This window comes from Cyprinus carpio, chromosome B7 (genome assembly GCF_018340385.1).
Source record: "Cyprinus carpio isolate SPL01 chromosome B7, ASM1834038v1, whole genome shotgun sequence".
NCBI lineage: Eukaryota > Metazoa > Chordata > Actinopteri > Cypriniformes > Cyprinidae > Cyprinus > Cyprinus carpio.
Window position 1 is genome coordinate 3,246,068 of NC_056603.1, and position 72,089 is coordinate 3,318,156.

Genomic DNA, 72,089 nt, shown 5'->3' on the forward strand with positions numbered 1-72,089 from the left:
TCACTATCTCAACAAATTAGAATATGGTGACATGCCAATCAGCTAATCAACTCAAAACACCTGCTAATGTTTCCTGAGCCTTCAAAATGGTCTCTCAGTTTGGTTCACTAGACTACACAATCATGGGGAAGACTGCTGATCTGACAGTTGTCAAGAAGACAATCATTGACACCCTTCACAAGGAGGGTAAGCCAAAAACATTCATTGCCAAAGAAGCTGGCTGTTCACAGAGTGCTGTATCCAAGCATGTTAACTGAAAGTTGAGTGGAAAGAAAAAGTGTGGAAGAAAAAGATGCACAACCAACTGAGAGAACCAGCCTTATGAGGATTGTCAAGCAAAATCGATTCAAGAATTTGAGTGGACTTTACAAGGAATGGACTGAGGCTGGGGTCAAGGCATCAAGAGCCACCACACACAGACGTGTCAAGGAATTTGGCTACATTTGTTGTATTCCTCGTTAAGCCACTCCTGAGGCGTCTTACCTGGGCTAAGGAGAAGAAGAACTGGATTGTTGCCCAGTGGTCCAAAGTCCTCTTTTCAGATGAGAGCAAGTTTTGTATTTCATTTGGAAACCAAGGTCCTAGAGTCTGGAGGAAGGGTGGAGAAGCTCATAGCCCAAGTTGCTTGAAGTCCGGTGTTAAGTTTCCATAGTCTGTGATGATTTGGGGTGCAATGTCATCTGCTGGTGTTGGTCCATTGTGTTTTTTGAAAACCAAAGTCACTGCACCCGTTTACCAAGAAATTTTGGAGCACATCATGCTTCCTTCGGCTGACCAGCTTTTTGAAGATGCTGATTTCATTTTCCAGCAGGATTTGGTACCTGCACACACTGCTAAAAGCGCCAAAAGATGCTTAAATGACCATGGTGTTGGTGTGCTTGACTGGCCAGCAAACTCACCAGACATGAACCCCATAGAGAATCAATGGGGTATTGTTGAGAGGAAAATGAGAAACAAGAGACCAAAAAAATGCAGATGAGCTGAAGGACACTGTCAAAGAAACCTGGGCTTCCATACCACCTCAGCAGTGCCACAAACTGATCACCTCCATGCCACGCCGAATTGAGGCAGTAATTAAACCAAGTATTGAGTACATGTACAGTAAATGAACATACTTTCTAGAAGGCCAACAATTCACTAAAAATGTTTTTTTTTTTATTTTTTATTATTATTATTTTTTTTTTTATTGGTCTTATGAAGTATTCTAATTTGTTGAGATAGTGAATTGGTGGGTTTTGTTAAATGTGAGTCAAACTTCTTCAGTCTGTGTGCATTGAATTTATTTAATACACAAGTTTCAAAATTTGAGTTGAATTAGTGAAATAAATGACCTTTTCCACGACATTCTAATTAATTGAGATGCACCTGTAGATTCCGTTGCTGAATTAGTAGTGTTGTGAACTGTAAGCACAACCCTGTCAATGCAATGCAATACAATAATGATTGAGAGAATAAATATTCCTCAAAAGCCTGATTGGAAAATGATGCTTGCAAAATCAATGAATCCAACATGAATCCGGGTGGTGAAGCAAGTCACCGAACCCCCAATAGCTCCCAGAGTGCAGCAGCAAATGGCTGCCCACTGATCCGGGTGTGTGTCCACAGTGTGTGTTTGTGTTCAATACTCACTGCTGTGTGTGTGCACTTAGATGGGCAAAATCCAGACTAAACTAACTAACTGCCAAACTATTCCCTCTTTGGGTTTTATCTTGCTGTTGCCTCTCCTGTGCACCTGTTGTCACTTTTATTTGCACCAAAGCAGGATAATATGTACGCATTGTCATGCTTTTTATTATTATTATTATTATGAACAAATGTATAAGAAATATGTAAGAAACTCATTGTTTCATCATACCATCTATATAATCACCAACCAACTATATATGTTAAGTTAAAAGGCGATTTTATTATTTTTATAAAAAAATGTAAGATATTCACATTTTCATTCACTAGTTCATCATACTGTATAATGCATTATGTGAGCAATTTTGAACAGCATTCGTACCTTTCTTGGTCATCGTTGAAAAAGAAAAAAAGAAAAAAACAAACAAACTTGTCATATTTGTTGGTTATGTATTTTTTGTTGGATGGTAGATGGTTTGATGTTTATTTAAGCTGGTCACGAGCTGGTCCTGAGCTGGTGTAAGTTGGTTATGTGCTGGTAACCAGCTCAGCACCAACTAAGAGCCATATTAAACCAGCTCAAACCAGCTGCCATGCTTCGAAACATACCTAACCAGCATATTCTGTGTTTTTTTTTTTTCTCCAACAGCTCCGTCTCTGGCTTTTAGAGCCTCGTCATATGCTGCCAGCAATCATCAATAACCACTGAACACAACTCTGTTCTACTTCTATATGAACCAGACTGAAGCTTCTCCAAGACACGTGCTGGATGATTTCCCATGTAAATCACTCCCTTCTTCCTCTGATTTTGTCTGCATTTGTGTAAAAACACATTTGATGTGCATCATTAGCCGAGCAAACCTTTGCACTATGAATTTCTATCGTCTGCTGTTAATGAATAATAATGATGCTGATTTAAATATACAAAAGAAAATGGGTGTGCATTCACTCCTCAGTCATGCTAAATTTCAAATCAAATTTAGACACACCAATTTATTAGCAAAGGATGAGAGGAGCTCACTAACCTAATCTAACCTCAACAGTGATGGAAGTCCCACTGATTCGCATCGTTTTGTTTTCAGGTAAATGTGTTTTATTTGTATGAATGTTTTAAAGAATATGGGAAACTTTAAAAAATATGTCTTGTGTCTTTTGGCTGTCCATACCAGTGGTTCCTAACCCTGGTCCTGGAGGCACCCCAACACTGCACATTTTGCATGTCTCTTTAACGAAACACACATGATTCAGGTCACCAGGTCATTAGTACAGACTCCAAGACCTGAAATTGGTGTGTCAGAGAAAGGAGACAGTGTTGGGGTGCCTCCAGGACTAGGGTTGGGAACCGCTTGTCTTTACCAAATAACAACAATAAAATAAAGTGCATCTCTGTAGGACCTACATTTTTCACATGTAAGTTGGTCTCCATTAAGTCACATCTGAATGCTTTATAATTTTCTTTGCCTTTATCAAATGAGTGGATCATTTGAAACCTGATTTTTTTTCTTACTAACCTGACTAAGTTTTTTTCTAAAACAGGCTTTCTCTCAGTCATTCTGTGCAACTCACATGATTATGTTCTGGCCGAGAGCGTAAAATTTGGGAAGAGGCTTGAGATTTCTGTCGAAAGCACTACATTGACTTGGCCACTGGCCAGACTGATGAAGAGTGGAGTGAATAACAATAACAAGTTAAGAGCTAAATATCGACCTAAGACTTGGATCGGACTCAATGACGATGTGAACAGCTGGCACTGGTCTTTTCAAAATAAATGCCCCCATACGCAAGATGGGATAAGAATCAGCCAGATGATTATGGAGGAGACCAAGATTGTGCAATGCTTCATTCAAATGGATACTGGCATGATGAAAACTACGATCTTAAATGTGTCATTATTTGTCAAAGTGGTAAGACTCATATACTTTGCTTAAAGCAATTCAGTATATAAAAAAGTTATCCCTGCTGGGGCTAGTTGCACCAGCGAGGTGTAAAAAAAGTTGGGTGTAAGCCCTATGCTGGGCTTAGCTATGTGAAGCCTTCCATAAATACTTACACCTGTTACAACATGCCAAATGCTACACACAACTTAAAATGCATTTTACATCCAGGCTAGCCTAAAACCGAGTGAACGTCCAGCTGGTGCAACCAGTCCCCCTGTTGTTTTGGGCTCAAAAAGCTGGTTAAACTATTATTTATTTATTCTTGAAATCTGGTGAACATTTTGCTTTCAGAGTCATGGATGTGCATGCAAAGTTTCAACACACCGATGTGTTTTGGAAATATTTTGAAGAGTCAGAAAACTTCTGTTCTAGCTTGTCAAACACTATCATATGAAATACATGAATTTTAATACTCAACATTGAGACTTGTCTGCTCATTTAAAAGGCAGAGGAAAAACAAACAGCAAAATATATTGCTTACACCAAGTACAATAATTTGAAATGTTGTTTGTATTTATTTCTAGTTATTTTCAACTCAGTGTACAAATACTCAAATTGAATTTAACGGAAAACACTGTGGTTCCCTATCTGTCGGTCACTACGAGTTTTGTCGAACGACATACTGTATGGGGTCTCACTTGGGAGGCCAATCATCTCTGAGTTTAAGAGAAAACGCCAATGAAAATTGGCTAGTGGATTTTGCATGCTGAGCCACTCCCCGTGCCTACGGGTATACTGTAGGCGACAGCGCGCGTCCATTCATTCAGATTTTTGCTTAGGAGCAGAGTAGTCGATGATAGAAGCATTCGCTACAAAGCCATTTTCATCTCGTGGTGGAAGACTGTTCCTGGTTGGTTTGACGGTGCAGTTGTGAGCGTATGAGCATAGCATCGCTGCGATCGCATCTGTCATTCCTCAAGGGGAGTGCAGCAGACCCCTCTGTTGCCACCTGTCCCGGTTTCTCTGGCTCGAGCAGGGGACCGCCGGCTGGCACTCTGGGAGATCTGAGGATGACTGTAAGAGCTTCTCTGCCGGACCACGCCCCATGGACCTCTCACTCCTCCTGCAGCGTATGTCCCGTGCAGCTGCCGATTGATTCTTCTGGGCCGTCTCGAGGATCAGATGTCGATTGGAGCATCGGGGGATGAGCTATCAGCCTCTGAGGGTGAGGATTCAGCGGGGCTGCCTCCCTCGGGTGTTGTCGCTGCTGCCGAATCGGACCCAGAGCTGTCGGCCATGCTTGCCTGGGCAGCCGTGAGCATCAGGCTGGAGGTGAATACAACCGCCCAGCCCTGAGCGCTCGCGGCTGGATCATTGGCTTCTAGGCACAGAGTGCGGCTCACAACCGTGTCCTGCTCTGATTCCTTTCTTCCCGGAGGTGCATGAAGAGGTGACAAAGTCGTGGATGGCCCCTTTTGCGGCCAGAAGCCGCTCGTCTCCCTCTTCCATCCTCTCCACCCTCAATGGTGGGGCAGCCAGCGGGTACGTGGACATTCCCCAGGTGGGGAGAGCTGCTGGGTGCCCACAAAACGCCGCCGTTTGGAGGAATCGTCCGCGTCTCCCGTCCAAGGCCTGTAAGCTGTCAGCGGCTCTCTCTGCCAAAGCTTACAGTGCTGCGGACCAAGCTGCCTCTGCCCTGCATGCCATGGCTATCCTGCAGGTACATCAAGCCAAGGCATTAAAAGCAATGCATGAGGGTGGTACCGACCCAAGGTTGATGCAGGAGCTGCGCACGGCGACTGACTTCGCCTTATGGGCGATGAAGGTCACTGCGGTCCCTCAGGAAGGCGATATCCACGTTAGTGGTCCAGGAGTGCCATCTCTGGCTAAACTTGGCTGGGATGAGAGACATCGACAAAGCTCGCTTTCTCGATGCTCCCATCTCCCAGGCGGTCCTGTTCAGCGTCACTGTTGAGGACTTTGCCCAGCAGTTCTCTACGGTGCAAAAGCAGACTGAGGCCATTCAACACATCTTGCCTTGACGTGATCCTCCAGCTACCACCATTCCGCTGTGGGTGCCCCCCTGAGTCCTCCACACTGGCTCTGCCCAGTGCTGAGATTTCTTCGAGATTTTAAGACGACGACAAAGGGGCCCTGATATGGGCAACTCGGAGATGTGGGAGACTGCTCTTCAGGAGCTGGCGGAGACGGCACCACTCCTTCCCCCGGAGGAGGGCCGGGTGGAAAATCCTCAGTTTTCTTTTTTTTGCTGTGATGACTCAGAACGCAATGCTTTCGGGGCCATCCAACACAACTCCCCATCGCTGCACCGCTCCGGGAACGCCGACTGTCCCTTTGGTGCCACTTGTACAGGGCTTGGGGGTGTTGCTTGCGCTGCCCAACCCGTTGTGTTGGCTCATTCGGATGGTTCGACTTGGTTACGCGATTTAGTTCACCCGGCGACCTCCCAAGTTCAATGGCGTTGTCGAGATTTCGGTGGCAGTCCGGGACGCCTCTGTCTTGCGCGAGGAGATTACTGTACTGTTGGCTTGTGTTTGGGCTGGCCTACTCTCACACTGTCCTGAGACCCCGGCCTGAATACGTGCCCAAGGTTCCCACCACTCCCTTCTGAGAGCAGGTGGTGAACCTGCAAGCACTGCCCCAGGAGGAGGCAGATCCAGCCTTGGCGTTGCTGTGTCCTGTAAGAGCTCTTTTCATATATACGTGGACCGCGCCCGGAGCTTCAGAAGCTCCAAGCAGCTCCTGGTCTGCTTTTGGGGTGGTCAGACTTGGCAGAGCAGTCTGTCACGAGGCCCAGTACTGGTGTTAGCATGCCCGGAGTCGCGGTCAGCCCCTGCACTGGGCTTTCTTCCATGGTAAGGTTTCCCTCTTGGTAAACTCGTGTCTTCCCTTGACAGACCCGCTCTGTCAGTCTCTTCTGGCAGCTGTTCCATCCCTACTCTTAGGTAGGACCCTGACAGATAGGGAACGTCTTGGTTACATACGTAACCCTTGTTCCCTGATGGAGGGAACGGAGACATTATGTCCCCATGCCAAAGCCTTGAACTATTCGCTGTTGCTGGGACACATTATCGGCTCCTCAGCGTAAAACCTGAATGAATGGATGCACGCTGTCACCTTATATACCCGTAGGCAAAATCTGGTGGAGAATTTTTTTTTCGTTTTTTTGTTGAATTGATAGATGATTGGCCTCCCAAGTGAGACCCCATATGTCGTTCAACATAACGTCTCTGTTCCCTCCAACAGGGAACGAGGGTTACGTACGTAACCGAGATGATATATTTAACAAACACAGAAGTACACAGTACCCAGAGCACAAAGGAGGGTTAAAAAGTACATGCTATTTATATTACAAATAATGTTATGAACTATTATTACATTTATTATAACATAAACTGCATATACAAATTACATATACTGTTTGTACTAAAGATACATTTCGGTGCAAAAGGGGGAAAAGTCTTTGCCAAAAAAAGTTAATCAGTTATTCTGATGTTTCTCAGATCAAGGGCCAGTACTAGTTACTGATCCAATGATGTCCTGGAAACAAGCTCAGAGTTTCTGTAGTGAAAACTTCACAGACTTATACACAGTCAAGAACGAGAGTGAGAATCAACTGCTAAAGATGATGATCCAAAATGACAGTTGTGCCTGGATTGGTCTGTTCAGAGACTCGTGGAAGTGGTCCGATCAGACCAACACAAGTTCTTCCCTGCGATGGGCTGAAAAACAACCAGATAATTTGTCTGTCAGTGAAATCTGATCAGATAACTGATGAGCTCTGCTCAGAGAAGTTTTTCTTTGTTTGCAAAAGATATGTAAGTATTTTTATTTTAGAGCATGTTGTAGTTATTTCTGGGTTCTAATTTTAAACCAGCCAAAACTTCATCAGCCTGAAAAAAAGATGGACCTCTACAGAATGTAATTAGTCTATAGGTCTGTTTGTTATTGGAATCTGTAGAAAGTTTCCACCTACTTTTAAAAAAAAACTTAAGTTGCTGCCTTTAATTTTTAAGTATAATCTGACTGGAAGTACAATCGTTTCAACTTAAATTATATTAAACTGATTTTAAAAATTGAGTTGGATCTCATACAGTATAGCTTAAAAAATAAAGTTGAAATTTGATATTTTTTTTTCATTTAAAGTAGTGGAAAACATATGTTGCCATGACTTACTGTACACATATACATATATATATACACACACACAAAACATCTGAAGTGGATCAAAAAAGTTAATCAAAGTTGTCCTAAGACAAAAACGCATTTTAGTTTTAGGGGTGGGTTTTGATCCACTTTAAATGTTGACTAGTGTGTGTGTATATATATATACATAACATAAATATGTTTGACATGACATGCTGACACTGTCACTTTGTGATCAAAGCATATAATGCAATGCAATCCAGTGCTGACTGAGAGATGAAGAAATAAAGGCTCCTCAGAAGATGTGAGATGTTCTGGAGGCTTGTGAAGATCATTCCTCCGCTGAGGAACAGTGAAAGTAAAGCTTCTGGAAACAAACACTCCTCAAAAGATCCTGATGATCAGATTTGAGACACTAAAACATGATTGATGGAGAATCAAGTAAAGCTGAGCTGCTTCAGTCCAGTAAGAGTTCATCTGGAGATATTACTGCAGTTATTCTGACCTTTACTTGATCAAAATCACTTAAGATTTGACAGTAGAAAGACATGTGAAGCATTTGTGCAATTACACTAAAAGAGGTTTGACTGGATAAAAAATTCTAAACTATCAATCAGACGACAGAAGACATGGAGTGGTCTGAGTGTGAAACAGGTTTACCATACTTAAAATAAAAATTAAATACGTGCATTTTTAAGGTGTTAAGATTGTTACTGACAGTCTTTTTTTTTTTTTTTTTTTCATTATGAACAAGTATAATGTATAAACCTAACTTAAGTTCATTGTTTAATTTGTCATCTATGAAATCTTTGACCAAACATTTTGTTAAAAAGTAATGTTTATTATCACTTTCTAAAATGATACAATGTTTTTGAAAAGTTGATCAGAGCCCATGACTTAAAATCTGTCTACATTCATTAGTTCTTCATATAATGCATTATGTGAGCAATTTTAAACAGCCCTCCATCTCTGGCTTCAGGGCCTCATCATACGCTGCCAGCAGTCATCAATAAACACAATTCTATTCTACTTCTATATTTGGACTGGACTGAAGCTTCTCCCAAATATGTGCTGGATGATTTCCCATGTAAATCACTCCCTTTTTCCTCTGATTTTGTCTGCATTTGTGTAAAAACCCATTTGATGCGCATCATTAGCTGAGCAAATCTTCGCACTATGATTTTCTGTTGTCTGCTGTTAATGACTAATGAAGGTGCTGATTTAAAAATGCAAAAGAAAATGGGTGTCCATTTACTCCTCAGTCATGCTACAGTATGTTTCAAAACATCTTTAGACACTTCAGTTTATTAGCAGAGGACGAGAGGAGCTCACTAACCTAATCTAACCTCAGCAGTGATGGAACAAATACTGATGCACCTCGTTTTGTTTTCAGGTAAGTGGGTTTTGTTTGTATGAATGTTTTAAGGAATATCAGAAAAAAAAAAAAAAAAGAAAAGGGGAAAAAAAGTATTTGTGTTTTAGGGCTGTCTGTAACAACATGTGAGTTGGAGTGAATTTTCTGTCTCCATTACATCTGAATGCTAAATAACTGTTTTTGCTTTCAGCAAATTATTGGCTCTTACTAACCTGAGTCTGTTTCTTTCAGGCTTTCTCTCAGTCATTCTGTGCGACTCACGTAGACTCACTGAGTATGTTCTTATCCAAGAGTATAAAACATGGAATGAGGCTCGAAATTTCTGTCAAAAGAACTACATTGACTTGGCCACTGTCCAGACTGATGAACAGTGGAGTGAAATAAACAAGTTAAGAGCTAAATATCTGTCTGACACTTGGATTGGACTCTATGATGATGTTAACAGCTGGCGCTGGTCTTTTCATGATGAACACCTCACATACGCGAGATGGGATAAGTATCAGCCAGATAATTATGGAGGAGACCAAGATTGTGTAATTCTTCATTCAAATGGATACTGGCGCGACAAAGGCTGCGATCTTAAATGTGTTGTTGTTTGTCAAAGTGGTAAGATTCATATACTTGTACACACTGTATATTTTCACTAATTCCTATAAAGACATATTTTATTGATGAGCAGATGTCAAAAACAGATAAAGCAATTCAATATATAGAAAAGATACCTGTCCATTTTTGGTGAATATGTGTATTTATATTTAGGGTCATTAATGTGCATGCAAAGTTTCAACACATAGATGTGTTTTGGAAAGCCTGTACAAAAACTTTTGTGCTGCGATTGTCTAGTTGAGTTTCAGTCAGCAAATGTGCCAGATGTTCTTTTTGGTTGTTAGCTTTATCATCTCAATTACTAGACTGTTGCATCACTTTGAAAAAAAAAAAGAAAAATAAATTTAGTTTGAGGGGAAAAAAATAAAAAAAATAAAATAAAATACATTCGATAGTATTTTTGTTTACTGGTAGTTGTTTTTTTTTTTTTTTTTTTTTTTTTTTTGCACTGCTTGTAGTTATTTGCATCTCACTACAATTAGTCACAACAAATATTTTTGCTGGTAATTTTAAACAAAATTTCTTCAAACGCATCAGAAAAAAAATGGATTGGAATTATTACATTTCACACATATTTTATACTTTTATTCTCTGAGAAGCTACAATAGTGCTTTTCTGGTTTTACCTGAATCTTCATAGTGACTATTTTTTTGTCAAATAGTACAAATAGTGTTTGCACCAAGTGTAAAAAACACCCTAAGTGCACATAGTAAATTGAAGTACATATTTGTACTATAGGTTAATCTCCGAGCAATGGTGTTAAAAAAGGGGGGAAAGCCTTTACCAACAAAGTTAATCAGTTATTCTGATGTTTCTCAGATCAAGGGCCAGTACTAGTTACTCATCCATTGATGTCCTGGAAACAAGCTCAGCATTTTTGTAGAGAAAACTTCATAGACTTATACACGGTCAAGAATGAGAGTGAGAATCAACGGCTAAGGATGATGAACCATAATGATGAGAGTTGTATCTGGATCGGTCTGTTCAGAGACTCGTGGAAATGGTCCGATCAGACCAACACAAGCTCTTCTCTGCGATGGGCTGAAAAACAACCAGATAATTCCTTCGGCAGTGAAATCTGCGCTGCTGTTGATGAGGATGGTTGGATTGCTGATGAGCTCTGCTCAGAGATGTTTTTCTTCTTTTGCAAAAGTCCATGTAGGTATTTTTATTTTAGAGCATTTTGTGTTCGTTTCTGGGTTCTAATTTTAAACCAGCTAAAACATCTTCTGCCTGAAAATGGATGGACAGAATATAATTAATTTATCGGTCTGATTGCCATTGCTCATCCTTATGGGTCAGGATTAGAATAACACTAAGCATTACAGTTTAGCATGTGCATCATCCAAACGTGAATAATTCCTCAAACTGTCTTGATGAGTTTTGCACAGGCAAACAACACTTGTTTTCTACAAAAAAGTGCAAGCATTTCTTTAAAGGGATAATTCACCCAAAATTAGTCTCCTCTGCATCACCCTAGCATTCTTTTGGAGAGTATCACATATATAAACAATGTATGCTGTGTCAGCAGCACTGTACGTGGATACATTGTTTGCGCTTTGATCTGAATGTAAACAGTGTATCCGCATACATACTGTACATATCATACGTTGTGTACGTTTGTGATACACTCCAAAATGGCACTATAGGGTGATGCAGAGGAGACAAATTGTCGAATAAAGTTATTTTTGTTTTCTTTGGGCATGAAAAGTATTCTTGTAGCTTCATAAAATTACAGCTGAACCACTGATGTCACAAGGATTATTTTAACGATGTCCTTGCTACGTTTCTGAGCCTTGATCGTGTGATCCTTGCTGTCTATCGGGGGTCAGAGAGCTCTCAGATCTCATCAAAAATATCTTAATTTGTGTTCCAAAGATGAATGAAGGTCTTACAGGTTTGGAACGAAATGAGGGTGAGTATTTAATAACAGAACTTTCATTTTTGGGTGAACCATCCCTTTAGTTCAAGACAGTAAAGGTCAATAGTGTAAAAATATGAAATCACAGATATCACCTTTACCAATCACAATACATTAACATAATGTTTTATATTAAGTCTTTCTGAAATATTGTTTAAATATTCAGTTTGAGGCATTATCTAATTAAATATGCCCTAGTTTGCATACATTTCAAGAACTTAAGTCTGAACACCATCAAATCAGTATCATATTTTCACCATGTTTTGGGAATAAAATGCTATAAAAACTCGTGAATAATATATCAACAAACCCCTCAGTAAAGACCTTCAGAATATAGAGAGGAATAAAACTGCAAAGTTTGGTGTCTGTAAGTGCTGCTGAAGTGGAGTTACAAACTCATTTTGAGAAAATGGCCTTTTAAGATATGTATTGTAACTGAAATCTACAGATGCAAATATAGAAAGTACGATAAAATCAACACTTAAATGTGTATATAAATATTGTTTGGTAACATTTTATTTTAAGGTATCCTAATTACACATGTTACATGTGCTTACTGTTATAATAACAATACATTCTGCATAATTACATGCAAGTAACCCTAAGCCAAACCCTAATCCTATCACTAAACGTATAGTAAGTACATGTAGTTAGTTAATATCACTTACTACTTAAATGTATAATTACACTGTAACAAGGGCACCTTAAAATGAAGTGTAACCATATTTTCTATCCACTAGTCTGAAAGAAAACATGGAAGCAAAATTGACCAGTAAATAAAAAAAAGAACTATGGTTATTCCTGTAGCGTCTTGCCTTAAAACATTATTACTGCAATTTTAAAATATCAAAATAATCACAGTGTGACTACTGTCTAATTGTTTGCATTTTTATGTATTTTTATGCATTTTTAATGTATATTACACAGTACGAGTAAGGCGACAGATATTGAGACTGGAGGTGAAAGCAGGTGATAATGTCACTGATCAAGTGACTGCAGACGCTGTGTTGAAGGAGGTAAGCCATAATTATCACCACACCTTTAATCAATAGTACTGTTGTGTTTTCTTGCTACAGTGCTTCCAAGGTTATTTGATGTCTATATTTGTGAAATCATTTCTAAATTACCCTATGTATTCTGTTCCCTTCTTTCAATGTTTTTCTGTGACCCAGTAGACAGATTAAAGCTTTATAACATTGTACTCAAACATCAGTTCTGTCTGACACTGGTCTGTCTTCAGGTCCAGAAGAAACTCAGAGAGCAGGGAATGGCAGCGGATGTGAACTTCTCATGGCAGGAGCAGCCGAACGGAACAGTGTTCCAAAAATTAAACAAGCAACATTATAGGTGGACTAAAGGGGAAGATGATATTCATTAACTCACTAAAACAGTAACATTTTTAATTACACTGTTTCTGGAAAAAAAAAAAAAAACATGTTTTAATCACTTACTAGAATCATTTAATTGCATTTATTATAGTTCATTATACTGTAGTTATTATAGTAATGAAAGTTATTATAGTTCATTGTAGATAAATTACACTAAATTATTATTATTATTATTATTTTTTTTTTTTTATTATGATCATGAATTGCCTTTGTCTTTATTTTGTACTGTTCTCTGAGGTCCACTTATAATGTTATCAAGATTTTTACATCAAAAAACGTAATTTAGAAGTTATAGGATATCTTCTGTCCTGTTTAAACCCCCTCATCAGAATGCTCTGTTTGAATAGGTGTGGAGGATTGTAAACTCAGAAGTAAACGCCCACTGCTAGGATTGGATAATAGTTGTGTATGTTTGACAGTCTACGTCCTTCACAGATGGACACTGCTGTGATTTAGGTCAAAAATGCAGAAATACTATCATATCAAACGATGTGTAATAACAGACAAAGCAATAGTGATCACGTAATAAAACAGTTACTCACACTTATGTGTTGCAACATTACTGTCGGATCCAATATCTAAACAGGCCAAGATGTAGAATTGGTGGGTGGGGCTAAACAGGCAGTGATGTAGAACCAGTGGGTGGGGCTAAATGGGCAGTAATGTAGAATCAGTGGGCGGGGCTAAACAGGCAGTGATGTAGAATCAGTGGGTGGGGCTAAACGGGCAGTTATGTAGAATCGGTGGGTGGGGCTAAACGGGCAGTTATGTAGAAGCAGTCGTTGATCTGTGGAGGCAGTGCTGTTGTTTTGGCAGACTGCTATCAGTATAAGCTGTTTTTAGACTAATGACAAAGTTTCAAGTTCTGAAACTTACAGGATGTTTTGTTTACAGGATAGTACAACGACCTCTTTCATTTTAAAAGATCAAGGGAATTTTGTTTTCTAAGTTCTTGACAATGAAAAAAATAAAATGTTGTTCCCAAATTGAGTTTTAATGATTTAGCAAATCTTTTAATTTTGTCAATTGTCCTTCTGGTGTGGTGTTTAAGTTATTTACTTTTTTTTTTTTTTTTTTTGTTCTGCTTGATTTGTTTTGTTGTTGTTTTTTTTCTTGTGTTATTATTTGTTTTTTTCACCTGTCTATGGTAATTGTCTTGTCCTCAATTTCATTGAAACCGTGTGTTTCTCACCAGTGTTTATCCCATCTCATCAGTGTATGGTTGTGTTTCTTTGTTTGCTATTCTGTGGATTTATTAAAGTCTCTTGGAACTGTCATCTTCTTCGTCGTGCGTGTGGTTAACAACCAAGTTTGTGACAACAGGTTCATTGACATTAATTCATTGAGTTTGGATCAAAGTGTCTTCTAAATGAATAAATGTTCATAAGTAAGCTAAAAATAAATGACTGGTCATGAATTTACATATTTCTTTGAAAATATAAGAATAACAGAATTAGACACCCACAATATTTTAGTTTACCTGACAGATAATATAATAATAATAATTTTATCATTATATTACCATTAGTCATTAGCAGAAAATTGTGTAGTGCATACCATGAAAATTCAATATAAATGTGAGTTATGTTGATTTTTTCTGCAGTGTTTTGTGGAGAATCTCCCGTGCATCATACAGTGTTTAGCAGCCAGAGCAGTGAACGGATTAGGCCTATCCCTCATGTGGAGAATATAATGATGTGCTTGCATATTCATGGATGTAACAATCACAATTCAGATTTGACATGTCACAGTCTTTGTTGTTGTTTCATTTTTTCAAAACAATTACGTCATGATATTTCGGATTTAGTTTTAAAACTGTTGCTCTTGAGTCTGTTCATGAGAAAACTGAAATCTCTTAAACTGATTCATACAGAGGTTGAACACTCAAAAGCTTTTCCTAAATAAATGCATTCCCGAGCAAATGTTTCCATTCGTCCCCTGCTGTAAATCTTAGGTATTTGTGTAAATGCATTTGCTGTGCATCATTAGTTCAGCAAATGATGAGTAGCTATGAACCCATAAACCCTTAATGATGCTGCTTTCACATGCAAAATGCAAAACAGCAGAAGGTTGACTAAAGTTGAAAAGTGTATTGAGTGTGTGTTTGTCTACACCTGCTCTTGACTAGTTTTCCACACAATGTACATTTTTGATCTGGTCAGTGATGGAGCTGAGGTTTTATTCCCAGTGTTATAAGAACGTAGAAAGTTTTGTGAGTAACTGTTGCTTGAAATAGTTTCTCTACTAAATACTTAACAGTTTTGAAGCAGCTTGATCATTTGTGCAGATATTTTCTTTAGAGGATAAGTGTCACCAAAGAAGGTAAAGAACATAAAGGCCTTGATTTTGATGAGACACTTTCAGTGTTTTATCACCGTCATGAATAACTGTTTGTGTATAGTTTGGAAATGAATGGGTGGTGCTGTAAACTCAATCCTACTTTCTCAGAGTGCAGTTTATTTCCCGTACTAAAGTTTCACCTCCATTGACTACCATTCGAATAGAACAGCCTTCCTGAATAGCTGTCATTTAAAGCTCTTCTTGGCAACAGATGCAGGTAATAACGTGGTTTTACTGTCACACATACTAGAACAACCTTCTTACTTCAATAATGCACAGAAACGGCTTATTCAAATTCATTAAATGGCTTTCTTATTCTACAAGGTCTTTAAATCTGTAACTTCATCTTAAACCAGTTCATACATGCAGCTTTTCACCTACAAAAGCCAAATATGTCATGGTTTCCCATGCAACAACTTCCTTTTCTCTGGATTGATTCTCTCTATATTTGTGTAAACACATTTGATGTGCATCATTAGCTGAGCTAATCTTCTCACCATGAAGCCCTAATGCTGCTGTTGTCAAAGATTAAAAACAATACTGATTTCATTACGCAAATCAACATGGGTGTGTGTTTACCCCAGCTCAAAACTATATTTTAATACAGGGTCTGTTCATTTTTAGCTAGTCTATGGATAAGACCTCACTAACCCAAGCTAATCTCAGCAGCAATGGAGCAAAGATTGATTCATCTCTTTTTGCTCTCAGGTGAGTGTATTTTTGTGGACGAATGTGATTGTTTGTCAGGGTTTTTGTTTTTTTGTTTTTTTACCTTAACCTCAGTCAAAAAAGGGAGAGGAGAGGGGGGAGGGGGGAAGAAGGGGAAGAGGGAAGGGAAAGAAAAGAGGCGGAAAAGGAAAAGGGGTTAGTCAGTCATTTTTATGGAGTATCTGAATGCTAAATTACTGGATTTTTGTACTGATTTTGTATGAACACCACTCTATTTTTCAAAACAGGGTTTCTGTCCATCATCTTGTGCGGCTCACGTGAGTATATTCTGATCGAAGATTATAAAACATGGGATGAGGCTCAAGATTACTGTCGACAGAACTACATTGACCTGGCCACTGTCCAGAGCGATGAAGAGTGGAGCGAACTAACCAAGTTGATAGAGAAACTACAATTTTACATCTGGATCGGACTGTATGACGATGTGAACACATGGCACTGGTCTTATCAAGATGAAAGCGTGACTTTCTTACAATGGGATTCTGAACAGCCGAACAATTTGAATGGAAAACAATACTGTGTAAATCTAAGGACGAATGGATACTGGTGGGATGAAGCCTGCAATCTGACGTGTACCGTTTTTTGCCAAAGTGGTGGTAAGCCACAACATCAGACATTCCTGAGTAACTTACGTGTTTTTTAGTAAGAAAAAAAAAAAAACTAAAATGCTTGATGCAAAACTGCATATGGTGATGTCCACCAACTGTCCACTGGACTGACCTATTGTTTCTGTACCAATTTTATTATTTATGGATTGACCTTTGTTTCTCTGCCAATTATAATATTGGAACAGAAACCAATAGGTCAGTCCAATGGACAGTTGGTGGACATCACCACATGCAGTTTTGCATTAAACATTTTAGTTTAAAATACAGCTAAAGGTAATTTTTTTTATAGTTTTTTTTTTTTTTTGGTTCCTGTACCTATTTTAGTATGTTAACATATTTTGTAATGGTTACATTTTATTCCTCAGTGATCTTAAGGCAAGACACTACAGATGAACAGGATTTAATATATATATATATATATATATATGTATATATATATTAAAAAGACCATTGTTTGTATATTATGTGTAATTACGTGTTATTTTTTTTATGTGCAAATGGGGCATTATCTAATTAAATGCACTAATCTTCGTACATTTCAAGAACATTAATCTGTAGATTGGATAAAGCCAGGTTCAAAATTCTTGATCAGTTTTGTTGTCATAGTGTTAAAGGTTTTTCAAAGGAGATTCTGGATTTCTCTTTTTATCACTCCATAAATCAGAAAATACTGTCAACAGACAGAAAATAAATAAATCAACATTTTCACCATGTTTATAGGAAATAAAATGTTACAAAAACTCTTGTGAATGATAAATGAACAAACCCCTCAGTAGAGCCCTTCAGAATACAGAGAGCAAAAAACTGAGTTTTCCCGTATGTAAGTGCTGCTGAAGTGGAGAAACAAACTCAATTTGAGAAAACAAAATATGTACTGTAATTGGAATGTTCAGATGAAAATAGACAAAGTACAATGAAACAGACATTTAATTTTTTTTTTTTCACTAGTCTCAATGAAGACATATTCTTGAAGCAAAATAGACTAAAATCTCAAAATTGACCACTGCACAAAATGGTTTTGCCTGTAGCATCTTGCCTTGAAAACATACAATTCGATTCTAATAACTAGGCATCAGTTTTTAATACAATAAATAAATAAAAATAAATGATTGATCTACAAAAATTTATAATAATAAAATAACCAGTTTAACCTATAGATTATATCCAAACAAGCAGCTTTGCTTTCACATTTACAGTTTGTTTTTTGCATTCTATGTAATGGACAAGTTGGATTGTGTTAATGATAGTCATTCTGATGTTTCTCAGAAGGACAGCCGGTACTAGTTACTGATCCAGAGATGTCCTGGAATAAAGCTCAGCATTACTGCAGAGAAAACTACACAGATTTGTTCACCATCAGGAACATGGATGTGAATCAGCAGCTAACCGTGATGATCCAAGATAACACATGTGCCTGGATCGGTCTGTTCAGAGACTCGTGGAAGTGGTCCGATCAGACCAGCACAAGCTCTTCTCTGCGATGGGCTGTAGGGCAGCCGGATAACTCGTTTGGTCAAGACTCGTGTGCTGCTTTAGATTACGATGGTCAGATTGCTGATGAAAGCTGTTCAAGACTGTATACTACTTCTTATGTCAGACAAGTACGGTGTTATTTAAATCATTTTATTTTTTGTTGTTGTTTTATTGTCTAGTTTCATGCATTTTCATACCATAAAACACGTTTAATGATAAAATAATTAAAATATTTAATCTGAAAGTTTCTTTTTTTCATAATTCAAAATTCAGCATCAAATTCAAAGGCTTTGATGTAATAACTATAGTAGACAAAAAGTTGAAACAATTAAGTAATGTATATACATACAAATATAACACACAGAAACAAAAAAATAAAATAAAATAAAAATTGCAGAGACATCAGAAATTTGGAGTAATGCTACAAATGAATCATGAAATTATGAACTATGAATATGGAAAAAACCTGCCAAAGTTTAAACTGAATATTCACATATTGCACATTTGAACATTTGAATTAACTTTATTCATTCATCAACCCTGAAATTAATGTAATCTTCACAAATTTACAACATGTATCACTGAGCCCTCTTCAAATGACAAAACATTCACTGTGCAGTCATCTTGTGTTCAAAGTGATAGTAATCATCAGTATTTGCATTTTTTCCCACATATTTTCTTTCCACAGGACGGGTGAAGCATCAGATATTAAGACTGGAGGTGAAAGCAGGAGATAATGTCAATGATCCAGCCATTACAACCACTGTGTTGAATAAGGTGAGCTACATACTACAGACATTTCCTTGCCTTGCTAACCCTGTTACACAGTTCTGTTGATTTTATTTATTTAATTTTTTCCCTAAATTAATCAATTTTTTCCAACATTTTTTTTTTATGCTTTGACCATAAAAAATACTTTCATTGATGTAATCTAAACTTGATTCAGTGTGATGTTATTTTAGTATAATTTAGATACTATTATGTTTTTTAAAGCCTCTGTTTTTATTTTGTACTGTTCTCTGAGGTCCACTAATAAAGTTATCAAGAGTTTTACATCAAAATCATCATAACTGAGAAGTAATAAGCTATTTTCTGTCCTGTTTTTAACCCCCCTCATCAGAACGCTCAGTAAGTATAATAATAATAATTTGCATGGTTTGATGTGATATGAGCTAAATGATCATTAGCGTGATTTATTGTAATGATTTTTTCCTCAGTTGGTCAGAACAAAAATGTAACATTTCTTTAATGTTTTCCGTAACGTTCACATAACCAAGAAAAAGTTATGAGAATATTCAGATATTGTTTTCGTAAGTTAATAGGATCATATATAACATTCATAGAACATGTTGTTTAGCTGGGCATCCGTGTTACTACATAAAGCACATGTTACGCCACCTGACAGAACACTTGTACAAAAAAAAAAAAAAAAAAAAAAAAACCTTAAATCAGTAAGTATCCTGATACTTTATATATGGTAAGAATATTTTTGAGCTATCAAGGTCTCTGAACAGAAGATGTGTAATGCAGATGACATCAGAGACTAATCATATAAATGAATATAACGGTTGTAATCCTCAGGTCCAGCAGAAACTGCGAGAGCAGGGAATGGCAGCGGATGTGAAGCTATCGTGGCAGCAGCAGCCGAACGGAATGGTGTTTCAAAAACATACGAACGGATTGACTGGCACAGAGTAACGGATGAATAAATATTACCAGTGAAAACTTCAGTGGAGTACTTCAGATGTGTAGTGTATAATATGTAATATTTAGAGTTACAGTAAAACAACGTTAAAAAGTTCATTAATTGTAGTTGACTGACATCAGAGCAAATTAAATAAATACATGTTTTACAGATTTTTACAATAAGTGGCACATGTGATTGTTTGAATGAGTGTGAATTACACGCTAATTGTTTCGTTTCAGATTTGTACACAGCAAAAAATGATTTTCTTAGTGTTTTGTCTTGTTATCTAGTACAAAAACCTAAACATTCTTAAATCAAGATACATTTACTTGAGAAGTAAAATGACTTAAGATATTAAGTGTTCTTAAATATATATATATATATATATATATATATATATATATATATATATATATATATATATATATATATATATTATTTGTTTTCTGAAAACAACACGTAATATTATATGTAATTTTACATCTAAAATGAATGCATCTTGATTTAAGAATTTTAACATATTTATTTTTTAAATATGCTGTATTTTCCCTAATCGTGTCTGCATGTCAATAAAGTATTGTTTGAGCTGACCAGAAGTTGAGCTCCTATTATTATTATTATTAATATTATTATTATTATTATTATTATTATTATTTTCATTGATAATGATGATTGTAATAGTAATGAGAAATGTTTTATATTTGTGCTGAGAGTCCAGCATTGGTGGATTTGTTTGTCACATCAAGCAGATACACCAACATCCAATCAATGCACTAAAATACAGTGGCTGGCATGGATGTGCAGCTATAAAACACACCGTCCTATAGCTGTCAGTGTGGAGCGCTTTGTTGACTGAAATCTGAGCTGTTTTACTTTGACCAGTCACTCATATAGACACATTATTCAAAGTACTGCCACGGTGCCACCTATGAGCTACAAATGAGAATAATGCAAGCAGAGGCTGGTGTCAATCTCTCATGTGAATCAGCTGGTTATTAGACATTTCAGTCTATGGCCTCTGATTAGCCTAGACCAAAGAAAAAGCTTAAAGGGAGAGTTCAAGAGTTAAATGTGTTTCTCTTCAAGTTCAGATTGGACATCAAGCTGCATTGCAGAACAGTTCAAAAATGATTTATTGTGCATGTACAGGAAAATATCAGTATTAGTATTACTATGACCGGCATCGGCAAAACAATATGAAAAAGGATTGAGTGGGTTGTTTCCAAATGTTTTTTGAATGTCGTCTGGGTCATATCTTTGACCTTGTGTCATTTTGTTGATCATTTTTTAAAGATGAGCGGCCAAGATTTTTTTTTTCTTTTCTTTTCTTTTTTTTTTCACACAAGAATCCACAAAGGTGACCTACTGTAAACATCTCAGTTTCCCAGGTGAAAAATTTTGGTTATAAAAAACAGTTTACATGATTATAATGTTATTAAAAAGTAACAAAACATTTCTTACCAAGTTCAACTTTATATTTACCTAACATATAATGCTGTTTAAAAGTTTGTTTTTAATAAACCCTTTTTTTTGTATATTTCAGGAGAACTCCTTTGAGATATATAAGAGCAAAGGGTGAGCAATGCAATTTTCCTCTTTTATATGAAGCTGTTGACAAACACTCTTACTTTTGTCTAGCAGCTGTTATGTCACTGTTCAAAACCAGCTGTCTCCATGTGGCCTGTTATTTTCCATTGCTTGACCTCAGACTGATCATTTCCATGCTCATTCAATGAGTTTTGAATGAAGAGTTTCAAGTTTTAAGCAAAGTCAGGATGAAAATCAGTCTGTGTCATTCAGAAAGTGTGACTCAGAGCGCATCAACAGATTTCTGTGATAGTTTAACACAACAGGTGATTTTTTTTTTTAATGTTTGTTTTGTTTACCAGCACAAATATATATAGTATATAAAGTCTTGTGAATGATTTATTAGGGCCCCAGCACCGATGGTGTGAGGACCCTCTTGTATTTGCTTCGTTTCTTCTTCTTCTTCTTCTTCTTCTTCTTCTTCTTCTTCTTCTTCTTGTTATTGTTTTTCTTCTTCTTCTCCAAAATGAATCGCATTTTATAGGGCCTAAACATGCTCGGAAAGTCATGAAACTTTCATGAAACTCAGTCATGAAACTCAGACCTGGTGAAAATTTACGGCTGATATAGGTTTCAGAAGAGGGTGTGGCAAAATGGCTCAACAGTGCCACCTATTCTAAAAAAATCAACAGCCCTCGAGCTGTGTTTCACGTACATGCATGAAAATTGGCACACATATGTAAAGCATCAGTACCTACAAAAAAGACTCTTGGAGCAAAATCGGCTCAACCCAACAGGAAGTCGGTTATTTTTAATTTTATGAGCAAATTTTGCATCATTTTTGTCATTTGCATGCCTTGTATTTTAACGAACTCCTCCTAGAGATTTATTCAGATCAACATCAAATTTGGGATGCCTAATCTAAAGGCCTTTACGATGTTACATTGCGAAGATCTTGAGTTTTCGTTGAAGGGCGTGTCCGTGGCGGCCTGACGAATTTCGATGTTTCGCCATGAAAAATAAAGTTGCTATAACTCAGACATACAATGTCCAATCTGCCCCAATCTTCACATGTTTGATAAGACTCCTGACCTGAACAGATTGATATGCCCATATTCAGTTATAGTCATAGCGCCACCTACTGGCAACAGGAAGTGACATATTTTACACTGTAACAAACTACTCAGAGAAATTTTATGACATCAATTGTTTTTTTTTTTTCAGTCACTCTATTCTAAAGGCCTGTGCGATGTTAAATTGTGAAGATCTTGAGTTTTCGTTAAAGGGCATGTCCATGCCGCCGTCACAAAGTTCGATGTTTCGCCATGGGAATAAAAGTTGCTATAACTCAGGCATAAAATGTCCGATCTTGCCCAAACTTCACATGTTTGATAAGAGTCCTGGCCTGAACACATCTGAAGGCCAATATTCCATTGGGTGTGGCAAAATGCCTCGATAGCGCCACCTATACATTTCAACGGAGTTCACGTACATGTACAAAAATTGGTACACACATGTAACACACCAATACCTACAAAAAAGTCTCTTGGTACGAAATTCGAATCCCAACAGGAAGTCGGTTATTTTGAATTTTCTCCGCAAAATTTGTGTAGTTTTTGCCATTTTCAGGGGTTGTACTTTAGCGAACTTCTCCTAGAGATTTATTCAGATCAACACAAAACTTTGTCAGTGTAATCTAAAGGCCTTTGCGATGTTAAATTGCGAAGATCTTGAGGTTTCGTTGAACGGCGTGTCTGTGGCGGCCTTACAAATATCAATGTTTCGCCATGAGGAAGGAAGTTGTTATAACTCAGACATACAATGTCCAATCTGCCTCAAACTTCACATGTTTGATAAGACTCCTGACCTGAACATATCTACATGCCCAAATTCAGTTATAGCCATAGCGCCACCTGCTGGCAACAGGAAGTGACATGTTTTACAATGTAACGAACTACTCCTAGAAATTTTATGACACTTTATAATTTTTTTTTGGTCAGTCTAATCTAAATGCCTTTGCGATGTTAAATTGTGAACATCTTGAGGTTTCATTAAAGGGTGTTTCCATGGCGCCGTGACAAAGTTCGATGTCTCGCCATAGGAATAGAAGTTGTTGTAACTCAGGCATAAAATGTCCGATCTTCCCCAAACTTCACATGTTTGAAAAGAGTCTTGGCCTGAACACATCTGAAGGTCAATATTCCACTATAATCATAGCGCCACCCTGCTGGCAACAAGAAATGGCTTGTTTTACACTAACTTAAACATGCAATGTCCAATGTGCACCAAACTTCAAATATTTGGAAAGGGTCATGGCCTGAAGACATCTAAAGGCCAATGTTCAGTTATAATCATAGCGCCACCTGTTGGCAATAGGACACATCATGCTTTATACTAACTCAATCATTCCATGTTCAATCTGCACTAAATTTCCTATGCTTGATAAAAGTGCTGGACTGAAGAAATCTACATGACAAAATCCAATTATAGTCATAGCGCCACCAGCTGGCAGCAGGAAGATTGGCACATATAAATCACTTTGACATTTTCCTCTTATATTTACCACATTAAATGCATATTTCTCGCCGTTCGCTGTTTTACTAAAGCCACCCGGTGGTGGTGAGCCCGGGTGCGAGGGCCCGTTCATCGCTGCTTGCAGCTTTAATAGTAGTTTTTAATGTTGTATAGTATTTTGTTACGAAGCGCAAGGTTGGGGGTTCGATCCCCGGGAACACATGATAGGTAAAAATTGATAGCCTGAATGCACTGTAAGTCGCTTTGGATAAAAGCGTCTGCTAAATGCATAAATTTAATTTAAATTTTAATAATAATAATAATTACTATTATTATTATTATTATTATTATTATTATTATTATTATTATTATTATATTATTATTATATATTTTTAAAGCAAGTAAAAATATTTTTTACAATTGATTTTTTCCAGTATTTTATTGTTTTTCAGCACAAATGCTTTAAAATGAGACATGCTTGTTTTTAGATAAAGTACATATATTTTGTCTTGTGATTCTGCATAAAAATATTTTTATATTTTAAAAAAAGACACAAAATACTTGTATAGAATCCTGTGTTCATTTATGCAAAATGTAATTTTCTTTCTTATTTTTGTCTTGTTTTCCAGAACAAATATCTGAACATCCTTAAATCGAAATACATTTACTTGAGAAGCAAAATGGCATAAAATAAGACGTCTTGATTTCTGAGAAATTAATCAAAATGAAATGAGATTATTCTTAAATCAAGAACAACTATTTGCCAGTGGGCTCAAAAAAATCGAATTTCTTCAAAGAGAAAACAAGTTTATTGTTCTCATTTATCGGCTCACTTATTTTATTTAATTTTTTCATTTCAGAAAATAAGACTTCTATGACAACAAATCATAAACTCAGTTTCTCAAAACAAGTAATTTTGCTTCTTCAGTAAATGTATCTTGATTTAAGATGTTAAGATATTTGTAATGAAAACATGACAAAAATACAGAGAAAGAGCCTTGCTTTATGCTATTATTTGTACACATGTATTATTTTTAGACATTATTTGAGTTGTTAATTTGTCATAATTTGCTGATGGCAGGACAGAGCCATGGATCAAAATCACCTTCTCATCCTCATGAGCTGTGGAATACACTTTGTTACAGGTGAGATATTGAAGGAATAAAACTATGAATGCAAACAAACATGTCATGCATGTGCTAAGTGACCTACAAAATATTTATTGTATTTTGCATCTGCTTATTTATATGGCAATTATAATAAACAAAAAGATTTTTTGAAAGGTTTGTACACATCCGTAGGGCCATATAAAAACTACTACTTTGTGAATGAATCCAAAACGTTTGCTGAGGCTAGACGATACTGCCGAGAGAATCACATTGATTTGGTGACTGTGGAGGACTGGACAGACATGGAGAAGCTTCTGGATCTTAAAAACTCCATGAGCACTAAATCCGCCTGGATTGGACTGAGAAAAACACAGCACCAGCAGTGGTGCTGGGCTCTGCCTGATCCAGAGTTTTACAAGGATGGAGAAACTGAATACAGAAACTGGAGACAAAACGAACCAACTAACCTCAGTGATGAATATTATTCAGTCATGGATTCTAATGGCTATTAATATTGCATTCTCAACATTGAGAGAAAACTTTCTTAGAACAACATTCTCAAAACATTGTTTAAGGTTTTTTTTTTTTTACCTCATAAACGTCAACATTGAGAGAAAAAAAAATACAAAAAAAAAATACTATCATCAATCATTCAAAAAACATTATATTTTGGGTGAAAAAGAAAGTTAGAACAATGTTATTATGAAATGTTTTCTCACCAGGGTAGCAAGTTCTTCTGGTCTTCTGGCAATTAGCAGCACAAAAAGCCGTCAGGTTTTTGTCATTAGATGTCAAAGCTAGTGTGCATGTCTTGAAACTCATATAGCAAAAATAATGTTAATGTTCCCTTAACCACTTTAAGCTTGTTTCATTATATGAATTAAATAATTATTTTCCAAATGTAGTTAAAGTGTCATGAAACCCCCTGTTTCAGCACAGGTTAGTACACACCACAGTTTTAAAAAAGGCTAAAAAAGTGGGCGTGGTGCGCAGCGGAGGAGGAGGAGGAGGAGGAAGAAGAGGGGAGACAGACAGTTTCATTTCACTCCTATCGAGTTTAAAAACACAAATAAATGCACAGACATTTGCACTCTGCATCGAAAACATATATATGAACGCACTGTTGCACCTCTGAGAACTTTTAAGGCTTATTCTGTGGTGTTTATATAAGCCTTTTGACAGAAAAACGGTTATGCTCACCAAGTAAATGAATCGTGTTTGTGCCGAACTCTTATTACAGAACAAAAACAAACACTCTTCTTCAATCCATGAACGTTTCTCTCAGTTGATGTGTGCGATGTCATGTCACAGTATGAAACGTCTGTCATAGCGAATCAACCACATGCGGTTGTGAATAATTAAGCGAAGCGTCTTCTCATAGGATAAGAACATGCAGTCTCATGAATAATTTAATTGACACCGACGCGTCATCTATGTACTATAGTCCACTGCCACGTCACAAATTGTGACGTCAACACAATGTAGATTTTAAACCCGGAAGATGAAAATAGCGCCAAAAAAGCTTAAAATTAACCAGTTTTCTCCAACAGTTAAAATTATCGGATGCTAACATTGTCTCCTATGAGGTGCAACAAAAACACCTCTGCTAAAATCTCAGAAAAAGTAGTCTGGGGTTTCATGACCCTTTAAAGAAAAAAGAGAAAGTTGAATAAAAGGAAAAACAAATATTAATAGGAATTAAAATAATAAAAAAATAAACTAAGAAATAACGGTAGCACTTTATTTTACAGTCCTGTTCCTCATGTACATACTATGTACTTATTTTAGTAATTACAATAACTATGTAATGACTAGGTACTAACCCTGAACCTACCCCTAACCCTAACCCTACCCCATGTAGTTACCTTGTATTACCAGAACTTTCTTAGATAAATACACTGTAAGTACACTATAAGTACATATAAGTACACGTACTGTAAAATAAAGTGCAACTGAAATAACATAACATGGGAGGGTAAAATATATTATATTTAAGTTGTGTATGTTTAAATGTCACCGCTACATACTATTTACCACATTGTTAACAGATACACACCCCCAGCACACAACCTAAACTGGTCCGGGTCTGCATGGCCATATCTCAGCCAAAATTAAACCAGCCCTATGGTCCGTAATCGGCCGTAATTGTGCTGGCTACCTGGGTGTTGTTCCAGTGTCATTATCGGTAGTTAGCGGTCTGCACAAACACATGACTTGGTGTTTAGCACTGATTACTGCTAATTCATGCTTATGTTTATATCTCCTAAGTCAGAAATACAGCAAATACATGTTCATTAATAAGCCACAGTCCTGGAGAGACGTTCAGACTTACTGCAGACAGCATCAATCAGAGCTGGTAAGCATGAGGAACCAGGAGGAGAACCTTCAGATCCAGCAACTGATACCTGCATCAAATGTCACATACATCGGTCTTTTCAAAGACCCTTTTGTCTGGTCAGATAACAGCAAGTCTTCATTCAGAAACTGGGAATCAGGTCAGCCACATGGATCGGGAGATTGTGTGGTGCATTTTAGTGTTGCTTTTGGCGGCCTGTTTTAATTTTAGTCTTAGTCTAGTCTTTGTGCGAAGCTGTCACTTTAGTTTTTATTAGTTTTAGTCACGTTCATACTCTTTTTAGTCTAGTCTAATTTTAGTCGATGAAAACTGATGACATTTTAGTCTTGTTTTAGTCAATGAAAATGGTTTTTAGTCTCTTTTTAGTAATGCTATTCTATTTAACCCAGTCAATATAGTACAAGTACCTAGAAGTATAGACGAAACTAAAATTTTCTTTTAGCCAAACCCATTTCAAACAAGGTTATCTTATTATATTATTGTTACTTTATAGACTCAAGAATACATCCATTCCAGACATGGAAGACTCTCTGATTTGAATTTACAACATTTATTTTACCAACCAAACATGTTAGAAGTACACACACATAAATTTAAATAAAAAAAAAATAAATAAAAAAAAAATAATAATAATAATAATAATAATCTGCTAATTTTTCTCCCAAAGACGAACCTCGGCTGGCTGGCCATCAGTCCCTTTCTCTGTGTCGGCATTTGTGTGAAACAGAAGCGGTTTAATGTGAAGTTCAAACTCCATCATGTGCCACGAGACGGAAAACACTTTTTTTTTTGGAAAAAAAAAATGTTTGGATAGTTTGTCCAAGGCTTCTTATTTGAAGTATGTTTTATTTTTATTGTATAAAATAGAATTAGAATTAATTTAGATATTAATTATACACTATTTGCTTAAAGTTGTCTTGTGTTTTATGTGTAATACAGTCAATAGTTTAAGATTGTTATAAGTTTGTACATAAAAAAATTATTAATTCATCAACTCATTCATCACAAAACTTGTACTGGCCATACTGGCAAATGACTTCTTCTCACCGGTGATTCCAGACGGTTTTAGAGGACAATTACTTCTTGTCGCTCCCCTGTCGTTTCAAAGAATAGTACAATGGCGAATGCGACAAGTATAAAAGCCTCGTCCGTTGGGAAGGTGCGCTCGCAGTCAGCGGATCCAGGCGAAAGTATAAATCCCACTTAACTTTGTTTGTTGTTACCTTCTAAATAAATAATGCCGTGAGTGGGACTTGAGGAAATGAAGTCGGTCGCGTCTGCACAGTGAGACACAGGAAACAGAAATACTGCAAAATAATAATAATAACGACTAAATGAGACGAAATAACATTAAAACGTTTAGTTTCGTCTCGTTTTGGTCAACGAAAATGAAGAGACATTTTAGCATAGTTTTTATTTTGTAAACCACATTTAGTCTCGTTTTTATTCATCAACGATATTGCATTATACATTTAATTATAGTCATCGTCACATGACCAGCATTTAGGTTGCGTCTCGTCTTGTTTTCGTCACATGATAAAGGTTCATTGACGACGATATTTAGTCATAATTTTCGTTGACGAAAGCAACACTAGTGCATTAACGACAAAACAGACTGTGGGATGATCAGAAGTGCAGTGACATGAGACCTTTCTTCTGCTACGACAGTGAGTGTTTGTCCATGTCTAATGTGTTGTGGCCAGAGCTGGGTAGATTAAACTGTAGGCTGTTACTGTTTACAAATGACATGATAAAAAATTGTAGTCATTAATGTAATTTAGATTACATTACATCATTTTAGCTGATGTATTCTGTTGAACTACTTTAGATTACTTGTGACTTTGAATAAATGTTTTACGTCAAAGCACATCACAAAAATAAATAAACATAAAAACACCAATGACATGGACAAAATTTTCCCTTTTTAAAATATTTTTGTCAGTTATACACGGAGCTGGGTAGTAAATGATGTATTAGTAGTAGTAGCCCTTTATTGTCACTAGTCACAAGTACCAGCGAAATTAGCCATCAACCTGTCCATACATACATATACACAACATACATGCAATATGACAAGGGGGTAGACAGGACAGGAAGACAGGGAATTGAGGAAAAAATACAGCATAACATGAGGAAGGGGAGGAGAAAAAAATAACCCCCAGACTATGCTTCTTTGGGAGTACAGTGTGAGAACAGGAAAAACACCTCAGCAACAAAAGCACATAATCAAAACAGCATAAACACACGACTTTGCAACAGGGGAGGGGAAGAGGGGGATCAAGGTAATCCAGCACAGGCAAGCAGCCATCCGATCCTGCAGCCATTCTCGGCGCTGGTCACAGACCCGCTTGTCAGACTGGCGGTACAAAGCGGCAAAGGCGAGGGATGGGGGGTGGGGGGTGAATGCATATCTGTATATATGTGCGTGTGTGTATGTATGTAAGAGTTTGTGTATTTGTAGGCGTGGAGAGCCGCCACGCTGGCATTCAAATCTAGGTGCCTCATATTGTGATAGCGACACAGCAAGTTGCCATGGAGACAACCTTGATCAGGACCCAGACAGAGTCAAAAATCAGCAGGTGTCTGTGGAAGTGGGGGGAGGAACGCAAGAGCGTCTCGCTGCAGTGCTCTTCCGTAGTAGTTGTCCCCAACAGCGGCCTTGGCTGAGGCCAGTGCTGGTTGAGGGGAGCCGAAAGAAGATAAGATTGCGATTGTTTGGTCTTGGGGCGCGTAGCCGCATTTCAATTTAGACGGTTACTCTCTTAGTCCATTCTGGTCTCCAAATCCATCCATTTTCCTTTGCAAAGCCGTGAGTTTCTCCATGATGGTATCCATATTGCAGTTAATAGTCTTAATCTCAGTGCTGACCGCTCTGCCCACTGCTTCAATCATAACGGGCAGCCTTGTATGGTTTTGGACAGCTGTTCCCGTTTTCTGAATTCTTCGATATCCCAGGGCAAAGCCTAATCCAATCAGCAGAAGACCTGTTATCATGGTTCCGAATAGGCAGATATCTTCAATGTCCTCCATGGAAAGAGACACACGACACACGAAATGAATCAACAAAGTTGCTGAAAACTGCCAGAAGATCAGACTCCACCGCAAGGGGAGTCGCGGGGTTTCCCAGGTGATGGGTGTCTCCAGGGAACTGCAAGTGAAGAGAACCCGCTTTTTGGGTGTGGGAGAGGTTTTATCTGGGTTTTCCCGTGTAAACACCCATTTTGGGTTAGATTGACCAGTAGTTTCAGGGTATATAGTTTCAGCGGAAAAGTTTTTCTTTGTCCCAGTGACACCTCATTTGCATGCTTTATGACTGTCCTGACAAGTAGTTTTCCCAAAATATGGTACAAATAGTATGATGCATTTCACGATCACATAGAGTACATCATGGTTTGAGGAATAAAGGGCAGATCATTTTGATATTAAGAACGAAACCATTTAGAAGATATTAAACCAGAGATGCATTCATACACCTGAATATTAGCATTTAGAGCCTAAGTAATACAAATAAACAGTGGAAACTAGACTAATGTAATAGGGAAACATACAGACAACACACGCATATACCAGATGCATTTGTAACTGATTGATTATAGTCTAAAATAAAGAAAACATACTTAATATTTGGAATCTTATTACGTAATCAAGATTACATTACAAACAGTTACTGTTCAGCACTGGCTGTTGCTTCTTAAACTGTGATTTTAGAAAACGGTTTCAGCTAGAACAATGACAATGACATGATTGTTCATTTAATAAAATCTTGTTTGGCTCTCAACGAAGGCGGACGCATTTTCTCTCCCTCTCCTCCCCCTTACCTTCCCTGCTTGCTCCCTCATCTCGTCTATTGTCTAATACTTGAGAGACTCTCTGTGCACTGCTCTCCAAACTGAAAAATCATGGATTTGATCACTGGTCTCTCAACACAATTGACGCCATCTTCTCGACAAGAAGCTTGGGTTTCGGGGGAACCTGACTGCCCTGCCGGAACCTTCGCAGCTGGCTACACGATGGACGCGTGGGAGAAGCACACCGGTGTAGATAACCCCGTAGATTTAAATGCAGGGGTGGTGAGTAAAACTCATGGTTAATTAAATCAGGGTGGGTCCCAGAAAGCTTTGGCATGGAATAATAAATGTCTATGAGTTGTAGGCGATCATAAGCAATCAATGAATGGCAACATAAAAACAGCAGAGACAGTAAAAACATCATCAATAGCATAGAGGGAAGACGGCATGCCACACACACCGACGCCATCTTTTTTTTGGATTTATGGGCAAACATTGACGATCAGACCATCAGAACAATGATATAGATGACAAATATTATATATATATATATATATATATATATATATATATATATATAATATATTATATATATATATATATACATATATGTATGTATAAACTCACCCGTAATCATTTACACAGGGAAAAACATATACAACAGTCGAATAAACAAGTCAAGACAAGTCAAGTCAAAATGTCCGCTCCTAACTGAGCTACGCCTGCTACGTGCCACTAGGGGGCATGGTTAGGGCTTTCTCACACAGAGACTGTCCCTGCCTACATCACCAAGTGTATTCAGAAACAGAAAGAGCTTTATTGCAAATTTAGAGCAAATTTATTACAAGGAATTTGTTTTAGTGACATAAGCTTCCAGTACACAGAGACAACAACACCAGTCAACAAAAAAAAAAAACCTTGTCAAATAAATAAGTGTATAAACCGTTGTGCTATAAATGATACTGTAATAGGATTGAGTGAGATGCAGAGATGTACAGGATGGAGGGGGGTAACAAATAAATATAAGGGATATTGCACATTTTTATTTTCAATAAGTGGGAAACGGCTTAACCATTTCATGAGGGTAGATTTGCCTGGGGGAAGAAACTGTTCTTGTGCCTGGCTGTCCTGGTTATGTTGCTCTGAAGCGCCGGCCAGGATGGCCAAAAGTTCAAAAGTGGGGGTAAACTTGGATGTGAGGGATCCAGAGTGATTTTCTGAGCCCTTTTCCTCACTCCTCTGGATGTATACAGTTCTTGAAGGGTGGGCAGGGGGAGCACCAATAATTCTTTCAGCAGTCCGAACCGTTCTCTGTAGTCTTCTGATGTCTGATTTTGTAGCTGAACCAAACCAGACAGTTATTGAATTTTGTAGTTGAGACTAAATGGAGGGTTATTGGAAATTTATTAAAGCAGCTCCTGCGGCAGGTTAAACTTCCTCAGCTTGGCGAAGCAAGTACAACCTTTGTTGGGCCTTTTTGCACACAATGGAGTCAATGTGATTGTCCCACTTCAGGTCCTGAGAGATGGTGTTTCCCAGGGAATCTGAATGACTCCACTGCAGCCACAGTGCTGTTCATGATGGTGAGTGGGGGGAGTGCAGGGGGGTATCTTCTGAAGTCCACGATCATCTCCACTGTTTTGAGCGTGTTCAGCTCCAGGTTGTTAAGACTGCACCAGACAGCTCAACCTCTTGTCTGTAAGCAGACTCGTCCACCGTCCTGGATGAGGCTGATGACTGTAGTGTTTGTCTGCAAACTTCGGGGAGCTTGACAGAGGGATCTCCTTAGAGGTGCAGTTGTTGTTGGTGTACAGCGAGAAGAGCAGTGGTGGGGAGAGAACACATCCCTGAGGGGCACCAGTGTTGGTGGAGTGGCTGTTTGACATGAATTTCCCCAGTCTCTCTAGCTGTTGCCTATCTGTCAGAAGGCTGGTATAGAGCTAGAAACAGAGAGCTGGGTCAGTTTGGTCTGAAGGGATGTTGGGGATGAGGGTTATTGAAAGCCGACACTAAAGCCCACAGACAGGATCCTCACATAATCCCTGTGTTGTCCAGCTGTGGCAGGATGATGAAGGGCAATCCCATGTTGATTGCATCATACATGGACCTGTTTGACTCGTAAGCAAACAGGTTACAGGTCATTGATGTTACATTGATGATGTAACAGTCCACAAAGGACCATCAACTGTCGGGGCCAAACCAGAAGCCATGGATGACAGGGAAGGTCTACAGACTCCTGAAAGAGCAGAAACGCTGCCTTAGAGCTGGAGCTGAGGGGGGCCTGAGGACAGCTATGGCCAACTATCCCGCAGCCACGTTTTCAGGACCACGCAGAGACAATAGGAGCATGTGGCAGGGGATTACAACCATTAGGACTACAAGCCCCCATGTTGTGACTCGCAACATCTCCCTGTCTGAACGAGCTGAACGCCCTTCTTCGCTCCGCATTTGAGGAACAAACAGCCCACTGCACAGAAGATTACACCTCCTCCGGTGACCAGTGATAACGCTGACCCCAGACAGCTGAGGAATCCTTCAGCAAGGCATCACTGCACGTCAAAGCTCCGGGGTCCTGACAACATCCTTGGGAGTTATGAGAGACTGTGCAGTGAAACTACTGAGTCTCACAGACATTTTTCAACATCGCACTTAGTCAGGCTGTTGTTCCCACATGCTTCCCCCATGCTCTACCACCATCATTCAAGTCCAGAAGAAGCCGTCTCCATCCTGCTTCAATGACTACAGTCCTGTTGCACTTACTCCCATCCTCATGAAGTGCTTTGAACGGCTAGTCATGCACCATATCAAGTCTGCCCCCCCACCCCGGGACCCCTTCCAGTTTGCATATCGGTCCATCCACTCGACGATGACGCCACCATCGCATAATGCCCTCCACTCTGCACTCACACATATAGTCAAAAAGGGACTCATACGTCAGGAATTTGTGTTCATAGACTTCAGTTCAGCATTCAACACAATCATACCTCAACAGCTCATTTTCAACAAAACTGGTCCAGCTGGGACTCAACACTTCGCGTGTGCAACTGGATGTTGGACTTTCTGACTGGAAGACATCCGGCAGTACGGGTCGGTAGCAAAACACATCCCATCATCACACTGAACCACTGGGGCCCCCCCCCCAAAAGGATGTTGTGCTGAGCCACCCTCCTCTGCACTCTGCTGTCCCACAATTACACACCATCACACACTACAAACATCTTTATAAGTTTGCGGGATATGACACGGACTGTGCGTAGGGTTCATTAGCAAACAGAGAGTGAGGCGGACAAACTACAGGAGCGAGGTGAGGACGCCCCTGGCCGGGTGGTTTTGCAAACGTGACAACAATCTCTCGTCTGAAACATGGGAGAAGACGAAGGAGATTTGTGTTGACTTCAGGAGATGCTGCACACTCACATGCACCTCGACACTCATCAACGGTGCGACTTGTGGAAGCGAGTGTGGCAGCACCACGTTCCTGGGTTGGCCACATCACAGAGGACCTTCGTCTGATCCACGACAAACACCCACAGCACTGGCCAAGAAAGCACAGCAGCATGCTGTTTTATCTTTTTCCTACCACAATCAAACTGAGAGGAGACTAGAGCCCCCCCCCCGGCCACCATCATGTGCAACCTTCTACAGATGGCAAACACATTCGGGAGAGCATCTGACTCAGCTGCATCACTGTGTGGTATTGCAGCTGCAACGCGTTCCTGCCGGCGAAGAAGAAGGGAACTCTTCAACGCGATAGTGAGAGCAGTTGGAGAGAGGGATCATTGGTTTTGTCTCTCTCCTCCCCTCCTCCAAGGACCATTTATGGGAACCGTCTCACTCGCAAACAGGACCTTCTGCATCGCACGGTGATTCCCCACTCACCCGTCACACAGCTTCTTCAGTCTGCTGCCATCAGCGGGAGACTGCGGTGCTGTATCAAGGCCAGGACAGCAGAGACTGACTGGACAGCTTAATTCATCGGGCTGTCAGGACGCTGAACTCGCTCCCGAATTTGACCCCCCCCTCCCCCCCCCCATTCTGCCCACAGGCACCACTGAACCTATGTTTTTTCTTTTTTTTTGTTTTTTTGCCACTAGACATATTATATCTGCACTGTTTGGTTCACCTCCACTGTGTTGGCAACTCTATCTGCCATGTGCAGTGCGCTGCTTTATTTACTTTTTTTTTAAATGACTTTTTTTTACATTGCCCTTATTTGTCTATGTTGGGTTTTTATCATTTAGAGTGATCTGTATCTATATCTGTATTTTTAGGCTCTACTTTTCGTTATCTATCATCACATGGGTCCTAAGAGTTACGCAATGTTCAATTCTCTGTTGTATGTATGTACTGTATATGTGGAACAAATTGACAATTAAAAGCCAGACTTGGACTTGACTTGGATGGGTTAACGTTCCTCTATACTGTATTGGAGGCTGTGGGCATTTGGACTGGATGTCAAAGCGCACAACATGCCAGATGTTTTGTTAGTATTATGGTGATCAAAGGTGCTTTTGGAACTGTACTGAAACTTGTGTTGCCAGACGACAAACTCTCTTTATACTTCAGAGTGAGGTACTTCCTCTACTTAACAAAGCTCACTGTATTTCAAAGGGTTGTTGGGAATGACTCCTCACTGGGTGCTGTAACCTTTTGTGTCATCTCTGCTATGAAGGCACAAATCAGTGATTTTTCAAGAGATTCTAAAGCAGTCTGGTATTGTCTCTTCGCTAAAACCAAACACATGGGGCTATAATGGTAAGCTAAAGGGTTTCCCATTCCATTCTATCTCCTCCTATCCTCTCTATTGACCTGATGGATTCTCCTAAGATTAAAAGCCCATTAGGCAAAAGCAAAAGGACATGATTGTATGATCATGAACAAGACAGCTAAACTCATTGGTTGATGTAAACCATGTGATATTCAAGTAAAGTTCCAAAAAGCTCCAGTCTCTATTTTACCTTTATCATCGAGGGTCCTCGGACAAATAACGTTCCCATTTGGAATAGTTTAAAATATTTTTTGATTTACTCATTATGAACATTATTGTGTCTGGCTTGTCCATCGAAAAATCTCTTTGTATAATTATAACATCTGTTTCTATGAAATGTTCCTGACATGCTGATAATAATAATTTAAATGTCGAGGGAACAAAACAACCGGCATTTATCTGAGCAGGTCTGATCCAAAATAACATTAACTTTTCTGCATTCCTCATTCTTTGCAGTGTTGTTAGATGAAAGTGTCAGTCTCTTTCCGCTGCTGTTGCTTTAAAATTACTACCTCATCTGCAGTAGTGCTGCGGGGATCTACCCGTGTTGTCAACTGGTTAACCCGGTTGGCCTTAGGCAACACACTATGACATTAGCACGTGGATAAGCAACGTAGAGAGCATCGTTGACTTGAGCGAGGGGGATCCTCTGTTGTAACTACATCTATGTGTTCCACCTTCTGACTAATGATGGTTGTGTGTGATGGCACTTCTAGAAACTTCTCCTACACACCACCCTACATTGTGTTGTTCCGATATTTTGGTCATCACCGCCCAGCCCCATGCTTCTGCAGGCTTATAATGTGGGTGTTTTAAGCCTAGCTTTAGCAGTGGAGATCGCGTTTTTGAAAAGCTCTGCACTAGGGTGGTTTTTTTTTTGTTTTGGACTAGGGGAGGAAGCTACTATAACCACTGAAAAACCCATCATTACCAATAACCAACTCTGAAGACCCGGTCTACATCTCTGTGGTTGTGGACGAACTGAGAGAAGAAACTGTAGCATGGGTGTTGCCCATGTGTTATCATGTCTTGTGCTTCGGATTAGAACCAAGCCCAAATTTCAACTGCCCTACTTGTGCACTCCCATGACGTCATTTAATGAAATCACCGCAGCAAATGAAAAGGTCTCTGCTGGCCCGTTCCTTTTCATTTAATATTATTTATTTTTTAATTATTGTCTCATTATGTGTTATAGTTACAGACATGACTGACAACAATGTTTTTTTTGGGGGGGGGGTCGGGGTCCAGGGATTGGTGGATATTGCCAGCATGCCTTACATGGATGGTCACATGGGTCCTAAGTGTAATTCTGTTGTCTGCACATTTAGCACTTACCACTTGCCAAATCAAATGATCTATATCTATTTTATAATAGTATACCACTCGCTAGATTATGACCAGCCTGACTAGCTCCCTGTACAGGAGGGACATTTTGCGCTGAATGTGGAAAAGAAACGTTTTCACCAAAGCTGATTTATTAGACTAAAAATTGTAAAGAATGAGAAAGATTATTGTTTCAAAATAGCTGTTTCATTGATGTATGTTAAAACGGTCATTTATTCCTCGTGATCAAAGCGAATTTCAGCATATTACATAGTCTTCAGTTCAATGATTTCGAATCATTCAATATGATGATTTGCGCCAAAAAACATTTCTGATTTTTCAATTTTAAAATTTATTTTGCTGATTTATTAGTTAAAAAATTTTAAATTATAATTACAATTTTTTTTGGAATGGACTGTTTTTTACAGAAAAATAGTTAAAAAACCTATAAATAAATAATAAGGCTGAAATGGGGTGTAACTTGGATAAAAAAGATGGAAACAATAAGGTTTGCAAGCAAACGTGCAGAAAAATTTTTTTTTGGTTGTTATAAAAACATTTTATTTTAATTTTCAAAAGCAAAAAAATGGGTATGTTCACTAGATATTCAAAATGGGCCTATTTCCCAAATGGTGCAATACACATAAATTAAGCGCAATTAAGAAAAAAAAGGGAAATTCAAAACAATGATAATTTGTTGGCTGCACTGATTCATAAATAAGTCATGGGTGTGCACCGGAGGGCAGTCGATTGCACCCTTTTTTAGGTCCCTTTCGAAAACCAGCGATGATCACCATAACCACACAAACAACAAAAAAGTAAAATATGATTTGTGAGCGCTTATGGGGGCTAAAAGCTCAAAATGAACCATTTAAAACTCATTTTTGTTACAAAAATTTTGGCTCGTGCCGGAGTGGCCGGTTAGGCTTCACTTTTCAAAATACTTATCTAAATGAGAAGTTTTTTTAGTGAGGGAAGTTTAAACATAAAAAAACGAATTCAGATTCAAACAGTTTAATAGTTTTCTGTCAGCCAAAAGGGATGAAAAAGGAAAAGGCAGAAGCAGGAGAAAAAGTGATGTTTAAAATGAGCGCTTTATTGAATAATTTAGTTGTGATGTTTCAGTGTTCAGATTCGTCTGCCCCACCAAAAATTAAAACAAGGGGTTATTTAGCCAGACCCAGAAAGGAGATTACTGCTTCACACTCCACCCTTTGAAAGGAGACTCTCTGTCTTCCCATGGGGGAAATATCAACTGAAGACAAAATCATAAGAAAAACAGCAGGGAAAAAAAAAAAAAAATAAAGATATAATGAATAAAGAATCAAGAATGAGTAAAAAAATTTTAAAATTTTATTGAAAAATGGAAAAAAAAATTATTATGAAAAAACCCTATGTGAATGAAGAGAAATTAATTTTAAAGAAAGCAAAGCCAAAAAACCCAAATGTTGGTTTGTTTCCCAAAAATTAATTTTAAAAAAAATTTCTAAAAAAAAGACAAAAAAATGCAAATTGTATATCAGTTTTAATTATCAGCATAACAAAAAAATGAAAAAGAAAAAATGAGAAAAGATTTTAATGTTTTTTTACAGAGACTGCAACAATGTTTTCTCAGGTTTTAAAATTATTTTTTTTAAGTAAAATTTCTTAAATCAGTGAGATCCAGAATGAAAAAAAATTTATTTATTTTTTACTAAAAATTTAGTGGATTTTTTCTTAAAAAAAAAATAAATTCTGATCCAATAACAGATATTTTTTTGTTCTAAGCTAAACTTTTTGCAAGAGGTCAAAAAGATAAGAGTTTGATAGAAAAAATTTTCTAAGTGATGGTTATGGGGTTGGGGAGAATCTCTTTTCGAACATGTTTTAGTTTTTAAGCTTTGACAAATTTTTTGACTCTATCGAGATCGTTCAAATATATGGCACATTACATCTGAGCTGAGTGATGTTTAACCCCTTGATGTTTAACTTGTACTGCAATGTATTAAAATTTTGAAAACAAACTATTTCTATTTTTTGTGTACAAAAAAGCTAGTTTTGCTGCTTGAATTGCAAAAGGGGGGTTTTTCCCCTATTACTTTAGTTTGTTTTTAAATTTCAACACATGGTTTTGGGAGGGAAAAATTTTTACCCCTTTTCTGCCTGTTCTTTCATTATTTCCCTTCGCAAAAAACCCGGGAAATCTCTCCCTTCCAGAAAAAAGGCTTACTTCTGCATTAAAAAAAAAGGAAATAAAGTGTTACCCAAAATATTTTACTTTTCTGGAAACAAGAGGAAATACTGAGGAAGAAAGTTATTTTTGAAATGATGGTTTTTTTAATAAAATGCAAACTCAGGGGTTTAAATTTCAGCCGTGTCTCGGTGTTTTCCTGAGTCAGTTCGCTTTAAACGATTCACAGCAATCAACAAGATTAAATAAAATTGCTTTTCTTTAGATGTAGCTAAATTTTTTCCCTGATATTTGAAGGGCCAAAGAATAATTTAAAGTGTAATATATGAAATTGGGGTCATTTTTTTTTTACCATGCATTACTGATTTTTACATGTGATGGGTTGAACACATCATTATTTGAATGCCCTTCCCCCTTTAAATTTCATTAAAGTTTGGGCAAGTTATCCTTTTATCAGAGTCTGCGTTTCATTTTGGGTCAAAATCCTCCATGGCGTCTTTTTGGGGTTTTTTTTGTGTTTCTGTGCGGAAGATTTCCCGTCAGGTTGGACGCTCCTATTTTCTGCTGGATTTGATTCATGTCTTGATCCGAGGAGGATCTGCTTCATCTAAAGACCAAGATGTTAAATCAGTCATGAGTGAACGAGATCAATCTACCGCCGTGTAGATGTCAGTAAAAACTAAACATAATATTTTTTTTTTTTTTATACAGTTTTCTTGTAATTAAAATAACCTAATAAAATTATAAAAAAAAGCTTAATTTTTTTAAATTAATTAATATTTTTCTTTTGTTCTGTGTTTTAGTCCAACTAAAATATGAACATTCTTAGATCAACAAATATATATTCAAATGATAGAAGATAACGAAGCTAAAATATTACCAAAAGTTTTTTTTTTTTTTTGTCTTTAAAAAGAGGAAAAATATATTTCTGTGCAAAAGCTAGGTTCAATTACAATAGTACAGCTAGCTGATTTTTATGAGTCCAATTTTTAAGATTCTCGTTGTGGGTTTTTTTTTTTTCAACAAAAAAACACATATTTTCATATTTTAAGTCATTTTGCTTCTGAGGTAAATGTATCTTGATATAAGGATGTTAGATTAACATTACAACACATGCAAGTGACGCAAACACACAACAAATTTAACTAAAATTAAAATAGAAAACTGGAACAATGTGAAAATAAAAACCTGTACATGTGTTCCGTAGCGGGTCAAGTGGTAGAGCATTGCGTGGTTCGATACCCGGGAACAACACATGATAGGTAAAAAATGATAGCCTGAATGCACTGTAGAGTCGCTTTGGATAAAAGCGTCTGCTAAATGCATAAATTTAATTTAATTTAATTTAAAAACCAATTCAGAACAGTTGGAAATTACTATTTTGCCTATTAAAACTATAATAAACATATTAATGATATTAAAATAAACATGCAGAATCATCTACAACACCTTGACTTCTCTTATGGCCTCCATCACTGCAGATTCGTGGGGAGGCCAGATCTCCGTCTGATTTGACTGTGAATCTCAACACGCTGTATTATCCTGTGTTCAGGCCGGCAGTAGAAAGGCAGTGGAGTCGAGCAGGAGTCATCAGCCATCAGTCCGTTCAGTTACTGGCTTTCACACAATCCTTGATGTCCGTTCACATTAGGCTGCCCAGGGACATCCCATTTTCACAGAGGACAACAATACACTGCTACTATTATCTGACCACAGCCAGGGATCCAATGGATTCTTGTGCAGGCCAAACCAATATCAAAGTAGCCATTGACAAAAAGTATGTTTGCGATGTGCATGTTCTCTGTGTCGTTTGTAATGGCGGCCAGGTCTACGTAGTGTGTTCTGCAATAAAGTGAGCATCATGCCAGTTCATGCTCTGTTTAATGTGCTGAAACTTTGTTCTGAAGTGTGTCCTGTGTGTCTGTAAGGAGTAGATTGGACAGAGAAACATTTCTTGAAAATGTGAAGTGCAATACAAAATTAACTATAAGTGTATAAGTTTGTTCACAGAAAATATGGAGAAAACTTATCCTCAAAAAATGGCTTGAAAAAGTGATTTTATAAAAGCAGTGCTCTTTGCTCACTTTCTGAATGCAACATACATTTGTCATGCTGCTATCCACACATTTCATAGTTTCAGGATCTACAGCATTATTTAAATGATGGATTGAATCCTAAACTGTGATGACTGACACTGATGAACATAGAATAATAAAGAAAATATAGTTCTGTGATTTAAGTCTGGAGTGTAAATGCAAAGCAGTAGATCTGTGTGTGTGTGTTACTGTGTATTAGATAATTGCACTGTTTATATAATAATAGTAATTCAATAATACAGTTTTAATTGTATCAGATCAGTATGGAGCACTGAGAAGTGATGTTTATGTTGTTTATATGTTTTTGCTGGAAAACACAACACATTTGTTACTGCAGAGTTTCATGCAGTGTCTTTAATTATTTTTTTTTTAATGCTTTTATTTTGAGGCTGCTTATTTGTCACCTATGATATTGATCACATCTTGCTATAAGGATTCTTTCTGGAAAACATGATTTATGAATGCGTTGAGGTCAGGTTACATTCCTGTAAAAACTTCCTCAGCATTTAGTCTTGTTTTCCGGCACAAATGTCTAATCATCCTTGCATCAAGATACATTATTAGAGATCCAAAATGATTTTAAGAGAAGAGCTTTATCAATATCTTCATCAAATTTAAGTGGGCAGGCATTTGCCTAAAATAAAATAAAAAATAGAGACTTAGTCTTTATATCTTTAATCCATTTTGTTTCTCAAGTAACTTAACTTTGAATGTTTTTTTTTAATATCTGATGTATGGAAAACAAGACTAAGTACATTTTTAGGGCCAGAGCACCGCGGTGCGAGGACCCTCTTGGAATTGTTCCGTTTCTTCTTCTTCTTCTTCTTTGTCTTCTTCTTCTTCTCCAAAGTGAATCACATTTTTGAGGGCTTAAACATGCTCTAAAACTCACGAAACTTTTGCACACGCATCAGAACTGGCGTACATTTACATCTGATATAGGTTTCAGAGAAGTGGGTGTAGCTCGATAAGCGCCACCTGTAAAACATTCAACGGAGTGCGCCTTGAGTTATGTTTTCACGTACATGCATGAAAATCGGGTACACACGTGTAAACACACACCATTACCTACTGGCAAAAAAGTCTCGGTGGTACAAAATCCCAAATGTTATTTTGAATTTCCTGTACGATTTTTGTACAGTTTTTGCCAATTCCATGCCTTGTACTTTGACGAACTCCTACAGTTTTAATCAGATTGTCTTCAAATTTGGTGAGGGTCATAATAAGACCTTTGTGATGTTAAAATCTGCGAAGATTTTGAGTTTTTCCGTCTAGGGGTGTGGTCCCTGGCAGTCTAATCTAAATTTTGATGTTTCGCCATGAAACAGGAAGTTGCTGTAACTCAGGCAAGCAATGTCCGATCTGGCCTAAACTTCACACGTTTGACAAGAGTCCTGTTCCTGAACAAACACTCATGACCAAATTCAGTTATAGTCATAGGCAGCGCCACCTGCTGGTAACAGGAAGTGACATGGTTAACACTGTAATGGACTTTCTAGGAACATATTAAAAAAGTGTCAGCAAGTGTTTAAATAGGCTGGCAACATACTGAAAACATACTAAAACATGCTAGCAACACTTAGCCAAATGCTAAAGCATGCTATTAATGCAGTGACAACAAGAAGTTGCTGTAACTCAGGCAAGCAAATGTCCGATCTGCCCCTAACTTCACGAGTTTGATAAGAGTTCTGTCATGAAACACCAGCAGCATGCCCGTATTCGGTTGTAATCATAGCGCCACCTGCTGGCAACAGGAATGACATGGTTTAACACTGTTATGGACTCTTAGCAACATATTAAAAAAGTGTCAGCAAGTCTAAATACACTGGTAACATGCTAGAAAACATACTGAAAAACATGCTAACAACATTTAGCTAAGTGCTAAAGCATGCTATTAATTCAGTAAAACAGGAAGTTACTGTAACCCAGGCATGCAGTGTCCAAACTGCCCCAAATTTAACACGTTTGATAAGAGCTCTGTCCTGAACACTTGAACATGCCTGTATTCGATTATAGTCATAGCGCCACCTGCTGGCAACAGGAAGGGACTTGTTTAACACTGTTATGGACTCCCAAGCAACATATTAAAAAGTGTCAGCAAGTGCCCAAAAACACTGGCAACATGCTAGAAACATACTACTAAAACATGCTAGCAACACTTAGCTAAGTGTGTTAAAGCATGGCTATTAATGCAATGAAGCAGAACATTACTGTAACTCGTGCATACAATGTCCAATCTGCCTCAAACTTCACAAGTTTTGATTAGAGTCCTGGCCTGAAGATATCTACATGCTCATATTTGGTTATAGTTACAGCGCCACCACTGACTGGCAACAGGAAGTGACATGTTTTACACTGTTATGCACTATTAACAATACAGTAAAATATGCCATGGTGTGCTAAACATGCTAGCAAAATATTCTCAAACATGCTAGCAACACTTACTCTGTGCTAAAGCATGCTATTTAATACTATGAAAACAGGAAGTTGTTGTAACTCATGCATACAATGCCCCCAATCTGTCCCAAACATCACACGTTTTGATAAGAGTCCTGGCCTGAGCCACATCTAGAGGCCAATATTCAATTATAATTATAGTGCCCCCTGCTGGCAACAGGAAATTACTTGTTTTAAACTAACTTAAACATGCAATGTCTGGTCTCCCGAACCCCAAAATTCACATGTTTGGTAAGAGTCCTGGCCTGAAGACATTTGACATTATTAAATTGTATTTTTGTTTCTTTTTTAACTCAAATTAAAGAGGTCTGTGAGTACTGTATAATTTCTTACCAGTCTGGCAAAAGAAGAAGTCAAGCGCAGTACAGTCTTTGTCACTCCATAGTCCTTTATTATTTACAACCCCACAGGCCTCATTTGTGTCAGGTATGTCCGGCTGAGATAAATCCCACTTCTCATAGCTGATCGGTGTGTTTTGATATGACAAATGCCAAACGTCTCTATAGAAGCCGATCCAGGCCACAGATGTAAAGCTCACAGCATCTGCTGCCTCCTTTAGTTTGGCTCTGTCTTCATCGCTCTGAACCGTCACCCAGATCCGTGTATTTCTCTCTGCAGTAGGATTGCGCTTCTCTCCAAGTCTTTTGCTCTTTGATCAGGATGATTCGATCCAGGTCACATGAAGCCTTGGGACAGGATTCCTGCTGCAGGAAAATCAACAGTGTTAAGCTGCTCTAAACCTCTGATCTGACATCAGTTTCTTTCACTAAATCTCACCGAGAAAAAAAACGAGTTGAATCTTGTTCTGTATCATCTTGTCTTCACAGGTTTGTTCACTGAAAGAAAGAAATGACAAGAACATTACATGTTGGTTAGGTTTCTGATATTGCAAAAGGAAATAGTTTTCTTTATAGTCAAAGGGATTTATTGGAGATGAGTAAGCAGACATGGCTGCAAAACATGTTCTTGCAGAAAGAAATCAGTGAATGCAAAAAAACACCCTTTGACATAAACCCCTTAATCAGCATGTAAATAATGATGGCAATGTGTTTTTTCATTAGTTTAACTCATCAAATTAACCAATTTCAACTTCATTTTTGTAAGTTTTATTAGATTTGACTTGATTTTTTAAAGTTAGTTTAATATAAATTAAGTTGAACTTACTTGTACAACCAATTTGATTATACTTATTTAGGTATAATAAGCTTTAAAGTTGAAATGGGTGATTTTTTTTTGCAGCCATAGAAATCCAACAAACCCCAATTTACCTGCTCTGTCTGGAGCAACTGAAGCTTGATCTTCTCATCAGTAAATCAAGTGTCTTCTCTCAACAGACTTGTCTTTTACTATCTACTCAACTCTTTATTCATTATGTTATGCAAAATCTTTTGTCAGTACTGTACGTAAGATGCTGAGACTGATTTACATTCTGATTTTGCTGCAATGTGAGGCTCTTTATTCAAAGAGCATCAGAGAACATAATGATAGAGCACAGAAGTGTTTTTCACAGCTATAAAACTTGTCACAAATTTATTGAACTGTTTCCTTAATCTTCTTTAAGCATAAAGGAGCAGCCATGTCTAAAATGCTAGAAAAGAGAGAGTCCATAGTTTCTGTTACATCATCAAGTTGTTCTGAGCTATTGGATATGTTGAGGAATTGGGATACATCAGGAAGATTACTTACAAAGCAGTCTTTTGTGGTAGAAGTGATAGTTCTACCATACTTATAACAAGGAGTAGAATTTACAGTTTTAGCTATGTGAAGTTGACACAAGACTGGATAATGATCTGCGATATCATCGCTTTGCTGCATAAATGAAACATCATCAACATCAGTTCCATGTGACAGTATTAAATCTAGAGTATGATTTTGACAATGAGTAGGTCCTGAGATGTGTTGTCTAACCCTAATAGAGTTCAGAATGTCTATGAATGCTGATCCAAATGCATCTGTTTCATTATCAACATGAATATTAATAATCAAATCAATGGTTCCAAATAAATGAATGGAAATGTGTGTAGATTTTCTGTCTGTCAAAATAAATGCTGATGATGTGACTGTTTTTGAGTGTTTTGTTTATTTCACATGATTTTCAAATGCATTTTGTAGTGTTTGGCAGCTGTTTTATTATCAAAGTTTTCAAGAAAGTAGTAAAAATGAATGTTCCGGTAGCTAGCTGACAACTAAGAACAATTAAGTGTGACTGCTTCACTGGAAGGATTTTCACAGAATGCCTTTAATCCTCAATGCATTTTAATATTCATATTTACATTTAGTAATTTTGCAGATGCTTTTATCCAAAGCGACTTATAACTGGGGAATACATAAAGCAAATCTTCTTTAAGAGGCAAACAGACATAGTGCAGCGCGAACATTACTCTTCTTCTAATAACATTTTATGGCGGATGGCAAATCAACTTTTGGTGCATTTACCGCCACCAACTGGACTGGAGTGTGAAGCACTAATAAGCAACGAATATATACATATTTATATATATATATATACATATATATAAAAATTCTCCTGATTAATCCTATATCTTTAATGTATTTAACAATAGCACTATATATTTTACCTTGTTCTGCATGCTCTTTCAAAAGGCTTGAAAAAATTAAATGATTCAACAACAATTTTTCTTACTTTCTTAATGAGTTTTAACCTTTCTTTTTCATATTTTTTTTACATTTTATTAAAACATGCTCTATTGTTTCTGCCTGATTACAAATAATACATTGACCTGTTTCATGTTTTCCTATATTAAACAGAGAGTGATTTAATCTAGTATGCGAACATTACTCTCCGCAGAAGTTCATGTTTTTTACCTGCATATAATATAATGAAGATCAGTATTAAGTTATTACATTTCTTTTGCTTATCATCTTTCATATTACTACATGTAAACAATAGTGTTAGCTACTTTGAAGCACACATATATTTAGTAGTCACATTTACAGTAGAAACTTCCATTATCCTTTTAGGGTTAAAATATTTTATGGTTTCGTTCATCAAGGCATATTTTAAGTACATTTTAAATTTAAGGATATTTGTTTAACTGTAGCATATGTTTATACTTGGAAAAAAAGAGAAAAATGTAGGCCTACTTATACTTTTCTCTTACATTAACAATGGTTTTACTATAGTAAAAGTGCAGTAACCATGGATTGATTGTCATTTTTTTAACCCACAGTTTAACTACAAATATATGGTTAAAAGGTTAGTGTAATAAAATCATGGTTAATTTTCATGTGTTTTCTGATAAATCTAAAACACAATGTAGTGCAAAATTCAAAATACATCATATTGAATTTACATACACTGTCCCCAATTTTTTAAAAGTTTTTTAATTAATAAAATTTTATTTATTTATTTAATCTGGGGTGTAGAGAAAAGCCTTGCAAACCGTATCCATTAGCCTATATAAAACTTCAATGTTAAAATTAAATAAAAACATTCCCTTTACTGGAGACAACAAAAATCCCAAATATATAATATTTAATAATATGTCAAATTTAAAATGGGCAATATTGTGCTGAATGTAGAACTTGACGACAATAACAATAATAACTAAGTAAAAAAATAAAAATATATATATATTTTTATATATATTAAGAAACATGGGAAGTAAGAAACATGGGTGTTGGATCATTTAATTTGTCAAGCCTTTTGAAATAGTATGCGGAACAAGGTAAAATATATGCTATTGTTAAATATATTAAAGAAATAGGATTAATCAGGAGAATTTATATATATATAAATATGTATATATTTGTTGCTTATTAGTGCTTCACACTCCAGTCCAGTTGTTGGTGGTAAATGCACCAAAAGTTGATTTGCCATCCGCCATAAAATGTTATTAGAAGAAGAGTGAATGTTAGAATGTTCGCGCTGCGCTGTTGTAACTGATCAGCGCTGCGCTGGTGAGATTAGTTCGTGCTGTGCTGTCAGTTTGGTGGCGCAGCTTGATCCATTGAGCCGCGAACACTTTAATACCGCACGGTTTCATCCTACTTTCAGTGTGTTTCTCTTCCCATAGTTTTCAGCTGTCACTTGAAGATTGTCAGGGATTCAGCATTCCAGATAGGGGTCGGAAGATCATTCCAGCAGCCAGGGACAGTGAACAAGAATGTGAAAGGTGATTTTGAGCCTCTCTGTGATGGTTCCACGAGGCGTAGCTCACTAGCGGATCACAGCCTTCTGGAGGGGATGTAGATTCGTACTAGTGAGTGCAAGTAGGCGGGTGCTGAGCCTGTTCTATATGCAAGTGTAACCCCTCTCTCCCTGGTCCTCATCGCCACACCTCGTCCTTGCTCCGAGTGGGCCTCGAACCTGGGTCTCCGGCATGGGAGGCGGACGCACTAACAAGGAGGCTAAATGACTGCAGCCACTAGCGCGTCTCTGGAGATCAGGGGAGTGAGGTTTATCTGCACAGCACCTACTCGCTGGCCTCCGTTACACTCACCCCCCTAAACCTCACTCCCATCCGGGTCACGGCACCAATGTAACCCCTCTCTCCCGGGTCCTCGCCGCCACACCTCGTCCTCGCTCCGAGTGGGCCTCGAACCCGGGTCTCCGGCATGGGAGGCAGACGCACTAACAAGGAGGCTAAATGACTACAGCCACTAGCGTCAGTCGCTAGCGCGTCTCTGGAGATCAGGGGAGTGAGGTTTACCTGCACAGCACCTACTCGCTGGCCTGTGTTACACAAGCATCAATGTCTTGAACTTGATGCGAGCCGCAACCATCAGCCAGTGCAAGGAGATAAAGAGAGGTGTACCATGGGCTCTTTTGGGCTCGTTGAAGAGCAGTCGTGCCACTGCATTCTGAATCATTGGTAGAGGTTTGATTGTGCTTGATGGAAGTCCAGTCAGAAGAGCATTGCAGTAGTCCAGCCTAGAAATGACCAGGGCCTGGGCCGGGTTTCCCGATAACGAGTGATCTTAGAGCTTAAGTCTTTTTGCGATCGTTCATTATTGTTTCTCGTGCGTTTCCCAAAAATGCACTTACAATCGCTCGTAGCCGTGCTCTAAGTACTACTGAGAGGAGTCGATATCCGTTTGTCAAGTGCTGAAATGTCACCTTAGAATGGTTCGTAACTGTAGTACATGCTCGGTTATTAAAATGTTAACCTAATGCTGTGTTCCAGACAACTTGGATATAATATAATATAATATAATATAATATAATATAATATAATATAATATAATATAATATAATATAATATAATATTGCATTATACGTATAATAATATACTTTATATATATATATAGAGATAGAGAGAGAGAGAGAGAGACGTTATACTCCTCCCCAGATTATCAATGTATTGTTCAGTCATTTAATTTAGATGTGTATTTCTATTTTTTCTGCCCTTTTTAATTATTATTCATTTATAAATTAATTTAAAACAACAACAAAAATGAGTAACAAAATGTACAATAAAGTACAATCAAATCCTTATATTATAATCACATTGCACTTGAATACAGTTAAAGGTTTAATCTGGCGATTTTCCTGGAGGTGACCGCATAAATCTGTCTTCTGACGATGCACTTAAGCCTTTACGATTACTCCAGACCACACGTAGATCTATGATGATTTTTAAGTGCTACTTAAGTTACGATGCTTTTGGGAAACACACCGTAATATTAAGATCAGTTATACGATCGTTTTTACGAACTTCTTAGGCTTACAAATCTTTTGGGAAACTCAGCCCTGGTCAAGAAGTTGTGCAGCTTTCTCCATTAGAAAGGGCCTGATCTTTCTGATGTTGTGCAATGCAAACCTGCAAGATCGAGCAGTCTTTGCAATGTTGTCTTTGAAGGTCAGCTGGTCATCAAAGATTACACCAAGATTTCTGACCTTTTCTGATTTTAATATTTGTTGTCTGTGAAAAATAATAGTTTAAAAGTCTACTTCTGTATAATGTAAAAAAAAAAAAAAACTTGCCCCACTACGTCTGATGTTTCTGTACATGAAACTGTGCTCATTATTTTCCATCCATCTGTTCTACAGATGGCTTGTCCTCTGTAGGGTCAGACTTGACGTGAAAATGTACTTTCTTATATCGGAATATTTTATTGTTCTGCGACACAAATTATTTTTTAGTTTTCAGTCTCTTCATTTAGTAATAATAAAACTATTCAATGGTGTTAAAATTGAAGTATTTTATATGTAAAATCATATAAATGTTCAGACATGTTGATCAGGTACAAATAAACTAACTGAAGATTATATATACATTGTATTGATCAACTGAGTATAAAAAAACCAAACAAACAAAAAAAAAACTCTTCCTTAGGTACAATCTTTTTGTAATATCTAGTGTATAGGGAATAGTATAATATTTTTACTATGTAAATTATTTTACATAGCTAAGTGTTTATTTGTCAAATGAATATAAAACCCCAAAACAGAAAAAATAGGATTTGTAAGATCCAATGAAATCAAGAATATGTGATTTGTTAATTCGCTTTAACCTGTATTTAATTGACAAAAGTACAAAGAAATGATTTACAATGTTTTCACTGACGAGCTTAAATGTTTTGTAAATATGAACAAATTTTGATGAAGATGGTTGCAACACACTCCAAAAAACCTAGGACAGAGGCAAAATAAAAGTAAAAAGATTACAGAATATCCAAATTAAACTGTTTTGAAACAGTCGACAATAAACAGGTGAATTGGTAATAGGTGAGGGGATCATGATTGTTTATAAAAGGAGCTTCTCAGTCTTTGCCAAATTAATAAAATCAAATTTAATAGGAAAGTGTCAAACAAATCAAAAATCACATTTCTCAATGCAAAATATAGCAAAGAATTTAGGTGTTTCACCAACTATCCTACATAATATTATGAAAAGTTTAAGTGACTCAAGATAAATCTCTGTCTGTGTAGGGCAAGACAGGAAACCTCAGATGAATATGCTTGACCTTTGACCCCTCAGATGGCATTGCATAAGAAACCATCATGCTGCATTGTTAAATATAGCCACATGTGCTCAGGAGTACTTACTGTCATTTACCACAGTCTGTCGCTGCATCAAGAAATCAACTTGAATCTCTGTTACTCTGGGAGAAAGCTATACATCAATGCTGTGATGCCACCAGCATATATTGTGATAGTACAGAGACATATTCTGTCCAGATGTCATCTATCATGGGAAGTCCTTGATTGTTAGATCAAAAAGATGGAAATTCTCATCCTGCATGTGCTACAACAGCATGGTTTTGTAGACAAAGAGTGAATGTGCTAGTGTGATGCAGCCATCAAAATAGAAATTTGTTTATATTTACAAAATCCATTTAAGTGGGTCAGTGAAAACATTGGAAATCTTTTCTTTGTACTTTTGTCAAATAAAGATTAAAGAGAGATAACAATCACAGACAATCTTTTAAAAAACATCCAACTTGGGGTGGTAAAAATAAATTTTATGACCAACAATAATAATAATAATAATTATAATAATAAATGATAATTGTCAAAATATTAACCTAATTTATTATTAACCATCAACATAATTCATAATTGTTATAATTATACAATAAATTTTACAAAAAAAAAAATACAATTATATCATTATTTCTATTATTTTATTATTATTATTTTTTTTATGCAATTCTCTCATTTCCAGTGTTGGTGTGTCGGGAGACACTGAGCCCTGCTGGACATCTGGAGGGAAAGCATGTGAAAATACATATGAGACATGAAAATACTCCTAGACCAGCGGTTCAGTACCGTCGCTCCCAGGGGGGCACCATATATATATGTAATTATAAAAAGTGTATTTTATGATGAACGCAGCGCCATTCCCGCATCTGCGCTCGCTCTCATCTCATGTTCGCGGCTGAATACAAATTATCATCATAATTAATGGACAACTAGGCTATATCAGGGAACAGACATCAGCGCAGTCCGGCGCAGAGAAAAGAAAAAGAAAAAGCCGGAGATGGAGCCCGTGCATCACTTTTAGGTAACTACCTTCATAATCCTGTGAAACTGTTTTGATTGTTGACGTTAGTAACATGTTCTAATGTCGGTAATAATTTCACCACCACCAACGCATCTGACTTAATATTATAGTTTCCATGACTTAAAATGTATTAAATAAAAAGCGAGACAACAATGATTGGTTAATAATAATCATTAGGTTTATTTGAATAACACTGTTAAAATAGGGTGACCATACGTCCTCTTTTCCCCGGACATGTCCGGCCGGGATATGTAATCGTCCAAAATGTCCAGGATTCGGCTTTTGCTTTCTGTAATCGCCATTCATTGTGTGCATTTTTGTATTAAAGCCCTGCGCGTGACTGTTTTCTTAATCCCGCTCTCATTTTCTGATCTTTACTAACATTCTAATATAGCATATCATTTTCGCGCATCAGAGCCGCTATTAATATGCAGAGTATTTAAATCACTTTGGATGCAGCTCGTGGGATGCAGGGTTGCCAAAACCGCTTTTTTTTCACGGAATTGGGCTGATTTTGAACTGTTGCGGCGGGTTGATTTCCTCCCGTGGGTTAAAGATTTGAAATATTGCATAAATTACATTTGACTGAAATGCTTGTATTGAAACTTTTTGCATTCTACCTATGACAAAACTGTGGTAGATGTTAAGTTTTGTGAAGGATGATCAATGGTAGGAAGCCTTTAGTTGTGTTTATGTTTAATCTGCAAAATAGTTATTTTAGGTATGGTAATGACATATTTTGAGTTTTGATATGGGATATGGTCATCGCGCTACTTTGGGGGCTACTTTAACCCTCCACAAACCCAAATCAACTCTAGTTAAAATATATAATGTAATACAAAATAAACAATTGACATTGTTACAAGTGCCTGCAAAGGACACCAAAGGCCTGATAATTGCTGTTGTTACACTTACCGGATGATCAAATCCTTGTTTAATATTGACCAAACATTTAATTCAAATATCCACTTAATTGTTGGCCATCTTTTTGCAATAGAAATGCTACAGCCTCTTTAATTTCTTCAACAAAAAACATGTGGACATCACAACCCTTATCATATTTAACTATGGTTTTATCATATAAAACTGCTTAATTTTATTTTGTGTGATTTCTGAATGCTTGAGACTATAAAATCAATCAGACAACTGTATTAATAAAATAACTGTCTGGCTACAATTGTAATTTATAAATAATTACAATTTATTAATTTACTTTTGTATTCTGTACATTTTGTACATCTCTCTTCTCTGACACACTCAGTTCATTTCAGGGAGTCTCTCATTTGAGCTGATGATCGAAATCAGGTATGTTAAAATAATCTAGACACATTTGAATATAAGTGAACATGAAAGCAATTTAACAGCTTTTCAAGCAATATGATAAGTTGTGCTTAAATCATATTGATTACAGCTGTTATTCGTTAATGTTATGATTCTGTAAAGATAATTTATCAATAGCTTCGTGATGCTTCTTTGTCCAGTTTGCATGAGGATGAGTGATTGCTGACAGGATTTTTCCTGCTGAACTCTCCTCTTCATTTGTTTAGTTTAAAACAGACAGTGACAAATGAGCTCTGGGTTGATGTAATGCTGTTTAGGAGATGGGATGATGTTTTATTAACCCATGTAGTTTTTACTGCAGTCGTAACTAATGCAAACACACACAAACACACTCATGTTTGCATATGTATGTATTTGTTAAGCTAATGATGCATGTCAATACTGAAAAATCAAAGAAAGTAATTATTTGCATGGAGACTTGCGTTTTCATTGACAATTGCTCAGGATGATGGGATCTGCAATGTTTTTCTCTAGAAAATATCAACCAAGCTTTATTATATTATAAATAGAATAGAGTAGTTACATTATTATTATTATTATTATTATTATTATTATTATTATTATTATTATTATTATTATTTGCTTTTAACTCTTAATGTTTAATCTTGGGTGGACTGATGCAATCCTCCAATACAGTACAAAGGTTTTAACACAACAATAGTTGCAATAGCAGGGAGAATTCAGTGTGTTCAGTATGTAAATATTTGTGTAAATAATTTAATAGCAATTTCTGAAAGAAAATTGTTTCACAATCAGATTTTTGGGCAGTATATCTAATCATTTCTACAGTATGCATAAATGTAAAATTAATAATAGAACATCTGATCTATTATTTGATCTCATCTGATGAAATATTTTAATATTTTTTTTTTTTTTGTAGAAAAATTCTCAGACTCCATTGCTTTGGCTCTAGGATCCCAAAAAATATCTTAATCTTTGGTGCTATTTTGACTGCTTTAAGGATTTTTTGTTCTTTTTCTTTTATTTAATTTATTTATTTATTTTTCCTCGTTTCATTTTACAAAGTTCTACTGCTGCTTATGGAAAATTGCCTGAAGCTTGAAATAAAATATAGAGACTGGAGCTTTTTGAGCTTTGTAATATGGCTGCTGTATTAAAGATGAAAGACATTCAGTGAAAATGCTTCTATTAAAACAGTCACAATTAATTCTTCTTTGTGTGTCAGTCATCCACCAGAACAATCACTTCAACTCCTGAAAATAACCATATAGCTGCGGGAACGTATATTTTACAGTGCCCATAAGGTGACATGCTCGGTCCACTTAGTTTTGTTGTGGCCACGAGATATTAATTCCATAGCATAATGTAATAGCATGATATAATAATGACCATAGCAACCCGGATAAAAAATAGATAAAACATTTAATTTAATATTTGTATATTATTATTATTATTATTATTACATTAACTTATTAGGGCTATATTTTTATATTTATTTGTATATATGTTTATTTCCCCTTTCAATTTGTGTATTGCTTTACCTAGTTAACGTTTTGTATATTTATGCTAGCATTTGCTAGCCTAGCATATATTTTGTAAATAAACATCTGACAATTATGTCAATAAAGTTTTGACTATATGATTGTGTTTATGCCAATGTGTGATGATAAATGAGCCTGTTGTATTTTCATTTACAAATGAAACTCTGTGATTGATTAATTCCTGAACGAAATACTATAGTATCTATAATTATGGTCTATTAATTAGCAGAAATAAAATGATATGTTAAATTTAAACTGCATTCCTGCAAAAATTCCAGTCAGCATAATCAAAACTTTATTGGCATTTACAGTAGGCTATTATTTACAGAAGTATTCAGAATGTTAAGTAAAGGGATCAAAATTAAGGGAAAAAAATGAATATAAACAAATATAAAAATATAACCAATGATAATAGGCTAATAATAACAACAACAACAACAACAATAATAAATAATATATAAATATTACGAGAAAAAAGACGATCAGGTAATAGACTTACAAGACTGTAGGATGGATAAAAATGTTTTATTGTAGGCCTATTTTATATTATGCACTTTATGTAAAATTTATTCATTGTAAACTTAATTTGAATTAATTTGAATGAACAGTCTGGTTGTTATGGGTTGGTAAGGGAGGAACTCAAGTGCAGACAGGATTCTCAACACAAAGGGTTTATTGATGACAAAAGGGGAAAACAAAACCCACGAGGGGGAAACAATAGCTAGGGTAAGGACTAAATAACCAAACAAGACAGGGCTGACCAGATAAAGACACTAAACACTAACTATAAAGAAACACTCACGGTATTACAAAGACTTCTTCAGGGATGACAAGGATAAACTCACGAGGCTGACAGGTAGCAACATATATGAGGAACAGCTTGAGGAAACAATCACAATGAACCGACAAAAGACAGAGCACACAAGGAGATCTAAATAGGGGAACTAATCAAGACACGACAGGTGGCACAGATAGGACAATCACGACAAGACTAGGATAACAAGGGGGGGCGGGGCAAGGGAACGAGACAACACAAGCACATGGCCCAAAGACAAGGCCATGTGCTTGTACACAAAACACGGGTCTGTCATGATCCTGCCTCTAGACTAGAGAAAAGTCAGGACATGATGGCAGGACCATGACAGAACCCCTCCCTTAAGGAGCGGCTTCCAGACGCTCCCTAAGGGAACATCAAACGCGGGACATGACTGACTGGGACAGAGACAAAAACCAACACGACATGACAAATAGTAATAAGGGCAAACATGAAAACACAACAATAGGGTTAGGGTGGCATATCAAGAAAAAACAAACAGGGAAGGGGAGGAGGCGGGACCACAAAGTTCATGGGGGACAGACCAGGGTGGGTGGGTGGGGTAGGCGTCTTAGGAGGACGGGACGAAGGCTGACAACGAGGGGTTCGGGCAGGTCTGGGTGGTCTAGGGTGGGGAGTGGTCTCAGGACCATTTACAACAGAGGACATGACAGGAGAACTCACGTGACACGGGGAAACATCTACTGGACACGGGGAAACACCTACGGGACACGGGGAAACACCTACGGGACACGGGGAAACATCAACAGGATACATGACAACATCAGCTGGACACGGGGCAACGTTCACAGGACACGGGGCAAGATCAGGGGAGACAGAAACTGGGTCAGGAGTAGCACTAACTGTGGTTGGCTCGGGATCTCTGGGGACAGGGTCAGGGGACAAGACAGGACTGGTGGGGATTTCCAGGATCTGGACAAGATGGGACAAATAATCAGACAAGGCTTTGGCGGCTATAATAACCGGCATCTCCTTACGAGACGAGACAGACTGTATCAAAGTTTCTGCTGCAGAGTCGGCCGCGGCTCTCTCCTCCGCCCTCACGACAGCAGACTTGAAACCTGTTCTCTTATTCACTGGCTCGGGCATGCCAGCGCTCTCTGCTGCTGGCTCGGGCCCGCTCACCGCTGCTGGCTCGGGCACGCCAGCGCTCTCCGCTGCTCGCTCGGGCACGCCAGCGCTCTCCGCTGCTCGCTCGGGCACGCCAGCGCTCTCCGCTGCTGGCTCGGGCACGCCAGCGCTCTCCGCTGCTGGCTCGGGCACGCCAGCGCTCTCCGCTCCTGGCTCGGGCACGCCAGCGCTCTCCGCTGCTGGCTCGGGCACGCCCACCGCTGCTCGCTCGGGCACGTCAGCGCTCTCTCCGCTGCTGGCTCGGGCACGCCAGCGCTCTCCGCTGCTGGCTCGGGCACGCCAGCGCTATCCGCTGCTGGCTCGGGCACGCCCACCCGCTGCTCGCTCGGGCACGTCAGCGCTCTCCGCTGCTGGCTCGGGCACGCCAGCGCTCTCCGCTGCTGGCTCGGGCACGCCAGCGCTCTCCGCTGCTGGCTCGGGCACGCCAGCGCTCTCCGCTGCTGGCTCGGGCACGCCAGCGCTCTCCGCTGCTGGCTCGGGCACGCTCACCGCTGCTGGCTCGGGCACGCCAGCGCTCTCCGCTGCTGGCTCGGGCACGCCAGCGCTCTCCGCTGCTGGCTCGGGCACGCCAGCGCTCTCCGCTGCTCGCTCGGGCACGCCAGCGCTCTCCGCTGCTGGCTCGGGCACGCCAGCGCTCTCCGCTGCTGGCTCGGGCACGCCAGCGCTCTCCGCTGCTGGCTCGGGCACGCCAGCGCTCTCCGCTGCTGGCTCGGGCACGCCAGCGCTCTCCGCTGCTGGCTCGGGCACGCCAGCGCTCTCCGCTGCTGGCTCAGGAGGAGACAGGGTCACAGGACCGGCAGGCCCCTTCTTCCTCTTCCTCCTTGGCCGCGGTGCAGAGGTCACAGCTGGAACCGAGACGGGTTGGGGGAGTTTGGCCTCAGGCAGGGCAGACTCTGACGCCGACGACTCTGAAGCTGACTCCCACGACAATCGTCTCCCTCGCTTCCTGGGGAGACTGTTGGCTGTGGAAGGCACCTCAGGACTCTGGGGGGAATCTGCCTGTTCCCCCAGTGTTGTGACGGCCAGGAGACGACCCTCTGGGATCACTGGCAGCTGGGTCGATGGTGGGGACCTCTGGGGGGAGGCCTGCGGCTCCTCCTGGGAGAACTTCTCCCACAGCCGGGCATAATTGTGAAGGATCCACTCACCCTCGGGAGAGTATGGGAGGGTGATCCCCCTCCTGTCAGTGGGGGAAGACTCCCAGCATTGCTGGCGGAACTCCCACTGGTGTAGTGGGCTGGAGGACCTCCTGTCTGCTGAGTTCTTTGGTCGGTTCATTCTGTTATGGGTTGGTAAGGGAGGAACTCAAGTGCAGACAGGATTCTCAACACAAAGGGTTTATTGATGACAAAAGGGGAAAACAAAACCCACGAGGGGGAAACAATAGCTAGGGTAAGGACTAAATAACCAAACAAGACAGGGCTGACCAGATAAAGACACTAAACACTAACTATAAACAAACACTCACGGTATTACAAAGACTTCTTCAGGGATGACAAGGATAAACTCACGAGGCTGACAGGTAGCAACATATATGAGGAACAGATTGAGGAAACAATCACAATGAACCGACCAAAAGACAGAGCACACTAGGAGATCTAAATAGGGGAACTAATCAAGACACGACAGGTGGCACAGATAGGACAATCACGACAAGACTAGGATAACAAGGGGGGCGGGGCAAGGGAACGAGACAACACAAGCACATGGCCCAAAGACAAGGCCATGTGCTTGTACACAAAACACGGGTCTGTCATGATCCTGCCTCTAGACTAGAGAAAAGTCAGGACATGATGGCAGGACCATGACACTGGTAGCCAAGGCCTATGGTTAATATAATAATTTAATAATGTAATAATTTATATAATAAATAATATAATAATTTCTTAATTCAAAATAAAATATTATTGAATCCATCTCTCTGATAATCCCGGGTTTCTATGGTCATGCAGGTTTGTATGCGCATTAAAGTCGTGAACACAAGAAAAATGTTGTTCCCTCAATATAGCATCTTGAGTCGACAGTAGTGAATATCTGCCAGCTTATGACAAAAAGATTTATGGCTTTGACTTTTGTGACCTTTCCCCCCTCCTCCCACGTAGCCCACCCACATGAAAACCAGCCACGTTGTGTTGACCCCGTGACCTATCCAGATGTGACCCCGTGATCTTTTAATGATATCCAGATGTGAGAACCGGCATATGCGAAATTCCGACATCGATCTATGACCTCCGGGGATGACATACAATGTTTGTACAGATGTGTGACTGTTTCAGAGCGGTGACAGGAGACGAATGAACTGCTGAGCAGTGTTTTTGAAGATTTTATGGTCCGTTCCGACATCCGGGGGTTTGTCTCCTCTGGTGTCTGTGTGTTCGGTTGCGTTCCAAGCCATGGTAATTTTGCTCTTTCTCACACTCTATAGGAGATGTGAGAAAGATATTGGTTTTATGGTCAAGAATTAATAACAATTTTAAACAATTAAAAACAGTTTGTGCACACACTTACACACACATATAATCTGATGGTTGTATTAAAGAATTTAAATAAAATATGTAGCATAACTATTAATAAATTGGGGATAAAACAATAAATAAATAAATAAAATTACCCTTACATTTTTCAGGAGAGAGTCTTCCTCCTAACACAGGTATGACGATTCTTCAAATGAAATGTTTAAGTTAGAAAAGCTCTCTTTCTCCCCCCTCTCTCACCCTCTCTCTCTCTCTCTCTCTCTCTCTCTCTCTGTCTCTTTCATGCATGCATGTGCATTCAATCGCCCCGAGTCTTATTCTCTTCTTTTATATTAAAATAAATTAATAAATTATGTGGTCGCACATGATATAAAACAAATCAAAACATTTACGCTAGTTTTAGTCATCACTAAAAGTATAAAAACGTTGTACATTTTGCCAGGATCGGGAAAAAATATATATTTTAACAGGCCAAACAGTAAGGGTTATTGGGATCCCCAGACATGTCCGGACATGTCAAATGTATGTTTTTTATGTAGGATTTACATTTTTTATGTTGGATTTAATTTGAATTCATTTTTTATAACGTTTTTCACAAAACAAATTGTTGCAAAGCAGTTTCTACATTATATTTATATTTATATATTTATATTTACATTATATTAACGAATTTTATACACTATCCTCATCTAAATCTACCCATCACAGTAAACTTTCTAATTTTCAGAAACATCATGTTTTATAATTTCTAATTTAGAAAAGCATGCTGATAGTGACAAACATTTGGAGTATTACTACATTCCATTATGACATTCCATAGATATAATGATTTTTTACTGTACAAACTGTACACCTTCCCATCACACAACTTCTGCATACAAAGGTTTTTAATTAATTATTTTTTTTTAAGCAATCTGAATTATGAGGACTCAAAATATCCTCATAAACCATATTTACATTGTTATATCAGTGTAATACCCATGCCATTACGCAAATCTGTGCTCTGATAAATCATAAAAACAAGCACGCACACACACACGTAAACATTATAGGCTAAAACAGCCTTATCCCCATTTTAAAGAAAATGACGGCATGTTACTAAAGTAAATCATTTTAAAACTACGTTTAAGTTTACTAATCTTATAAAACACATTTTAAACAAGCCTTTTAAATGAAATTTTTAGTTTTTCACTAGCTACGCATAAACGTTGTTTACACAAAAATTCAAACATGTACAATCATGTCTAAATATATCCAGTGCACCAGTGATTATACATAACATACTTTATAAAAATAAACATTTACTATAGTTTCATTTGTCAATAAAAATGCTTTACATTATTAAGCCAATGACGTTCATACCCTAGAGTAAAATGTTTACAATATGTACATAAGTTGGAAAATTAAATCCTGCTTTGAGCTCTTTTCACTAACAGGAGTGAATTGACAGTCTGAGGCGGTCATGCTGACACACACACACACACACACATGTTTGTTTTTGTGAAAAGTGGGGACATTCCATAGGCGTAATGGTTTTTATACTGTACGAACTGTATATTCTATCGCTCTACACCAACCCTACACCTAACCCTACCCCTTACAGGAAACTTTGTGCATTTTTACTTTCTCAAAAAAAACTAATACTGTATGGTTTATAAGCGTTTTGATAAATGGGGACATGGGTTATGTCCTCATAAGTCACCCTCTCCTTGTAATACCTGTGACATACCCATGACATTATACAAAGTTGTGTCCTGATATGTCACAAAAACATACACACACTCTCACTCACTTACACACACACACACACACACACACACACACACGCACTCACACACATGCTTGCACACGTTCTTGGTTTTTATGTTTTAGGAGACGTTCTATAGGAGTAATGATTTCGCACTGTACAAACATCTACCCATCACACAAAAATTTTAATTATGAGAACGCAAGAAATGCCATCATAATCACATTTACGTTGTTATATCAGAGTAATACCCACGTCATTAAACTTTTTTTTTTTTCGTTGTAATTAGTCAAATAAACATGAACACACATACATAAACATTTTGAGCTAAAAAGAGCCTTGTCTCTATTTTAAATGGTAATAAAGTATATGACATCATAGTAACATGTTACTGAAACAAATCATTTATCATACATTTAAACATGTATTCAACACTTATTTAAGCTTACTGAACTTATAAAACACACTGTTCTCTTCTTTTAAAGAAGACAGTAGCAAATAAAATTGTAATTATATATAACAAGCTGTATAAAAGAAACATTTAATATAGTTTTAGGTCACAATAAATACAGCTTACATTTTTCTGTGAACAATAATGTCCATTCCGTGAATGAAATGTTTCCATTTAGTTTAAGTTGAAATATAAACAAAACTCCCAGATCGTCCCAGGGTTAAACACCGTTGTGAAATGAATGTTTCTGACCCACTCAGAGGAGGGTGGAGTTACAGGTCAGAAGATCTGAGATGTAGTCTGTTAACCCTTTTCCAGAGTGAACGTCTTCATTTAAAACAAAGTATTATTATTATTAAAGCACAATCCTAAGTGTTTAAATAAGTTATTTCAAAGATTTAGTCGAAATCTTAAGTTTTAAATAAACTATTTTACTTATTTGCTTTCATATTTAACCTAAATTATGATTTTTATTCAAAAGTACCTGTTCAAATCTTAGTTTATCATTTTAAAGGAAACTTGTACTTAGTTTATTTTATTTCAAATCATTTTAAAGGGCTAAACAAAAAAGTGAACATATCTAATGTTTTCCTACTCAGAATCTGACATCCTGATCTATTTCTGCACTTATTGTTCTATCCACATTGTATGCTGGTCTTTGAAGAGAGATTTTTATGACTTTTGTAGGCACCAACCACCATAACGTTCCGGCTCATTGAAAATGTTTAAGTCAACTACAGACGTGAAAAGACTTTCCAAAAACATTCACCTTGCTTTAATGCTTGAATAAATGGTTACCAAATTTAGCTTTATATACGTTGTGTTATAACAATGTCATTAATCGGATCTCTTTGTTTTATAAGATTTACTTTTATAAGTCTGATAAATATGCAGTCAATACACGATGTGACAAGAATCAGGCTACAAAATAATATACCAGATAAAATATCATTCTTTCTTTTTCACAAATCTAAATTTTATAATGAAGAAATGCTAGAGCTGGCTACAATGACCACCACAAGGGAGAGTGCTGCAGATGGTGTGATGGCTGAGTGGAGCTCCGCCCCCTGCATCGCGGCTGATGGTGAGCAGACTATGGAGTGCGAAAAGTGCCAAAATGAGCAGTATCTTATAGACTGGCAATCTGAACTGGAGGTTGAACTGCCCCCTCTACTCTCTTTGACGTCTCTGCTGGTCCCGCCCAGCCCTCCTTCGTCCTTGGTTTCCTCGTCCAGCCCTGAGGGGGCTCCCAATTCTCCAGTGCCTGTGCCCGAGTTAAGCCCAGGATGGGCTCCTGTTCCCGAATTAAGCCCAGGATGGGCTAATGATCCCCAGTTAAGCCCAGGATGGGCTCCTGATGCCCAGTCAAGCCCAGGATGGGCTCCTGATCCCCAGTTAAGCCCAGGATGGGCTCCTGATCCACAATTAAGCCCTGTGTAGGCTCCAGCTCCAGAGCTCGCTCCAGTGTCGGTTCCAGCCCCAGAGCTCACTCCAGTGTCGGCTCCAGCCCCAGAGCTCACTCCAGTGTCGGCTCCAGCCCCAGAGCCTGCTCCAGTGTCGGCTCCAGCCCCAGAACTCGCTCCAGTGCCTGCTCCGAGAATGTGTCCTCAGTTGCTAGAATTGTGTCCTCCAGTGCCAGTTCCTAAAAATGTGTCCTCAACCGCCCTCCCACCCGCTGCTGCCTCCTCCACCGCTGTCATCTGGCAGCCCCTCTGCTCGCCCTCAGCCCACCATCATTGCGGTGTGAGCTCCGCGGGACTACCATCCTCCAGCATCGCCGTGCTCTGAGTCTCCCTCACCTCAGCCTCCTGCCTCTGAGGCCTGGACTCCGCCTCGGGCCATTGACCCATCGGCTCCACCATGGCTCCTAGCTTCCTCCTCTCCACAATGGCTCGCCAGTCCACAAGCTCCGCCTGGCTCCCTCGTCCCTCCGGCTCCGCCTTGGTCTGGCATCGACCATCCTGCACCTTCGGCCCCGCCCCACTCGTCACATGTACATTGTCATGTCTGGCTGTTCATTTTTAAGAAAACATGGGGCCATCATCTCTTAATTCTCTTAATGTTTTACAACTGCAAATGTTTGTTTAGCTTAAGTATTAGTTTATAGTCAGTTACAAACGTGTCAGGAGTGAAGCTTACATGTTTTTTTTAAATAATCATGATAAGTTTACAGGTTTACGGTAGTTGGATGAACACTTGCCAGAGTGTTACTCAAACAGTCCTCTGTGTTATCTTTTAATAAAATATTCCATCGGATGTCATTAAGGCAAATTCTGTAACAGCATTTCATAAATATGTTGATATGTAAACGTACAATTCTCTGACGACACTGCCTTAGTAGGTCTACTTAATCAGGGTGATGACCTTGCTTATAGAAGGGAGGTTCATTCTTTTTCTAGCTGGTGTGAGTCAAACTTTCTAAAACTAAATATAGGGTACACTAAAGAACTTGTGATTGATTTTAGAAAGAAAAAGGAGAAGGTCATATAAATTTTTAGGTGTACATTTGGATGAAAAATTAAATTGGAAAGAGAACACTAATGTTTTAATAAAGAAGGCTCAGTCAAGACTTTTCTTCTTGAGAAAACTCAGATCTTTTAACATTAGTACAAAGTTTTTAGATGTTTTCTGTCAGGGGATCTTGGCTAGTGTTCTTTTTTATGCTGTTCTTTGCTGGGGGCAGCTTATCTGTTGATGATAAAAATAGGATAAATAAACTGATCAAGAGAGCTGTTTCAGTTATTGGTCTTATCCCAGACTCACTTGAGATCATTGTGGAGAAGAGGATGAGGTCAAAATAAATTTTTTTTATGTTTTTTGAAGGCCATCCACTACACAGTGTTTTTAATGGACTCAGAAGCTCTTTCAGCGAGCGTTTAGTTATACCTCGGTAAAGTCTTCTCACTCTCACTCACTCACTCACAAACAGGCGCGCTGGAAGCTGTTTCATGCGGGGGGGGCTGAGGGCTGGGTTGGAAAATATGTGACGTCATTATGTTGTGACTGACGACATGAAATTTCTCTACTAGTCTTCTCCCCTGGCGTGATTGTTACAGTTTTATACACAAAAATTGTACTTGATGTACTTGTACTTTGATGTTTAATAAAAATAAATAAATAAAAAAAATAATAAAAAAAAATCTCTGTACTGTTTAGGCTTTGTGTTGTAGCCATTAAAGAAAAACATATTTGGTTTCATATTTGTTTAAATATTATAGGCTCATGTAATTTTTTTTTTATTTAATCAATGTTTATTATGAAAGTGAGCATGCAGCATGAGAAAGATATGATACATCATGCTCAATAGCCTATGACAGTGCTTCCCAAACCTGTCCTGGAGGCCCCCTGCCCTGCACCTTTTGTATGTCTCTCTTATCTAACACACCTGATTCCACTCATTAGCTCGTTAGTAGAGACTGTGCTAACTAAATTGGGTGTGTCTAATTAGGGAGACATAGAAAATGTGCAGGGCAGGGGGGCCTCCAGGAGAGGTTTGGGAAGCACTGGCCTATGAGACATGGAGTGGGTAAGACATGATTTTGACCACTTTATTGAGTTTTGTTTTGTAGAAAGACTCTGTTTAAAAGATTTTCGTTTTGTATAAATTGTATCTTAATTTTTATCATATTTTATCAACCCATTGCCTGTATTTAATAAACAAGCAAATATATTAGCAGACAATGTAATAAGGTGCCGGCACATCACTTGTATTGCACGTGAACTGGAGGGCGCAGAAACTCAGCTTGTGCCTCACAGACAGTTTTGAGAAATATTATAGAAAATTTAGAAAGCTTAAAAATGTCTACTTTTAAATGAAAATATTCAAAACGGAAAAGAAATAGGCTACTCTCTGAATATGTAGGCCTAATCCATATGAAATGTGCATTTCTCTCTGGCGTTCATGGCGAGTCCGCATCGTATTTGCAGCGACACAGAAAACATTTTATTAATAAACAATTAAATGTCTCCTTGCTATTTTTGACAAATTCATAATCATTTCTTCAGCCGGTTCTTTGTGGCAAAATTATGCATGCGGTCGTGCGCTTGAGAGCGGCTAGTAAGAATCCATGTTAACGTCCAGCTCACAAACCTCGCTGCTCGCGGATGCTGACATAGGACTACTAACAGCACTAGTCTGAACCGAGGTTTGTGTCAGTGTCAGTCTTTGGCGAGGGTTCAGTCGCCGTTTCATAGACGTTATTGTTGACATCCTTTGTTTGAGAAGAATTCCCATCACTATTTTTACTTTTCTTAACTGTGTTACCCGAAAAAAAGTCCGAAATACGTTTTTTGCTGCTTATTGCTAGCCATGACCAAACAAGTGTGAGGTGACGGAAGCATTCCTGAGGAGGCTAGGTTAGTCTTTTATCAACAAAATATTAAAATAATTAATCATTAGTTTATATCTTATACACTATATCTTAATCCCACATTAAACACATTGTTATGTATTGTTATGTTTTTTATTTTATTATTATTTTTTTTTCATGTTTTTAAGTACAATATTAGGTTAGTCCACAGCCCCCCACCAGATGCTGATGCTATGACGGGGGGGGGGGGGGGGGGGGGGGCTGCAGCCCCCGCAGCACCCCCCTTCCCGCGCCATTGCTCACAAATCTTTATAGCAACAATAAGACCAATATAGTCTAACAACACAAACACAAATGATTGTTCTAAGTCTTTCATGCACCAGGCTTATTCCTGGTAAGTAAACCTAAAATTGCTAGATTGCTTGACTTTATCCTCTTGTTTAATGGAGATACTGCGCTTGGCCTCAGCAAACCATTGTGAGATATAAGCCGCTAAAATTATTATTATTATTTTTTTTAATACAGGGTTACACTCTGAAACAAAAACAAATTTATAAGTTGCCATGACTTTGTTCATTCTTTCTGTCTGAATTTGTTTCCCATTTGATGGTAATTGTTAGGTCTTACGCTTTGTTTCCTAGATTTTGCTGTCATGTTAGATATGTTAGAGGACAATATTTCTGTGAATTTGCTTAATGAAATATCACTTTAACCAGTCATCTTCATTCATGTTGTTTGTTACACTGTCCTAGTTTATATAAGATAAAAGATTGTTTCTTAATTATTTTCTGTCTACACTTGTACATTCTATTAGGCCTGCTCATTTTCTTTTTATTAAATTGATTTAAAAAATCTTGCTATGTGTACTGCATTAGGCTATCACAACACTTAGTCCTCAACACTTCCTCATTTGTAAGTCTCTTCGGACATATGCAAAATCAGTAAATTGAACTCGGAGAAAAGAATAATGAGTAAAGAGATTCTTTATTAACAGTACATTGTTGAATTTACATTAAAACTGGCCCCTAGAGGAAGATACTGCAGTTGTTTTGAATGAGTTTGACATTCAAACTTATAAATTCTTTTAAAATCAATAAAGTCTTCTATTTAAACTTCAAAAAGTGTGTCTTCTGATTTCTAAATGAACATTTAAGTTTGGGTTTTACACTCACATGTAATTGAGGGCACATGCTATTGAATTAAATTCAAAAATTCCGTCAGTATCTGGTGTGATCACAATTTGCCTCATGCAGTGCAACACATCTCCTTCACATAGAGTTGATCCGGTTGTTGATTGTGGAATGTTGGTCCACTCCTCTTCGATGGCTGTGCAAAGTTGCTGGATATTGACAGGAACTGGAACATGCTGTCGGATACGCTGATCCAGAGCATCCCAAACATGCTCAATGGGTGACATGTCTGGTGAGTATGCTTGCCATGCAAGAACTGGGATGTTTTCAGCTTCCAGGAATTGTGTACAGATCCTTGCAACATGGGGCCATGCATTATCATGCTGCAACATGAGGTGATGGTCGTGGATGAATGAAACAATGGGCTTCAGGATCTCATCACGTTATCTCTGTGCATTCAAAATGCCATCAATAAAATGTTCGTTGTCCATAACATACGCCTGCCCATAACATACGCCTGCCCATACCATCACCCCACTGCCACCATGGGCCACTCGAGCCACAACATTGACATCAGCAAACCGCTCACCCACACAACGCCATACACGCTGTCTGCCATCTGCCCTGTACAGTGAAAACTGTAAAGTGCCAAATGCCATCGAATGTGAGCATTTGCCCACTCAAGTCCGTAAAGACGACGAACTGCAGTCAGGTCGAGACCCCGATGAGGACGACGAGCATGCAGATGAGCTTCCCTGAGATGGTTTCTGACTTTTTGAAGTTGAAATAGAAGACTTTATTGATTTTAAAAGAATTTATAAGTTTGAACGTCAAACTCATTCAAAACAACTGCAGTATCTTCCTCTAGGGGGCAGTAATACTGGAGACTCTATGGAAGCTGCGCAAGCGATTTTTGAATGTCAATAGCATGACTTCGGCATCGCTTTTGACAATGAAAACTACTGCGAAATATCCTTTATTAAATCTGTAACAAGGCACAGCCTTTGTAGCTGAGATATAAGATTGTATTTATTTTAAACTAAATTATGTATTGGTTTCATTTTCAATGTGTTCTGTTTTAGTTCTGTGGCTAAAACCACTATCAAAATGTTCTTCTAGGAACCAGTAACAAGACACACCCTTCGGATTTGAGAAAGAAAATAAATAATAAATTAACAGATTTAATTTAATTCAATAGCATGTATCCTGAATTAAAAATGAGAGTAAAACCTGCATGGAAATGCTCTTTTAGGCCCAGGTAACAAGACACAGATTTTGAAGTTGAGATGGAAAACTGTATGCATTTTAAATTAATTTATTGAAGGTTTAAATTTAAAACTCAGTCAATATGACCAAGTAGCCTACACCCAGCTGCAGCCTGCAGATCGAGGCGGGGCTGCACGTGTCGCCGCGCCCCATACCTACTCTGATTGGTTCGATCGTCTTTCCCACATACTTAACCCAGTATGTCAGTGACAGCTTTATCCGTCTTAAGTATAGTGGTAGTTCTTTAGTTTCTACCAGTAGCGCATTAGTAGGAGTTGTTTTAATAGCACCAATACTTAGCCTAAGAGCTCTGAACTGTATTCTGTCTAGTTTTTCCAAGACACTCTTAGCTGCCGCTCCATACCATACACCCATAGTCTATACATAATCTTATTAAGGCCCTGTATATATCAAGTAATGACTGTTTATCTGCACCCCAATCATATCCCGAAACTGATCTCATAAGATTAAGTACTTTAATACATTTAGTTTCAATCTGTTTAACATGTGTTCTCCATAGACATTTCTCATCAAACCATAATCCTAAATATTTAAACTTTGTTACCCTTTCCATATTCTGACCATATAGTTTAAGCTGTATATTTCCTAACTTTCTTTTCCTGGTAAATAACATGTAACATGATTTAGCAACTGACATCTTAAATCCCCAGTCATATGTCCATCTTTCTATTTTAATTATAGCATTCTGAATATTATTAATCATGTGTCTAATATTTTTCCCTCTTTTTCCATATTGCCCCATCATCTGCATATAATGAATACCCAATACCTGTACCAACATTCTCAAAGAAGTCATTTATCATGATGTCAAAATAGAATTGGGCTTATAGCACTACCTTGCGGAATACCACCTTTACTATTTCCAAAATCATTTGAAACATCATCTCCAACTGTTTCACACGAAATGTCCGATTTGATAAGAAGTCTAAAATCCAGTTATACATTCCTTTCCACCAATACCCCATATTATGTAATTTAATCAGTAGTCCTTCTCTCCACATAGAGTCATATGCTTTCTCTATATCAAAGTATACTATAACCATGACCTCTTTCATACTAATTGCTTTTTCAGCTTCATTACTATTTATATACTGTCACACCCCTGGACTCATTTAGTGTGTTTTTGCCCCTGTTACCCAGGCTGCGTTCAGCCCTGACAAAACGTTGCAAAACGTTTTTTAAACGGAAACGGTGGCGTGTTGAACACCCTGTTGTGATGACGCAAGCGTTGCAACTATGGCAGCTGAGAAGGCCATTCTCTGTGTTCTTTTTGAAGAATTTTCGGAGCCTGATGATATTGATATAAATACTTGTTTAATACTGCAAAGTACCCTCGATGTTACAGTCACTGCCCTTGCCGTCCAGAATGAAAGAGAACATCTTACCAAATTCTGACTGAAAACACATCTTTTTTATCTCCTGGTAGCTAATCAATTCTAATTTAAATTATTTTATTTCTAGTTCTTAATTTTTAAATACCTTGTATTAATTATCATTCTCATTTTTTGGAAAGCACTTCATTACCACTGTGTATGAAATTTGGTATATAAATAAACTTGCCTTGCAATGAAGTTAAAAATATAAACAACTACATCATCATGGTGATATGCTATATTTTACTATAAAACTCTTGCGGCAAACATGTCTTCTAATGTCTTCAATTGTTGCATATACCGAGCTGCAGCGGACACATTTGTAAACTACTTTACTAGGACCCATTGTGCGAGGTGTCTCTTTAATACCGCGTGGTTTATATACATGCTGCCGCTGATTGGGCCGACATTTCTGACACACCCACCAAACAAGAGAAAACGCATCTCAAACCCGTTGCACACCGTTGCACACCGTTTCCAGGAAACGTGTCGTTGCGCACCGGTGTGAGCTTGAACGTGCCCCCAGTTTCCGTCTCCCGTGTTTGGTTTGATTAGTTCCCAGGTGTGTCTAGTTTCTTCCCCATGTGTTCCATGTCCCTGTTAATTTAGTAATTCCACTCACCTGTGTTTCCCCAATTATCTTTTGTATAAAAGTCCTAGTCCTTTCAGTCTGTTTGTCGGGTCTACAAGTTACATATGTGTGTCTTCCTCCTGTTTCCATGTTGGATTAATACATAGTCTCTCTCGATTATTCTCAACTCCGTGTTCCTTCTGGCAGCGTATTGTGACAATTACAAACACTCTGTTTTTCTGTGAAAGCAACTGTTTTCATAAAGCGATAGCTGGATGCTTTTGTCCATATTAGTGATTTCCTGGTATGATTTCTGCGCGAGGACACCCTCCGGCTTCGAGTATGAATGAAATACACACTCCATCTCGCCTTATTCTGGGTCCGAATAAAATATCAAATCATGCGCAGACTGTTCTGTCTCTTTGAGTTTAAATCTATATTTACTCACACCAGCTCTTGAAAACCTCTATGCGAACACACTTGACTGAAAAAGTGCGGGGGACAAATTTCCATGATATTAAAAGCGTCCCCTATGCCGTAATCTATGCCCCTGAGAAGCATAGTTTCCTGTTAGCAAGGTAAATTAATTAAAAGCTTAAATACATATGCTCTTGGGCACAATTACCAAGCTAATATACAGTTCAATCTAAATATAAATAATAGTATTTTTGCGCATCCTCTAAAAGCGCCGTTTTTGAAGAGTGCACATGTGCACAAATACCTATGGAAACCCCAGAGTATGATGTAAGAGCAAAATGACATGGTACAAAAAATATTAAATTAGTCATCAGGTGCCATGTTCAATATAGCAGCATCTTAGAGACATCTAATTGGTTAAATAGCATTAGTTATTCCTCCATATGCATGTGACATCATTAACAATGGCCCTATGTTGCTGAACTAATGTGGTTCACATTCACTTAGTCGAATCCAGCTGTGAGATCTTGTGAAGTGTGCATTTTTATCCAGCATGATCGCGTGTTCTCTGTGTGACTGTTGGTACTTATGAATTGAATACTTTAAATTTTAAACTCTTTATTTCAGATTATGCTGCACTTTATGCATTAGGGTTGACAGACCAACACTGGAAATGAGAGGCTTAAAAATAAAACAAAATAAAATAAAATTTAAATTAAATTAAATCAAATAAAATGTATAATGTATCAATCAATAACATCAAACAATAAATAAATAAATTAGGACATATGTACTTAAGTTATTATTTTTACTATTATTATTATTAGTAGTAGTACATTTATTTTAGTCATTTAGCAGATGCTTTTATCCAACAAGACTTACAAATCAGTACCTCCATGATTTTGCGATCGCTGAATTTATGCAAAATCAAGCAAACACCGCAATTTTCGCAAAAGGTCACAAATTTTTGTAATTGCTGCAAATTTCCTGCAGAATTCGGCCTTAGACGCGTCCAGTGACATCATCGCAATGCGCATTCAATCAAAGAAAGGTTGTTTCTCAGTTCTAAAAATTGAATGAACAGCCTTGCATTCTCATCATGACCAATTTACAAGTGCTACATTGAATAAAGGAACCGAAAGCGGGACGAATCCGCGCTACTAGTTTGGGCTACACAGCGCAGACCGTTTATCTGCTCGAGCCGGAGCCGTGGGCTGATCTTGATCACGCGACACCGATATACACAGCGCTGGGAGATACAGTGAAGAAAGCAGCTGAATTCGCCACAGAATCAACATCTCTGTGAATTCTTGTGAAAAGCATTCAAATTCAGCGCATAATTCTGCTAAAGCTGATATCAGAACAAACGCCACTGGTGTGGAAACCCGAAAAAACATTGTTCGGTAAACATTTCTGTGTTGTTTTTGAGGTTTGTGTTTGGGTTGTTGTACGGTTGGAAGATCCAAACATGGTCCATTATAAGATTTCTTACAGAGTCAGTCACTTACTGATTTTTTATCTGTTGGTATTTGATAGAATCCATGATGCCATGTACTGTATCTAAACAAGATGTCCAGGACCTCCAGCAGAAAAATAGGCCCACAACATCAAAAATACAGCAGTATATTTCATTGTACACATGGGGTAC

At 38.1% G+C, this 72,089-nt stretch overlaps 1 protein-coding gene across 1 annotated transcript; it reads left to right on the forward strand.

The window, feature by feature from the left end:
• Window positions 1-8,852: 8,852 nt before the first annotated feature.
• On the forward strand, window positions 8,853-12,958 carry LOC122137856 (macrophage mannose receptor 1-like). Its single transcript, XM_042726867.1, has 5 exons — window positions 8,853-9,060; window positions 9,274-9,648; window positions 10,468-10,806; window positions 12,497-12,585; window positions 12,810-12,958. Exons 1-5 carry the CDS (start codon window positions 9,024-9,026, stop codon window positions 12,945-12,947), a joined length of 978 nt encoding a protein of 325 aa, XP_042582801.1. The 5' UTR covers window positions 8,853-9,023; the 3' UTR covers window positions 12,948-12,958.
• Window positions 12,959-72,089: the final 59,131 nt, after the last annotated feature.

Bases quoted from the DNA above. Each gene is read 5' to 3' on its own strand.
- LOC122137856 (XM_042726867.1), top strand. From the start codon at position 9,024: ATGGAACAAATACTGATGCACCTCGTTTTGTTTTCAG. The intron at 9,649-10,467 runs GTAAGATTCATA...GATGTTTCTCAG, and splicing joins TGTTGTTGTTTGTCAAAGTG to ATCAAGGGCCAGTACTAGTT. The intron at 10,807-12,496 runs GTAGGTATTTTT...TATATTACACAG, and splicing joins CTTCTTTTGCAAAAGTCCAT to TACGAGTAAGGCGACAGATA.